Source organism: Tamandua tetradactyla, chromosome 2 (genome assembly GCF_023851605.1).
Source record: "Tamandua tetradactyla isolate mTamTet1 chromosome 2, mTamTet1.pri, whole genome shotgun sequence".
Classification (NCBI taxonomy): domain Eukaryota; kingdom Metazoa; phylum Chordata; class Mammalia; order Pilosa; family Myrmecophagidae; genus Tamandua; species Tamandua tetradactyla.
In genome coordinates this window covers 63245204-63314513 of record NC_135328.1, presented here as the reverse complement: position 1 = coordinate 63314513, position 69310 = coordinate 63245204, and the positions used below count along the sequence as shown (strand labels likewise).

At 39.4% G+C, this 69310-nt stretch overlaps 1 non-coding gene and 1 pseudogene across 1 annotated transcript; one reads left to right on the top strand and one right to left on the bottom strand.

Annotated features, from left to right (window-relative positions):
• The first annotated feature begins 11166 nt into the window (after positions 1–11166).
• On the top strand, positions 11167–11273 carry LOC143675192 (U6 spliceosomal RNA). Its single transcript, XR_013171436.1, has one exon. It is a non-coding gene; the product is annotated as a U6 spliceosomal RNA (small nuclear RNA).
• A 5978-nt stretch (positions 11274–17251) lies between these two features.
• Positions 17252–17632, bottom strand: LOC143656362 (high mobility group nucleosome-binding domain-containing protein 3 pseudogene; annotated as a pseudogene).
• Between the last annotated feature and the right edge of the window lie 51678 nt (positions 17633–69310).

Sequence of the window (69310 nt, the reverse complement as noted above, 5' to 3'; positions counted from 1 at the left end):
GGAACTGGGGCAAAGGGAAACATGGAGATGATGCAGGATGTTTTAGGAGCAGGACTGGAGGGCGTAGATCTCTCCCATCTGCATTCCATTTGCCTGAAGCAATCACAGGGCCCTACCTAACTGCAGAGGATGCTGGGAGATGTAACTTAGTTACTTTTCCAAGAAGAGAATGAAATTTTAGTGAACATATCCTCTGTCCCACTTGGCTAGGGAAAGATTTATATATATACCTATCCTAAGAGAGCTGTTCTTTTCAATAGTCCATGGAAACACCATTTGACACCTCACACAAGGATAACAATATGTTTGATGAGTGATATACAGTCCAGTTACATCTGTAACATACAACTTTTTTAAAAATAGTTTCATGGACAAATATCCACACATATACAGTTCAACCATATTATACAACCAATGGCTCAAATATCATCACGTAGTTGTGTATTCATCATCATGATCATTTTTAGAACATTTGCATCACTCCAGAAAAAGAAATTAAATAAAAAGAAAAGAATTTATATATCCCATACCCCTTATTCCTCTCTCTCATTGACCTATAATATTTCAATCTACCCAATTTTTACCCTTTATCTCCTCCTACTATTTATTTATTTTAATCTTTTTTTTCCTCTCATCTGTCCATATCCTAGATAAAAGGAGATTCAGACACAAGGTTTTCACAATCACACAGTCACACTGTGAAAGCTATATAACTATACAGTCGTCTTCAAGTATCAAGGCTACTGGAACACAGCCCAACAGTTTCAGGTACTTCCCTCTGTCCATTCCAATACACCATAAATTAAGACGGATATCTATATAATGCATAAGAATAACCTCCAGGATAACTTCTCGACTCTGTTTGAACTCTCTCAGCCACTGCAAGTTTATTTTGTCTCATTATCTCCCTTTTGGTCAAGAAGGCTTTCTCAATTTCATGATGCAGGGTCCTGGTGAATCCTGGGAGTTCTGTCTCATGTTGCCAGGGAGATTTGCACACCTGGGACTCATGTCTCACATAGGGAGGAGGGCAAGTGAGTTCACCTGCCAAGTTGGCTTAGAGAGAGAGGCCACATCTGAGCAACAAAAGAAGTTCTCTGGGGTAACTTTTAGGCATCAGTAAGCTTATCTTCTCCTTTGCAGGAATAAGCTTCATAGGGGCAAACCCAAGACTGAGGGCTCAGCCTATTGAATTTGTTGTTCCCACTGCTTATAAGAATATCAGGAATTCTACAAATGGGGAAGCTGAACATTTCCTCCTTTCTCCCCAGTCCCCCTGAGGGATTTTGATTTAAATTTAAATACATTTTCATTCTCTGTTCAAATTACTCTGGGATATATCAGGTCATCACACTAACCTGTACAAACCAACACAATATCATGTCCTATTCAAGATTCCATGTAATTATGGTATTCAAGTAAACTGACTAAACAAGTTGAATTAGACAATGTGCTACTCAAAATATAAATTTTGCACCAAATAAACATCTCTCCCTTTGGTCTCGCACAGAGGTTGAAATTTGAAAATATGTGACATACATCTTGATACCGTAAACCATTTTGTATAGTTCTCAAATGACTTCACGTATATATTTTTAGAAACTTCAATAAAATTTCATAGTGGAGAGGATGGCAGTGTGAGAGGAGGCAGATTAGAAAGGGCTGTTTTTCACGGGAAAGGAGGAAAAACAACTTTGAACTTTTTGAAACATAATTGAATGTGTATCCACAAAATATACTATTAAACTAATCAGTGCAATAATTTATGTGTAATATTATTTGTTTCTGAGCATGCTATTTACATCAGGGACAGTTAATTTGGATTTAGAGACATTGAAAATGATATTTTAAGGCCTGACTGCCTGGCCTTAGAGGTGCAGATATGATTTCACTGTTAGGGGACTCCACTAGGTGGCTCTGTTTCTGCATATTACAAAGCTAGAGATGAACAAAGCTTTCTGATGAACCCAACTCAAGCCTTTTTTGAGTATTTAGGGCACTTCATTATCGATTGTAGCTGGCTTTCCTAAAATACTATCGATATGGCAAAGTTCATCTTTTAGTTTGACATGGAAAATGTTTTGGCAAAAGAATATAGCCCAAAGTTTTCTTAACAGAGAGTATTTTGTTCTGAACAGATCATTCAAAATGAACAACCTGGCCACGTTGAGATTGCAGACTGTCCTCCAAAGTGCAGAATCAGCATTGGTGTTTCTAGAGTCCAGAAAGCAGAGCAAGCTGTAAATTTCCCTTGCTCCAAGTGGATTTTAAAGCCAACGCTGATTCTCCCTCTTTTTTTTTTTTAAACTCTATTTCGAGACATACATTTCAAAATCCCTGAGGTTATTCTGCTACGTTATATGGATTCTGACAATCCCAAATAAGTCAAAATCACCCAATTAAAATGTTCTCTGAAAATAAAGTTGAATAATTTAATAGCAAGTTGCAAACTCGGCATTTAGTAACCAGAGCCTGACGGTTGCCACTATAAGGCATCTCCAGAATTGTTGACTAGATCGACAGAGGATACCAGTACCTCTCTTTTCTATTCATGTGTCTATGAGCATTGGCATACATTGTATCAGATGTTGGCTCTCACAGCAAGAGAGTTCATTTTATTAAAGATGAAGATAGTGGGCTCTGACACTCCACTTCCTTCCCTTACCCAATCCTCAATCTCTGAACAAAGGAGACCAATGGTAGGATCTCCTACCACTTCTGCTTTTATCATCCTTATATCAAATTTGATAGTAGCAGCATTGGTTCATTCCCAGAAACAAAGGAATTCAACACCAGAGCTTTCCTCCATCCTTGCCATCCCTCAGAATTGTTCTTATATTTCAATGGAGTTCCCACACCACACTCAACACTACAAAATAGTTCTAATACACATCAACACTGTGGACAAGAAGTCAGAGTACTAAATTTAGGCTAAAACATCTCCCATCAGGACTGTGGCTAATTGAGTCATCTTGGACAGTACATTTAAAACACATCCCATTCAGGTTCTTTCAAATTTATGACAGCCATATAATTTCTTATCCATTAAAACTCAGAACACAAAGTGTTCATTCTAGTGTGTTCTTTTGTCTGTACATGAAAAAATTAGGCAAGGAGTCCAGGGAGTTGGGGGATTAAATCCGGACAAGCCTAAAATAAGTCTGTGAATAATTCCACCCCTGGCCACAATGAAGTAAGAAGGACCAGATTTAACTCTCTGCCTTGAATAACTGAAAAATTGGACAAAATATAGGAAATAATGATTTTCAGACATTGGACAAAAAGCAGTATAAGACGGTGATCCCTGAGAGAAGGGAAACAAATGAGTGAGTCCTACAATTGATTTAGCTTTCTTCCTAGATGTAGTTAGGCTAGAAAGTAAGAAGAGAAAACCCAAACAAACAAGGCACTCTCTTTAAGGCGAAGAGGCAGAGATCAGAGTTTGAGGAGGCCAAGACCACTAAAACTTCCTTTGGGGAGAAGGAAGCTACACAGAGAGGAAGCTCTGAAATCTTTAGTGCAGTAGTGATCTGTGCTTGTGTGAGAGAAAACTACCTGAGGCCAGGGAAATAACCACAAGTAAGCAGTTATTAAATGTTTTCCTTATTAAGTTTATTTTCCAGAAACTTAAAACCTCCAGATTGTTCCTATGCCAGGAAAGCCCTGAAACTTAGAGTACTTGTCTCTCCCAGAACATCAACTAGCTGTACTCCTCTACCCATAATGTCGATACCCCTTTCAACATGAAGTTAGAGTGGCCATTGCCCAAATATCCTTGAAGATTGAGAGAAAGATCAAATGAGAGGAAGGAGCTATAAAAAGAGAAGTTAGGATTTGACAAATGACTATGACTACTAACTCATTATATAGATACTTCTTTTTAGTTTCTAGTGTATTAGAATAGCCAGAAGGAAATACCTAAAATTGTGTAACTTTAATCTGTACTATATTTTCATATTTTCTCTATAACTACCTGTTAAACTGTATTTTTAAATCTATCACTTTTCTGTTTATGTGCTATATTTCAAAATAAAAAATGTTAAAAAAGAAAGAAAGAGAAAAAAGAAAGCAGTGGTGCTTGTACAGGGCTGGGAAGAGTTTATGATCATGACAGCCAGAGCTAAAAGTCATCATAATACAGCAGGCATCATGCAGTTACCTGAGAAAAGTATTGCCTTAGTAGTGCAGCAGCCCTGGAACTGCCCTAACAAGGCTTTAAAGTAAGCCTGAAAGAATCCAAGTGATTCCAAGTAAATGAACTGTTAACCAGGGGGAAAAAAGCCCAGCATTATTTAAGGCATACAATAAAATACATCAAAGTAAAAATCTCAATATTCAGGATCCAATAAAGAAAACTACCATGCCATGCAAAGAAGTAGGAAATAATATACAGAACCAGGAAAAAGAGTTCATTCAAGATAAATGGAACCAGAAATGATGGAATTAGCAGGCAAGGATGTTTTAATAATAAAGCTGTAATAAATATGTTCCATATGTTCAAGAAGGTAGAGGAAAGAAAAGGAATGATTAGCAGAGGAAAAGAAGATATAACAAAAGACCCACAGAGCTTCTAGAAAATAAAAATACAATAACTGAAATGAAAAACACAATGAATGAGATCAACAGTAATTAAACCCTGTAGAATAAAAGTTCAGTTAACTTGAAAATATAGCAATGGAAACTCTCTTAAATGAAGCACAGAGAGAAAAAGACTAAAAGAAACAACAGAGCATCAGTGACCTGAGAAGCAATATCAATAAGAGTAACCAGAATCCTAGAAGGACTGTAATATACTTGTTTTAGTTTCCTTGGCTGCTCAAGCAAAGTCCATGAAATGGGTTGGGTTAAACAATTGGTGTTTATTTGCTCATGGTTTTGAGGTTAAAAGAAAGTTTAAATCAAGTTGTCATAAAGATGATGCTTTCTCCTCTGAAAACTGAAGCCTTCTGGGGCTGGCTGCTGGTGATCTTTGGTCCTTCACTTGTCACATGGCAAGGCACATGGCAGCCTCTTCTGTTCTCTCCCTTCTCTTCCAGGTTCTGTTGTATTAAGCTGTTGGCTGCTCCTTCAGTGGCTTTCTCTTTGTCTGAATTTCATTCTCTTAAAAAGGACTGCAATTATAGGATTAAGGCCCATCCTGATTAAGATGGGCTATACCTTATCTGAAGTAAACTCATTAAAAGCTTACTTATAGTGAGTAGGACTTAAAAGTTCTACTTATTATGGGTTCACACCCACAGGGATGGATTAAATTTAAGATCATATTTTTCTGGGGGTACATACAGCTTTAAACTATCACACTACTCTAAATATAAAGACACAGATAGATTAAAAGGATGGAAACACTAATTTTCATATCTGATGAAGCTTCTCTCAGAACAAAGGAATATTACCTGAGATAAAGAAGGATATTTGATAATGATAAATGAGAAGACACCCAATAAAAGGGCTTTAAAATACATGAAAAAAAAACCCTCATAGAACTGCCTTGAAAAACAGGAGTTGGTCTCACATTTAGAAGACCAGAAGGTTGTAGGTTTCTGGAATGTTACCCTAGTGCATAGAAACTTTGTAGAATCTTATATAATGCACTAGGTATTCTTTAGGATTGGTTGGAATGGTTTTGGTTGGGGGTTGGCAAATTATGGCAGGTAGCAATGTCCAACTGCGAAGGTTGCATAAGAGTGACCTTCAGAGTAGCGTCTAGACTCTATTTGAACTCTCTCAGCCACTGATACCTTATTTGTTACACTTCTTTCCCCCCTTTTTGCCAGGAAGGCATTGTTGATACCCTGATGCCAAGGCCAGGCTCATCCCTAAGAGTCATTTCCCATGTTGCCAGGGAGACTTTCATCCCTGGATGTCATATCCTACCTAGGGAAGAGGGCAATGGTTTTACTTGAAGAGTTGGGCTTAGAGAGAGAGAGGCCACATCTGAGCAACAATAGTTCTCTGTTAGTAACTTTTAGGCATACTTACATAAAGGGAGGTTTTTAAAAAGTCCTTAAAAAGCTAAAAAACCCACAGGCATAGGGATCATGACAAAATTACATATATTCTTTGGGATTCCAATGCTGAAGGGCCTAGGGAATTGGAGCCGTTGATCTAATTGGCATAGTGACTACCCCTTAGTCAGAGAAAGTACAAGAGTAAACTGAATAACTACAGTATAAGGTGTACCCAGGTATGTAACCTACTTCATGGACTTGGGTTTGGGGAGGAGGAGGAAAGAGATGTGAATTTGGCAATGATGCTAAGATGAGCATCTCCCAACCACCTCTAAAAAGCAACTTAATTTGTGGTTCCCATTTAATCAACATATACCTCTGAAGCACTAAGTATGACTGAGGCAAATACAAAAATGAATGAGACAAGGCTTGTGTCCTTAAGGGTAAAATCAGGATTGCAATACAAAATGATCAGAGTAAAATGCTACTGGAATATAAAGAGGGATCTATCTGTTCATTAATAAAAAAGAAAAAACATGTATTGAACACTAATTATATTCTAGACATTGTGTTAGGTTCTTCAAATATCATGGTGGGCAAAATAAACACAGAACTTGCTCTCCTGGAGACAATACAGCCATTTGTCAAAGAATCATACTGTACTAACAGAATTCTTGGTTATAAAAATGAAACCAAATCTAGTTAAGTTAGTAGAAAATTAAATTACTGGAAAGAACATCAATGGCTCTCAGAATTGTTGAAATGTTAGAGAACCAGTCTAAGGCAGGAACCAAAGGAAGCAAGGCACAACCAAGACCTACTACGGGAGCTAATACTTGCCCCTAATGGGGACACAACCACTGGATATTTATTGCTGCCACCCCTGGACACTTGCTACCATGACACCGTGGACTCTCAGCTCTGCCTAGCTGAGAATAATCTCTAATTGGCCCTGTGCATTTGTGGCATTCCCTGAAGATTTATTTCCTCATCCAGGCTTAGGGCCTGTGCCTTCCTGGGAGTGGAAAGAGCAAAGAGAAAACTCTCCCTTTGAGTTTTCACAGTAGGAAGCAGGATCTTAGTTACCAAGGTGAAACGGAGAGGGAAACATATTCTAAGCAGAGGGAACTACATGTTCTGATGTCCAGTAGTGGCAGGGAGCATGATGTGTATGAGGAACAGAAAGTAGTAGGAGCCATGTAGCATCTAGAGGGCCATGTTAGAGGCTTTCTTTTTACTTTGTCCCCAAGACAATGAAGATGTTGTGGAGTGTAAAGCAGAGAGTGACATAATCTAATTTTTGTATCAAAAAAAGATTACTCTGCACTTGGAGAACAAATTGAAAGGAGCAAGAAATAAAAGCAGAGAGATCAGTTACTTGGCTATTCCAGTGGTCCAGGCCAGAGAAACGGTATCATTGACTTAATTGGTGGTAGTAGGAGTGGAGAGATAAGGCCAGGTTTTGATGATAGCTAGCTGTGGAAGGTAAGAAAGAGAGGTAGATCTAGGATAACTCCTCTGTTTCTGACCTGCACAGCTGGACAAGTGGTGGTGCCAATGTTTGGAACAGGGACCACTGAAAGAGGGCCAGTTCGGCAGAGAAAATCATGAGTTTTACTATTAGACTTGGTTCATTTGAGCTGGCTTCTGTCATCCCAAAGTCAATGTCAAGTGTAGTTGTATATGTCAGGCTGAAACTTGGAGGGAAAGTCTGTGCAGGGGATTAAAAATGTGTGGATCATGTGTATGTCAATGATAAGAGAAGCCTTAGTAGTATGTATGACATGACCCAGAGGAAAGTATATAGAGATGAGGGCAGGGTCTAGGGCTGAGCATTAAGGAAATTCCTGAATTTAATTTCCTGGGTATCAGAGCAGCAAAATTGACCATGAGATTTGAAACTACGAGTATTATTCTTCTCTCTTGCTGTTCCCTCTATCACAGTACTCTTTGACAGAGTGAATAGCAAGAGGAAGACTTAAAGCAACATGAAATGTTTTGGGGAAGGTAAGGTGCTGGTGGGTACATGAGAGAGAGATGGGTGCTGAGGCTGATATGGTAGATGCAGAATGTTCTCTTTTCACCAAGGAGTTGAGCAGTCCATGAAGGGTTTATTGTCTAAGGAGAAATAGGGTTTTTCTGTAGAAAGAAAAACTTGTGTAACAATGAGGAGTTCATCCTAAAGAGGGAAGATCTTGGAGGCAGGGAAACCAGTCAGAAAGCTGCTACAACAATCATGCCACAGGGAAGGAAGTGTTCCTCAAATGCAGTGGCAGGGAATGTGTGTGAGATAATTCAGAAGTAGAGTTAGTAAGATGATGATGAACTGAGTTTGAAAGAGACTGAGGAGTTTGGAGGGAAATCCAGGCCCTAGAGCACCAAGTTATATGAGATACACACATCCAACAAGTATAATTTATAAATAGGTCACCAGGAAAGTCAAAGAAGAACCATAAATTCTCATTAGACAAGGTCACCGCATGAAGTTAGGCTATAGGAAGGTCACAACCTGTGACCTAATGGGTCCATTTGGCCCCTAAACTTCTTAGATGCTGAATCAAAGGTGGCAAAAGAACAATGTTGTATTGTAACCTGTATGCCAAGGCAGATGATGGAGCTATTAATGGACACAAGGAATATTAACCAGGACTGCATGTACTTGAAAAACATAATCCACTTCTGGGCAGCCCAGGGAGCTGGGTGGCCACTGCCCAAGAACATTGCTGATAAGGGAGAAAGGAGGGATTGCTAGGATTCCAAGAGTAGCCAGAAGGAGGAAATTTCCATAAAGGGCTGAGAGTTATACACATGGGTGTTTGGGGAGGATTGAGCCAGGGTACTTGTAGGCAAGGGAATCAAAGAGTGGACTCCAATACTTTTGGTTGGAGATTGTGAACCAATGAGCAAAACAGACCTGGCCTGTGTCTGATGTTGACGGGGGGTGGGGCAGGGCGACGAACAGGGCTACTTCAACAATCTAGGAAATACGTGGCCCTCTTACTGTGCTCTGCCTGACTCAGTCAACTTTCCTGCTACTGTTTGAAATTCTATGAGCTGAGGATTTTATATCTACCCAGAACTTCAGACTTCCTAGGTAAAGTTTGACCAAACAGCAAACACATAGCAATGATCAGACCCCAAATCCAGATGTCATTCATCCCTGCATCCTCTGACTCCTGTATCTCTTCATGCTGCTCATTGTAACTGCATGGGCCTGATGCAGAACTCAGTACCTCTTGCAGCCCCACTGCTCCAGCATCAGATCCAGTCACACAAGAGCATTAATGAACAATGTCGATTTCGCTAAGAATTTGCGTGTCTTAGAAGAAAGGGAGATGGCACAACATTTCTTAAAGCATAAAATAGCATAAAAGTTCATATCCTCCATCTCTATTGTCAAAATCCCCTGTTCTGTGCCCTATTCAGGGGTTTCTCTCCCTGATTCCTCTCAGACACCATTGTTTCCCTCTCTCCATTTCCAATTTTTGTTCCCTTTCTTATGCAAGCAATTTAGCTCCACCTCCAACTCCAGCTCACAAACACATCCTGGGGCCCCACAAACCAAGGTACCCTACATGAGACCCACTCTCCTAAGGAAGCAGTGAAGTTATAAGTAATAAAGAATCAATTACTGTTTTATGTGGAGATATGACAATCTCCAAAAGTAAAATTTAGTCGTCTTACCTCATGGAGGACCTACTATGTGCCAGCCACTTTATACATACAGATTGTGTAAAATCAGGATTATCAATACTATTTAGTAGAAGGAAACTGTGGTAGTTAGATTCAGTTGTCAACTTGGCCAGGTGAAGGTACCTAGTTATATTGCTGTGGACATAAGCCAATGGCATGTGAACCTCTTCTGTTCCTGATTACATCTGCAGTCAGCTAGGAGGTGTGCCTGCTGCAATGAATGATGTTTGAGTTAATTGGCTGGTGCTTAAATGAGAGACTCAACGTAGCACAGCCCAAGCAGCTCAGCATACCTCATCTCAGCACTCGGAACTCAACCCAGGCCTTTGGAGATGCAGAAATCAATCAACCTGGGGAAGGTTGTTGGAACCCAAAGGCCTGGAGAGAAGGTCAGCAGAGATCACCCTGTGCCTTCCCATGTAAGAAAGAACCTCAGTCAAAAGTTAGCTGCCTTTCCTCTGAAGAACTGTACGTTAACTAAATAAATCCCCTTTTATTGAAAGCCAATCCATCTCTGGTGTGTTGCATTACAGCAGCTAGCAAACTAGAACAGAAACCAAGCCCAGAGAGATTGAATTAAAATTGCAAACTGAGAGACGTGGCCCAGGATTGAAATCTAATTCCATTACGAAAGACCACAATCATTTCCTCAGTACTATATATTTTAAACACTAACTTGCTAGCAATATTTAGCTTTAAGCCATAAATCACTCAACCTGAAAAACTATAGTGGCATAAAAATATAAAGAGAGTCTGAGGCAAACAGAATTATACCCAGCTAGGAGCAAGCAATGGAGGTGGAGGGGAGATGACAACTACCAAGCATTTAGACTCTATTAAGTTGTATGGTCAAATCCTCTCATGCTCTTTATCTTGTACCCCTCCCAGCAACCCTGTGAAGCTGGGGTTATTACTTTCACATTACCAGTGAGGCTACAGAGCTCAGGGAGGGTTAACCTGACATGAAATTGTCAACTTAATAAAAGTTCGACTTTTATATTTTTGTTTCTTTTCACCCTGTTCCCAACACTGAGAAACTCCTTCATCTTGATGCTCTTGAGTAAATGAGGTTCCCTTTGAAATCTGAAAATTAAATTTTTGACATTTTCAGAAAAAAATTGATGGAAAAAATAAGGTGATTTACATCCATCTCTTATTGGTTTGATTTTATAGTCAAGGAATTGTATGTGTGAAGATGGATACAGTCTTTTTTGTTTCCTTCCTTCTTTCCTGTCTTTTTCAATTTTCTTTTGGTTATTTTGTTGTTGTCTATTTAGAAATGTCTGCTTTGGCTTACCAAGTTGAACGATAACTTCACTTGGTATAATATCACTGAGTTCGACTTTCTTTCCCTTGGAAATTTGTAGACACTGCTTGCTCATCTTCTATAGAAAATTAGAAGACTGGCCTGATCTTTCCCTGTGGGACATGGCTCACCTTTTCTGCTTGGATGCCCCGAGAAATCTTTCCTTATCTCTAAAGTGAAATAACTTAATGTCTCTTGTTTTGATCAAAAGTTTTCTGGGTGCTCGCTTTGGCAGCATATATACTAAAATTGGAACGATACAGAGAAGATTAGCATGGGCCCTGCGGAAGGATGACATGCAAATTCGTGAAGCATTCCACATTTAAAAAAAAAAAAGTTTTCTGGGTATGTGATGTACACCTTCATTGGAAATTTTCATTCTTCCTTCATTTCAGGCTCTGCAGGGGTACAGATAGCAGCTTCTATGCTCAAAAGTTTTCCCTGCTTGCTTTTTCTCTGTCCACTTCTCTCTGAATGGAGATGAGTTCAGGAGACTCATTAGAATTTGGTTTACTCACTGTTTCAGTTTGCTAAAGCTGCCAGATGCAATATACCAGAAATGGGTTGACTTTTACAATGGGGATTTATTAGTTTACAAATGTACAGTTTTAAGGCCATGAAAATGTCCCAATTAAGGCACCAATTGGATAATGTCTTCTCTGAAGAAAGGCTGATGGCATCCAGGGTTCCTTTGTCACATCAGAAGGCACATGGCCAACATCTGTTGATCCTTTTCTCCTGGGTTTCACTGGCTTCAGGTTCTGGCTCTTTCAGTTTCTGTGAGTCCCTTCTTGCTTCTCTGGGCATTTCTCTCTCTCCAAGCTCTCTCAGACTTCCTGTCCTTCATCCTCTCAGAAAGGACTCCAGTAAAGGATTAAAGCCAAACTTGAAAGGGGCTAGGTCTCATTTCAATTGAAACAACCTAATCTAAAACGTTTTACCCACAATAGGTCTGCTCCCACAGGATGGATTAAAAGAACATGGCCCTTTCTGGGTCATAACAGCTTCAAACCAGCATATTCAACTTCCTTCAGTTTTTTTTTTTTTAGGGAGTTGGTATGGTAAGCACGGGTAGGAGCCACATAGGAGCCAGGAAGTTCTCTCCCCTTTCAATCTTGATAGCTACTGATGAATTTGGGGTCTTTTTAAAAACTATATTTTTGTCCATTTCATTAGGCATTGGGGCAGAGAGGTTCTCTGATCTGACTTCTCTTACCCCAAACTTTCGGAACATCTTCTAACAAGTATTTTGGTGATTCCAAGGTGAGTGATTCATGGAACAATTTAGAAAAAATCAAAGCATTAAGTTCAGAGTCAGAAGAAAAATAAAATTAGGGAGGGGGAGGAGAGCAGAGAGGCTTATTTCATATTGACTTTGAGTATTGGGACAATCTCCATTTTTATTTAAATTTAAATTTAATTAATTTATTTAAATCTTATGCTTCCAAGGACTAAAAAAAGGTCAAGACACTTTGAAGTTTCTACCTTTCCCAATGTTAAAAAAGCAATAAAGGTGAATAGTTATAGGTTTAAAATCTCATTATTAAACAGACTAAAACAAACAAACAAATCAAAGCATATCTATAATCATACTGGATGCCAGAATAGCATTAAAATGTGTCTTAAGTACACAATATCCTTTTCCCTAGATGTTTCCTTCTCAAAGCAGCTGAGCTGAACATCTCTGACTTTACCATACTTCACATTTATTTATTTTACAGAGTAAAACTAATTCTTTCATTACTTTCAGAGATTAATTCTGTGTGCTGACTTCAACAAGATGTGATGTTTTCCATTTGTGCTCAGATACATTTTAAGCAACACTCGGGGAGACAGTGCTATGAATGGGGATTTACTGCATGGCTCGCATCGAGATCAGCAAACGGGTGGATAAATCCCTAGGTGCAGTTTTGATTTTTGTTGCCAAAAAAAAAAAAAATTAATTACCAACCAGTGCTTACAGTCCATCAGGCTTAGCTTCTCTGATGTACCTCTGCCAAGTGCAATGGGCAGAAAACAACATGTCCTGGCTCTGACCCCCTGCCCCTTGCATCCCAGCTGCCTTCCAAGCCCCAGAGACTCAATCCCTGGAGTCCAGTGTTCACGCTGTTCAGAGATGGTGGGTCATGGGTTCTAGAGAGCTGCTTATTTTCTTTTCAGCATTTGGCAGATGCCCTTCACTATCAGCTTAATTCTCCTGGTGTTCCTCAGATAATTCACAGTGATTGCGCCAAATATCACCTAAACCTAGTGCGCAAATGAGGAAGAATTGTTTACTCATTTAAAAAATATAATAATGCCTCCTAGCCACAATGGCTGTAGAGGCCATCATTGCTTTTCTGATATGCTTCACAGAGACTCATTAGGCATCATTATGGAGGCAGGAAAGTGGTGGTAAGCACTGTGTTCTGGACTCAGACAGAAATTCAATCCTGGTTCCATCACTAACTAACTGCATGGCAAGCCAAGGTACTTAACCTCATTAAACTTCAGGTTTGTTATCTGTAAAATGGAGATAATAATGGCACCCTCTGGGAGGACTGAAAAAGCTAATATATGGGGAATTCTTAGCCCATGTGAACATTAGCCATGAAGCAACTGCTGAAGGTAATTGTCATCTTACCTTATTTAAGAAGGATGGTAGCCAAAGGTTCAATTTTTATTGAATTGCTTACCAATAAAAATAAATATAGTAAAGTATTTCTGAGAGCAGATACTACTTTTTCAAGTTTTAAAAATTTGTTCTTAACTGTTTAAAGTCTTGAGGCATCGTTTGTTCAAGCTATCTGATTTTGTGGATGAAGACACATGAGGTCACAAAGCTGATTAGAGGTAAATTCAATACTAAAACTCCAGTATGCTTGTTTTGAGTCCAGTGCTCTTTCTACTGGACTCCCCCAGCTTTCTCTGCATGTGCATATTCATCATGGAGACTATCATAGTGTGGCCATATTCCCATAGAGTCATTCCAGATGTGCGCCACATTACTGATGTCACAGAATGGCTCTTATAACAGAGAGGCTCAAAATAACACTGGATTAAACAAAATAGAAGTTCACTTATCTCTCATATTAAAGTCCAGGTAAGCAATCCAGGACTAGTATGGTGGCTCTGCCATCATGACAGACCCAGGATGATTCAGTCTTCGTGCCCCGGCCACTTCAATACATGGCATCCATCTTTGGTCCAAAAGGGCTAGTCCACCTTTCACCTTCACTTCCACTTTCCAGCCACTAAGGATGCAGAGAGTTCTAAGAAGAGGGTTCACTTCTTTCTTTAAGAGCCCATGTGTTTGCTGACATCATGTTTACCTGAAACTTGTTGGGTAGCTACATCTAGCTGCAAGGGAGGCTGGAAAATGTCCTCTTCGTTTCCACCTAAAAATTCTATTTTTGTGTCTCTGCCACCATCTTCATCGATGAATGTGCTTCTAAGAGGAAAGGCAGGATAATCTAGTAGAAAGAAAACTGCTTCTCGTTCTATTTCTATTGAATATTTGGGTATAATCAACAGTTTCTGACACACTGTCACATTTTTATAAAAATAGCATTTCTAGATGTTACTACAACAGCTAGAAGGTGAATATAGGCCCTGAGCTTCCACAAAAGGTAGTTAATCCAGTCCTTGAAATGTGATTCAGAAAAGCAGTTTCCACCAAAGGATCCCTGTAAATATGGGGTTCACACAGTCCTTAGAATTTTTAAAAAGACAAACAACAAAAAGTGTTGATGAGGATGCAGAGAAACTAAATCCTATATCTGCTGGGGGGGGATATGAAATGATGCAGGTACCTTGAAAAACACTTGGCAATATCTTAAAAATATTAAGAAGAATGGACAGATGGCCCTGCAATTCCACTCCTAGATATCTACCTGTGCCAGTTGAAACTATCATGTACCCCAGAAAGGCCATGTTTTAATCCTGATCCAATCTTGTGGGGCCAGACCTATTGTTCCGGGTGGGCAACTTTGATCAGATTATTTCCGTGGGGGGGTGACTCGCCCAGTTGTGGGTATGGTCTTTGGATTAGATGGAAATGTGACTGTGCCCGTTCAAGGTGGGTCTTGATTAGTTTACTAGAGTCCTTTAAAAGGGGAGACATTTTGAAAAACCTCAGGCGCAGACACTTGGAGAACAGATGCTTCAGAGCCCACAGAACCAGAGACTTTTAAATGCTGAAGGAAACGCCCCTGGGGGAGTCCTTTGAAAGAAGAAGCCGGGAGAGAAAACTAACAGAGGTTGCCATGTTCCTTCCCAGCTAACAGGTGTTCTGGACCCTCCGGCCTTTCTTGAATCAAAGATATCTTTCTCTGGATGTCTATGTTTGGGCATTTTAATGGCCTTAGAACTATAAACTTATAATGTAATAAATTCCCTTTTAAAAAACCATTCCATTTCTGATAAATTGCATCCTGGCAGCTTTAGCAAACCAAAACACTGCCCAAGATAAAGGAATATCTATGTCTACGCAAAGATTTGAATGCAAACATTCAGAGCAATATTATCTATACACAATGATCCATGGATAAAGATATTTTCTATAGAGGTATACATAAATAGAGAAATTTGCTAACAGACTAAATATGCATCTGTATGGGACTGGTTAAATAGAACACATACACTCCTCCAATGACATTGTATGCAGCAATGAAATGGATACCGGGAAGACAGAACCAAACTGGTTACAGCACTAGAATTATGAATGCCCTCCATTTCTCTCTCTTCTCTCTTTCTGAGCATGTATTACTTTTATAAAAGAATAAAGATACAGCATTCACATAAAAAAAAACACAACACCATAAACATACAGTACTTAAAAGAAATCCTCCATGAAGTTCAGCCTAACTGCATGAGGTTCAGCCTAATTGAAGATCTGCCTTGGGCTTGAGGCCAAACCCCAGAGTAATAAAATTGCTTGTCTTGTCCTCTGTGCGTATATGCTATTTCCTCTTGGGACCACTTGGTAGAGGATAGGATTGGTGTGCTCATGATCCAATGTCCTAGCCATCTGCCTCACAATTTGTAAATATTTATTGGCACCCTGAGATATAACTATGTATGTGTATATAACTATGTATGTGTAATAACATCTACAGTTAAACTTCACTAACAGAATAACTTCACACCTCTTAGGGTGCCATAGAATGAACAACATAACATGAAGACTTTCTCTTAATTTTGGAATCTTTATCAGATCTTTTACTAATGCCTTCAGCATCCCTCTACTTCCTTGGGTTGGTTTCCTGTAGAGGGCCAGTTCCCCTGTCCTTTAACTCTAAGTTCCAGGTGCTTGTTTCTCACCGGCAGGACTGAGGCACTGTAATGCTCAGACCAGAAGTTCTCATGCTACCAGGGCCTCCATGCATTTCAAGTTCCTCTCCAACTCTTACTTAAACCCACTCTAGTTTTTTGGAGAACCTGGCCATCCTTTTTTATTGTGCTTGGCTTTTAAATTAACATGTAGCCATGGTAACAACTGAATGCTGGTGATAACAAGAAGTCTTGTTTGGAGCAAAACTCATTAAAACAGCTGTGTGTGCCTTCTTATCCACTTGAATAATCATGCTATTGTTAAATGGAGTGTCCTTTAAAACTGTTAGCTTTGAAGCATGCTGATGCATATTTAAAAGACACATAGACTCCTCAGAATGGAAGGGGAAGGCAGTTTTCCTCAATGATATTGGAAGTATTGAGAAATAGGTGGGAGACATACTGCGATGGCAGCTCTGGAATAGACAGAGAAGAGTAATGGAGTTAGCCAGTGTTTTGGGTGTTAAGGAATCACCATCAAGGGCTGTTTCCTTTTCTTCATAAAATAGAACTATTCTGATTTTTCCTAAAAACACAGGTTAATTGCTACAAATTCAAATAATGCAAAGGAAGTTGTTAAGCAAAATAAAATGGACACCTACATTAGTCATTGCTGGGAGGGATCCCTTTCTGAGACAATATTTTTCAGAAGATAAAAGCATTGACCTACGGGAGCTTTCTGAGAAAATGGAACAATGGAATGTACCCTACAGAATTGCAGATAAGCAATGCCTGGTGATAAACTAGTTTCAGTCCAGGAGAGAGAGTATCAGAACAGACAAGCATACCATACTAACCAATGTATACCATACCATAGTATGCATACCATACTAACCAAGGTAAATGATGGAAGAAGGTAAAATGCCCATCTTTATGTTTTTATATGCCAACTAGTAGAGTCCTAAACAATTAGCACACAAAATCTTGGTAAAAATAGCTTTTAAGAGTTGTCCCCAAGAGGTACATAAAGTCAACCCCAATTTTTTATGACAATTCATTCTCCTTTGTTATCTACAGATTCAATTTTCTGTACCTCTTCAGCTTTAGTTTCACCATTTTCAGATGGTGCATGCAGTACCTTCCTTTCCAGCTTCCTGTCTTTCCTCCTTCTTCCCTCCGGTGCCTCTGTTAATCTTTGTTCTTTCTTAGCAGATGTTTTTCTTCGTTTAGGTTCAGCTTTTGGTGGAGCAGGTTTCCCTAACAACCTGACAGACCATCTTGTGGGCTCCTGTTTAGTTACTTTGGATCCATCTTTACCCTCTGAATTCTCTGGAGACTTTCTCTTCAGTATAATGACAGTTTGTGCAGCAAAAAATAAAGCAACGGGCTGGAACTCCCATATAAATCTTTTTTTTCCTTCCTCATGCAAAAACATTTTTTAATTTGTCACTATCATTGTACACTCTAGGCATTCCTAGATTATACCATCTCAGTCTTTATCGTCTATCTTTCCTTCTAGTTTCATATGTGCCCCCAGCCCTCCTCCCTCTATCCTTCTTACATTCTGCTTCATTCAGTGTACTTACATCATTGTGCTACAGTCAGATAGTATTGTGCTATCCATTTCTGAATTTTTACAATCAGCCCTGCTGCACAATCTGTATCCCTTCAGCTCCAATTACCCAACATCTACCCTGTTTCTATCTCCTGATGACCTCTGTCCTTAACTGAAATTCTCCAAGTTCATAAATTAATGTTAGATCATCCCATATAAATCTTGAAGTTAGCTTTCAAATTTTGTGCAAAAATTCTATTAGATTTTGTGGTCACTGAATTAAATTTATAGGATAATTTGGAGGAGAATTGCCATGCTAAGTCCTTTTATCCGTGATCTATTTGGGTTTCTTTTATGTCCTTTAATAAAGTTTGCACATTTTGTTAGGTTTATTTCTAGAAACCTTTTAGTTTTTGTAGATATTGTGAAATGGGATCTCTTTTAAAATTATATCTTCCAACTTGTTTTTATTGTTTATAGAAATTTAATTGATATTTGTGTGCTTTTCTTATATTCAACAACTTTGCTTAAATTCTCTTCATAATTCTAATAGTTAACCTAGAGTCTCTTGAATTTTCTATGTAGTCATTCATAAATTTTGAAAATGAGGGTAATATTTTCCTGTTTCTCTAACTCTAGCTTATTTCCCATCTTATAGCACTGGATAGAATCTCCAATATGGTGCTTAATACAATCAATATAAACAGACACCGTTGTCTTTTTATTGAGGTTAAAGGAAATTCCTCTAAAAGTTTACCACTAGATGTAATATTGCTATAAATTTTTGGCAAAAATTCTTCATTAAACTAAGGAAATTTGTATTCTTAGTTTGCCATCAGGTTTTTTCTTTGTTTTTTGTATACTGTTCGGCGGGGTCACATTTCATTATTTTTTTTAATGTGAGTATTCCGTTATTGCAGCACCATTTGTTGAATTTTTGTTTGTTTTTTGTTTGTTTGTTTGTTTTGCTTGTCTGTTTTTTTTGGAAAGTGCATGGACCGGGAATCGAACCCAGGTCTCCCACATGCCAGGCAAGAATTCTACTACCGAATTACCCTTGCACCCCCTGCTATGAAGTTTTAATCATAAAATATTTAATAAAAAGTGGGGCTGCAGAATATCGTTTTATCATACAGGTCTCTAACCCAACAAAATCCAAGTAGTCTAATAAGACTATTTCACTTCCTAGGTTTTCAGCACATCAATTGACTTTACCAAACAGGCTAAAGGGATGATTTATTAATTCAAGAATCCTCATCCAGAGATTAACCATGTCCTAAGCTTGCCAGTTATCATCCCCACTCCCCACTGGACAGGAAGATATGGGATAACTAGAAGTCTACGCATGATTCCTGGGCATGTGTAAAAAGATAAAGGGAAATGGAAACAGGACTTCTCGAAGGCATCCCAGTGGACTACTCTGAAGCCATGAACCACTGCATATCACCACTTCACCATGAAACCAGCAGGATGACCATTCTACTTGCATGGCCACAAAGGTGACAGTGACTGTGTGTGAGTGACAGAATATATGGGTATCAGTGTATTTTGGAGTGATTCAATATGAAGAAGAACATAGACAGGAGTTGTGGTTTCGTAACTTAGGTCTATTGAAAATTGGAATCCATGAATTGTGTCCCCCAAAAAGATATGATCTAAGTCCTAAGCCCATCTTATAAATATGATCTTATTTGGAAGCAGGATATTTAAAGATGTTATTAGGTGGGATGAGTCCAAACCAGATTAGGGTGGGCCCTAATCCAATATGACTGGTGGCCTATGAGGAAAGAAGAGTTGGGCAGTGAGAAACTGAGAAGAGGAGAGATGACAGCCATGTGATGGAGGCAGAGATTGAGTTTTGCCACAAGCTAATGGGCTGCTGGCAAGTCAGCAGCAGAACCTTACAGACTCCAGAGGAAACACAGCTTTTCCAACTCTTTGACTTGAACATCTGGCCCCCAGAACTGTGAAACAATAAATTTCTGTTGTTTTTAAGGCACCCAGTTACTTCATTATGGCAGCCCTAGGAAACGGATTTCTCCTCATTTATTTGCTTTTTGTGCTTAACAATTCTTTCAAGCATTGCTTCTCTTTTTACTTGTTTCTATTAGAAGACTAATAATATATGTTTAGACCAAAAGGCATGCAGATCATTTTTTAAATCATCTGTTAGCAATAGTAAATTATGACAATGCACTTCTGACAAAGCAGCTATTTAGCTGTTGCTTTTTTTTCTTTAGGTGATTAGAATAGGCATACCATGTCTGCGGGTTTGAAGCTATTATGTACCCCAGAAAAGCCATGTCCTTTAATCCTCATTCAATATTGCTGGGTGGGATCTTTTTATTGCTTCCATGGAGATGTGACCCACACAATTGTGGGTAGTACTTTTTGATTAGGTATGTTTCCATGGAGATGTCTTCACCCATTCAAGGTGGGATTGCTTACTGGAGCCCTTTAAGAGGGGACCATTTTGAAAAAGCTTCAGAGCCAATACAGCCCACACAGCCAGAGACCTTTGGAGATGAAGAATGAAAATGCCCCTGGGGAAGCCATTAAAGAGGCCTGGAAAGAAAGCTAGCAGATGTCCATGTGCCTTTCCAACTGAGAGAGAAACTCTGAACATCATTAGCCTTCTTGAGCCAAGGTATCTTTTCCTGGATGCCTTAGTTTGGGCATTTTAAAGGCTTGTCTTAATTTGGACATTTTCATGGCCAACTGAGAAGTTTACCTGAGAACTCAGTTCTCAAGTTTACATGAGAACTGTAAACTTGCAATTTAACAAATTCCCTTTTTAAAAGTCATTCCATTTCTGGTATATTGCATTCTGGCAGCTTTTACAAACTAAAATACCATACAAATGGGATTTCATAGTGAGATTTTATAGGGAATTTTTTTCTGGGATTCTTCTGTTATTCTAAGTAATATTATTTTTCACATTTTTTCTTTATTGCAAAATTTTATGTAAAAGTGTAAATGTTGTCAGAGCAGTGATAATCAATCCACAAATAAAATTTATTCCCCCTAAAACACATGATTCATAAATATTCACATTTATAGAATATACAGTTATAACTCATGTTTTCATTTCTATATATGGGAAACTGATTTTTAAAATTATCTTACTCCACTCAGCTTAAAGTTGTGTGAAAAGCTGCATTAACTTCCTAATCTGTATAATTAGAGCACTTCCAGATTATTCAGGAGAGCCTTCTTCTAAAGCAATATATGTGTATGTTGTTGATGATTGTTTTTTTGTATTCCAAAAGCAAATATTTTGTGATATTCAATAAATATGTGAATAACCCTTAGTTGTCAACTACAAACAATTTCTATTTTAAATTGAAAAGCAAGGACTAGTATTTAATTTTATGGTTAAACAGAGACTATCACTATTTTCATACAAAAGTAACATTTATTATTAATAACAGCAATGTCAATAAGAAAAAAATAGGAATTATATTAAGATTAACCCCCCAGAAAAAGCTTGCCTAGGCTATTGGACATGGAGCATGCAGGAGATAAAGCCCAGGCGTGTTATTAGTGAGGCACGCTGCTTTGTGTTAAAGAGGCACTCATTTTTTTTTAACACAATAAGAAAGAATTATTAATAGTAACTGTCTGTTGGCGGCTAACGAGTTTTTAGAAGTAATGCATTTTTAAAACTAATTCAGGATAAGTTTCTTCTGGAATTACAGAATTCTATGTTTATCTGGGGCTGATTTCTGAATGGAAAGCCAACTGAAAGCATTTTTCTTTTTTAAGGAATAGAAGAGAGAAAAGAAAACTGAGAGAAGTCCCAAACTCCTAGAATAGCTGAAGAGCTGTGTCTTCCACATTTGAAGAGGGGCCAGAAAGCTCATCCTCCAGGCAGGTAAATCAGCCACCCAGGTAGAGAAATCTTGAGTGATAGAATTTCTTCTTCCATTTAATAAATTAAAAACCTACACATCTCCAAATGTAATTTTAACTAATGATTTTTTCAACCATAGATTCTACATCCTTTTATTAGTTATAGGCAGCCCATTTCCTTTCTGCAAGAAATCGTTTATTTTTTTATATGCTATATGGCAGGCTCACATTTTATTATTTTTCCATGTGAGTGTCCCATTATTGCAGCACAATTTGTTGAATTTTGTTTACTTGTTTTTGTTTGTTTGTTTCGCTTGTTTGTTTGTTTTTTGGGGGAAGTGCAAGGACCCGGAATCCAACCCAGGTCTCCCGCATGGCAGGCAGGAATTCTTTCACTGAACTACCCTTCCACCCCCCGAGATATTATTTTTATAGAATCCTGAGATTTCTACAGGATAGTATGCAAGTGAAGCTTATGCAAGTGCCTGCATTCTTTTCTGGGCCATAAAAAAATTCCTACTGGCCCTATGTTTGACTTTTATTGACTAACCTTCTTATAGAATCTCTATTATACATTAATTTCAGACCAAGAAATGTAATTGGGAAGAGTTTTCCATTTCTTTGTTTTTCTAAATCAAGATAAGCTGAGCTCAATAGCCTCATTCTCTCGGGTTGGGGAGAAGTCCAGCATTGGTCACCTCCAGGAAAGGCACTCAACCTCTAGGTTGATGGAAAACCCTCTGGCTTACAAGATTCAATGAAAAGAATGAGGACACTGGTTCTCAGCCTGAGTCGTTTCTGCTGTCTCAGTCCTTGCCAAGGCTGCTATTATCCACCGCTGCAGGAAGATATACTGTCTCCAGAGATCCACCTCTGCAGGAAGAGATACTGTCTCCAGAGATCCACCTCTGCAGGAAGAGATACTGTCTCCAGAGATCCACCTCTGCAGGAAGAGTTATCCCCCTTTAAGGAAGAGATACTGTCCGGAGTGACTGGACATGATGATATCTGCTTTCTTACTGAAGAAAAGGAAAAAGAAATTCACTAGGAAGCAAAGTACACAAAGACTAATGTAAATCTTTGATGTCTGTAATTAACAATTCATTTTTGTTCTTGAATAATAACCCCTAACTTAAATAATTTAGCATAATATCTAGCACACAGTAGGTGTTTTCATTAAATGGCTGTTGAAAACAGTGAACGAATAAAAATATATTACATAATCAGTGTCCTTGAATTGAGGACATCAGGTTTGTTCTTTCTCTCCCATTGAGCTAAGTATGGCTCCTGCCACAGCATTTTTAGTTTGCATTCATAGGCTTGAGGACACTAGGTGCTAAATTTAGCGTCTTAAAAAGAAACCAAATCAGCAAACGTATATTGGGCACCTCCCACGGATAAGGCGCAGTGGGTGGGCGATGATGGGCCACTACAAAGACCCACAAGACAAAGTCCTGCCCTCAAGTTACAAGTCTGTCTCCCTCCCCTCCGGGCAATGTCAAACTGGCTGAATTAGTGAGGCAGCTGAGCCTCGCAGCGGATGCCCTTCCTGTGAAAAACATCCTTGGCTGTCTGACCATGTCACAGGGGGCCATGAGCCAAACCACAGGCGACAGCGGGGACGACTGAAGGAGGACCGAGTCAGAGGGGGCCTAACAGAAAGGTGGGGAGTGGAGGGGCAGGGCTACGCTGCCCTGCGCTGAATTCCGTTCTCGGAATACTGCCATCCGGCTCTCAAGAGCGACACACGTTCACAGAGGAGACTGAAATGTCACTATTTAAGAAGTGATTCTTCCAAGCAGATAATCTAATAAGATCAAAACAAGTTTTATGCAGAAAGAGTCCCACACAACCCTTTGCAATAGCAAAACAAAAAATAAGACAAACTGAATGATGGTCTAAACTCATGAGAACAGTTTTGCAGCCATGTCATCTGTTGGCTATGCTGTGCCCCCAGCTGTGGACCTATGCCGGGCGGGTATCCAGCAAATATTACTTGAATAATGAGATCGTTTTTAAAGTCAGGTTTATTAAGATATAATTTATATATAGTAAAAGTCTCCCCTTTTAAGGGTACAGTTATATGAATTTTGACAAAATATACAGTCTTGTAACCACCACCACAAATGAGATATAGAATTTCTCCATCATCCCCTGTATCCTCTCCATGCTTTGTAGTCTCCTCCCCTCATTCCCAGCCCCTGGGCGACCACTGAACTGCTTTCTTTCCTTATAAGATTTGCCTTTTCCAGAATGTCAAATAAATGGAATCATCCAGTATTTGACCTTTTGGGTCTGGCTTCTTTCACGTAGCATAACACTTTAGAGATTCTTCCATAGATTACTGGTTTTTAGTACTGAGTGATATTCCAGACTATGTTGATAACAATTTGTTTATCCATTTATGAATTGACGAACATTTTCACTTTTTGACAATTACAAATAAAGCCACTATAAACATTTGTGAACAGGTTTTTGTGTGGACATATGTCTTCATTCCTTTTGAATAAATGTCTAGAAGTGGGATCGGTGGGTCTTATTGTAAGAGTATATGTACCTTCTTAATAACTGTGGAGCTGTTTTTCAAAGTGGCTGTTCCATTTTGCGTTCCCACCATTAATGCATGCGAGTTCCAATTACTCTGCATCCTCAATAACAATTAAGATTGTCAGGGCATTATTTTTGTTTTGTTATGAGGTTAATAATTTGCATTTTCTAATGACTAACAACATTGAGCATATTTTAATTTGTTTATTTGCCATTCATAACTTGCATATGGTGAAGTGTGCATTCAGATCTTTTACCCTTTTAAAAAGGGTTTGTTGTTTTCTTATTACTGAGTTATGATAATTCTTTGCTTTAAGGATTCCGGATATATGTTCTTTATCAGATATGTGTTTTGCAAGTATTTATCCCAGTCTATAAATTGCCTTTTCATTTTCTTTTTTTTTTTTTTTTTTTGTGTTTTTGCCTGTTTATTTATTCTTTTTTTCTTTTTTTTTTTTATTAATTAAAAAAAGAATTAACAAAACAATTAGTAACCATTCCAATCTACATGTACAATCAGTAATTCTTAATAACATCACATAGTTGCATATTCATCATTTCTTAGTACATTTGCATCGATTTAGAAAAAGAAATAAAAAGACAACAGAATAAGAATTAAAACAATAATAGAAAGAAAAAAAAACAAAAAAAACAAAAACAAAAAACCTATACCTCACATGCAGCTTCATTCAGTGTTTTAACATAATTGCATTACAATTGGGTAGTATTGTGCTGTCCATTTCTGAGTTTTTATATCCAGTCCCATTGTACAGTCTGTATCCCTTCATCTCCAATTATCCCTTCTCTTTTTTTTTTTTTTTTAATTAACGGAAAAAAAGAAATTAACCCAACATTTAGAGATCATACCATTCTACACATGCAATCATTAATTCTTAACATCATCACATAGATGCATGATCATCATTTCTTAGTACATTTGCATTGGTTTAGAAGAACTAGCAACATAACCGAAAAAGATATAGAATGTTAATATAGAGAAAAAAATAAAAGTAATAATAGTAAAATCAAAACAAAACAAAACAAAACAAAACAAAAACCTATAGCTCAGATGCAGCTTCATTCAGTGTTTTAACATGATTACTTTACAATTAGGTATTATTGTGCTGTCCATTTTTGAGTTTTTGTATCTAGTCCTGTTGCACAGTCTGTATCCCTTCAGCTTCAATTACCCATTGTCTTACCCTGTTTCTAACTCCTGCTGAACTCTGTTACCAATGACATATTTCAAGTTTATTCTCGAATGTCCGTTCACATCAGTGGGACCATACAGTATTTGTCCTTTAGTTTTTGGCTGGATTCACTCAGCATAATATTCTCTAGGTCCATCCATGTTATTACATGGTTCATAAGTTTATCTTGTCTTAAAGCTGCATAATATTCCATCGTATGTATATACCACAGTTTGTTTAGCCACTCTTCTGTTGATGGAGATTTTGGCTGTTTCCATCTCTTTGCAATTGTAAATAATGCTGCTATAAACATTGGTGTGCAAATGTCCGTTTGTGTCTTTGCTCTTAAGTCCTTTGAGTAGATACCTAGCAATGGTATTGCTGGGTCGTATGGCAGTTCTATATTCAGCTTTTTGAGGAACCGCCAAACTGCCTTCCACAGTGGTTGCACCCTTTGACATTCCCACCAACAGTGGATAAGTGTGCCTCTTTCTCCGCATCCTCTCCAGCACTTGTCATTTTCTGTTTTGTTGATAATGGCCATTCTGGTGGGTGTGAGATGATATCTCATTGTGGTTTTGATTTGCATTTCTCTACCTTTTCATTTTCTTAACAGTATCTTTCAAAAAGCAGAATGTTTTAATTTTGATGAACTCCAATTTGTCAATTTTTTCTTTCATGTTTTGTGTTTTCTATATCTATCTAAGAAATGTTTGCCTACTTCAAAGCCACAAAGGCTTTCTCTTTTTTTCTAGAAGCTTCATAGTTTCAGATTTTGTATTTAGGTGGATGAGCCACTTTAAGTTTTTTTTTGCATATGGTATGAGGTATGAGCTAAAGTCTTTGTTTTTGCATCTGATGTTCAGTTGTTTCAGCACCATTTTTTGAAAAGACCCTCATTTTCCCATCAAATTTCATTAGCATCTTTGTTGTAAATCAACTGACCATACATGTTTGGGTCTGTTGCTGGATTCTCTCTGTTCCATGGACCTATGTGTCCACGCTTCTACCAATACCTCGCTGTCCTTATTACAGTAGCTTTCATATACTCTAATTTTACATGAAAAATAAAAGAATCATACACAGTTCTTTGTATAACATACTTAGAATTACATAGAAAGTACCTTTATAGAAGAGGTGAAAATATGATGCAAGGTTATATATCATAATGTTCTCTATTCTCCAAAAGCTTTCTAAATACTATAATATCATTTATAGCAGGAGAGAGAGAGAGTGCACATACATGAGAAAGAGAGAGAGAAAGAAAAGCTTGGTTAAGAAGTAAGGACAAGGGGTGGTTCAGTGGTAGAATGTTCACCTGACATGTGGGTGACCCGGGAGACCCTGGCCCATGCACAATCACCACCACCCACTACTCCCTTCAACCCCCTCCCCCCAAAAAAAAGAACCGATGAGAAAGTAAGGATAAGTCAAAATTAATGGGGTAAAAGATATTATGAAAACTTTTCCTGCAGTGTTAATGGTTAATGCTTATTTTGGGTGCTGTTAGAGAGTATTTATGGACCAGCATCACCAGCACCACTCTGGAGCTTGTTAGAAAGGCAAATTCTTGGGCCCCACCCCAAATCTACTAAAATAGAAACTTCCCAGGTAATGTTTATGCATACTAAAGTTTGAGAACCACTAATCTAGAAATATTGCATTCTGCCTTGGTCTACTACTTTTCTCTACCTGTGATGTTCCTCAGGTGTGATAGCAAAGTACAGAGAACTTAGGCTTGTGTCTATTTTATGGTAAATCGGGTTGGAGGATGTAGCTTGCAAACGTGTGTAAGAAGGTGACTCTGTCCTCCTAAGTCAAAAGAGATGAGAATACTTCAAACCAGAAAGAAGAGGAAGCCAGATGGATGCCTGGTCATGGGTTCACTTATTACTACCCCAGGCAGATGGAAACTGGGAAAAGGAGGGTGCCAAACCCACATGTGCAACCTTTTAATATCTAGTGACTCCTCCGATTGGTAAATGTGGCCCTGTTCATGTCCAGGAAACTGGCTAAGTAGAGAACAGAAGGCAAGTAAGGATAAGACTAAGAGAAGGAAAGTTTCTTTCATCCTTAGCATGAGGCTTTGGCTGCTAGGGTGAAAATGATAAGAAATACTTTTAGATGTTCCGTCTTCTCCAATATTTTAGGGATGTATTTGTCAGAGGAAGAAGACTTTAACTGCAACTATTTCACTGACCCAGGCACAACTGGCTTCACTGGATTTAAGTTGTTCTTGATGTCGCAATCCATCTATCTCTGGGAAGATCAGTGCCCACTGTTTACAAGTCCTCCAGGGCTTTTGTTACTTCCCAGAATGTAGGCAATATAGTAATGTAGGATATGGTTAATCAGACATTTTCACATCAGTTATGTTTTATGACAGTTCTTCATTCAATCACTCATTCATCCATTCTACACGTAACTATTTATTGCATTTCTGCTATACACCAGTAACCATGCAAGATGTTGAAGTTGAAATATTAAGGAAGATTGATTCTCTGCCTTCAAGGTTCTTATAGTTTAGTAAAGGAGAAAAGTTTATATAAATAATTGCTCAACAGGGTAATATCCTGAGAAAGTATCCTATTCTGCTCACTCTTCCTTTTCATGTATGAGCAACCAGTGTCTTCTCCACTCTCTTCTTAAGATTGTCCTTCTTTGGTTCAACCTCGCCTTCAGTAGGAGACCTTTGCAATAAAAATAGGAGTCACCAGAAGGGATTTCCTGTCTTTGTTGTTCTGCTTTCCAGAGTATGAGCCCATGAGCATCTGTACCCTTTTCTTCCCAAAGAGACTGTTCTTGTTCTAGTTTGCTAGCTGATGGAATGTGATATGCCAGAAACAGAACAGCTTTTAAAAAGGGGAATTTATTAAGTTGCAAGTTTACAGTTCTAAGACCATGAAAATGTCCACATTAAGGCACCAACAAGAGGTTACCTTAACTCAAGAAAGGTTGATGAAGTTTGGGGTTTCTCTCTCAGCTGGGAGGGCACATGGCGACACCTGCTAGCTTCTTATCCCAGCTTCTTGTTTCACGAAGCTCCCCTGGGGGGTCTCTGGCAGCATGGGCTCCATTGGTTCTTGTGGCTTTCTCTGGTGGCAAATCCTACCTTGAATGGGTGGAGACACATCTCCATGGAAGCCACCTAATCAAAAGTTACCACCCACAATTTGGTGGGTGACAGCCCCATGAAAACAATTAGAAAAGTCCCACTTAGCAATATTGAATGAGGATTAAAGGACATGACTTTTCTGGGGTACATAATAACTTCAAACAAGCAGAGTTCTCTTCCTGGAAAAGACTCATCCCATCTGAGGGAAAAGACTCCATCCCTTTCAGCCCTCCTGGGAGCCTTGTTCCAGAGACTACCTCCTTCTCTCCTGAAACTCTACCCTCTCTTTCTCTCTTCTCTGCTTGAAACTGAAATCTGGTCACCTGTTAAAAAAGAATTTTCCCTTGATTATACATCCTTTGTCTTCTGCCTCCTGACTATTAGTCCTCCTTTATTCCAAACTTCTCATGAAAAGTTCTTACCATTCCACTCCTATAATATTTTCAGTCCTCAGGTGGGGTCCCATCACTCCACCAAAATTCCTCTTGCTAAGGTTGCCTATAATTGCAAACTTTGCTCAATCCGGGAACTGTCCAAATCTCATCACTTTTACCTCTTATTGTAACACTCTTTGCTGCTGCTTCTACTTCTCCCTGAGCTTCATCAATCCCACTCTCTTGGTCTTTCTCCACATCTCTGGACAGGCTCTCTCAATCTTCTCAGCTCTCTCCTCTCATTTTATGTGATAGCTGACTGTTGGAATTTCTCAGGTTCAACCTTGGATGTCTTCCCCTCCAGACTAGGGATCTCTATCCCTAGGTAATTTCAACCACCTCAATCATTTTAAGTGCCACCTGAGACATCTTTTTGGAGCTCCAAACCTGTGCATTCAACTACCTACTTGACATCTCTACTCAGTTGTTCCACAGGCTTCTCAAACTCAACATTTTGAAAACTAATTTCATTTGTTCTCACACCATGCCCCCCCACTCCTGATCGATTTATTCTTTCATGGATCCTTATTCCAGCAAAGGGCACATATATCTGTAATAGCATAAAATAAATTATATTTACTGCCTTGTCATCTGCCTGGCCTAGTCATAAATTCCCCTTTTGAGTGACTATCCCAGTTAGCCCTGCCCTAGGTATAACTGTAAGGCATGCACCTCTGTACTGTTTGGATGATAAGAGCTACCCCAGTTTCTTCAAATGGCCCTTGCTGCATCTGCCTTTTTGTGCCATATAGTTCAAAACTACCAATCCCCAGTATCCACAGAAAGCCCTGCTCCTACCTTCTGAATTACAATAAATGCAAAAGACCATGAGTGTTCCTCCCCCTGATCCTCTGCTGCTCTGCTGACCCTCACAGGAGCCAAAGTTAAGTATGCCTGAGGCCCCTGCACTGCTCTCTTCTTCTCTTCTCCTGCTCCAGGCCCTGTGATCTAACAAATCTGTCATTTTATGAATTCTCAGCTGGCTGGCTATCGCCTAAATAATGTCCACATAACACCCAAAACTATCCGCATGTCTGCTCATATTAGAAACTTGGCAAATATCCTTAACACCCTACACCCACATTCACTTAACCAATCCTGTGGACACTGTTTCAAAATTAAAGGTGAAAAAAAATTATAGGTGAATTCATCCAAATCCCTTCCTCTTCAAGCCACATATTATTCCTTAGGCCATCTTCCATGGCTCTTCTCTTTTTCAAGCCACTCAGTTCCTAATCTAATTCCCACAGAGAAGTCAGAGTCATCTTTTAAAACATTACTATGATATATCATTGACCTGTTTAAAACCCTTCAATATCTTCCCACTACACTAGGACAAAAATCCATATTCCCTAACATGGTTGACAAGGCCCGGCCTGACATGACCATCTCTCCAGCCTCTACTCACACCAACCCATCTTAACGATGTCCTGCCCAGGGTATTGAAGCAAGCTCATTAGAGCATCTCCTCCCTTGTTCTTCATATTACTAAGCCCTATTTATCCTTCAGAGCACATCCTAAATGTCGTTTCCTCCAGCTGACTTTCCATGTTCCCATCAAACGAAAGTAATTCCCATCAAAGTAAATTATAATCATGATTTATAAATATATAAATGTATTTATTGGTTTAGTCATTTAATATTCTTAATTGTCACCAGACTATAAACTTCTTTAAGTCAGGGACCATGTCTGTCTTGTTTGCCTGTGCCTCTATTGGCTAGCTTTGTGTTTGACAAATAGTGGTTACATGAGTATATTAATTTCTATTGCTGCTATAACAGATTATGACAAATGTAGTGGCTCAAAACTCTGCAAATGCATTCACTTGTGGTTCTGGAGGTCAGAAATCCAAAATTTGTCTTGTGGGGTGAAAATCCAGGTGTCCCTGGGGCTGATTCCTTCGGGAGACTCCAGGGAAGAATCTTTTTCCCTGCCTTTTCCAGCTTCTAGAGATGTATTTCTTGTATTCCTGGGCTCATGGCCACTTGCTCCATCCTCAAAACTCTCTTTTTGCTTCTGCTTTAAACATTGCCTTCTCTCTTACAAGGACCCTTATGATTACATCTGAGGCACCCAGATAATTCACAATGATCTCCCTAATTTAAAATCATCAGCTTAATCACAACTGCAAAATCTCTTTTGCCATATAAAGTAACACCTTCACAGGTTCTGGGGAGTAGGGCTTGGAGGTCTTGGGAGAGGTTCATTATTCAATCCACATTAGTGAGTAATTATTGAATGAATTAAAGAGTGAGGGAAGGAGGCCAGGAATGCTCGCAGAGGAAAACATGCTTAAGCTGTGTCTTGACAAATAAAAGATGTTTACCATATAGACAAACAGAGGAAGTGCATTCTAGGCATCCGGAAATACATGGTCATAGGCCTACAAGTGAGAAAAAGTGTATTTTGTTTGGAGAAGCAGTAGTATCCTCTTGTAAGTGAAAATGTAAGGAGGGACTTGAAATGAGCAAGGAAGTTAAGGTGAATTTTACATAACAGGAGGGGCTCAGGTAACATGTCTAGGACTTTGAACATTAGCTGAGTCCATGCTGAATATGCTATAGGCTTACCACGGTCCATTCATTCAACATTTAGAAAGCAAGCATTGAGTGGGTATCTCATGCCAGGCACTGGCTAGGCAACAACTGAAACAGGGTTCACTAAACCTAAACAGATCAAAATGGTAGCATAAGGAAGAAGGGATAAAATGTTAACTGGCTGTGAGAATGTCAGTTTGGGAGTCTGATATAGCCTACCACAGATGACAAATGAAAAGAACTTATAGAAGTTCTGTGTCTTTGTAGCATTCTTTTGTGTCTTATGATGTCTCTAAAATATAATACAAATATTTAAGCATACAAAACAAAGAAAGTAAAAACCACCAGAGTATATTGGTTCAATAACTTCCAACAGCAATTCAATTCTCACTCTACGCAGAGTAAGGCCAGACTCCACAAGTTAAGGACAATCTTCTATAAGATCTCCCTTCAGATAACAGTTGCAAGTCAAAGCACTTAGGTCACCCACACTTCTGATCAACTGGCTACAAATTCCGGGGTTCCTACCCCACCCTGGGCTCAGTAATTTGCTGGAAAGACTCACAGAACTCACTGAATGTCCTATACTTACGATTATGATTTTATTGTCCCCAGGAGTGGAGACAAAGCCCAGAATTGTTTTGAGACCAAACTCCTTATTATGTAAAGAGATAAACATAATGAATATTTTGGTATATATTTTCTGTAATTCATTTAATTTATGCACATACCACGAAACATTATGAAATATTTAGTCATATCAAAAGATATAGAGAACATAATGATATTGTGAACGATTGACTGTATAATATGGTTGGACTGTGTGTGTGTGGATCTTTCTCTATAAAAATATTTCAAAAAAGAAAAAAAAAGATAAAGAGAGTATACCAGTTTGAATCTGTTGTGTACCCCAGGAAAGCAAAGTTCTTTAATCCTCGTTCAATATTGTTGGGTGGGAACTTTTTGATTGCTTCCATGAAAATGTCACCCACCAATTATGGGGTGTAATTTTGATTAAATGGTCTCCATGGAGATGTGTCTCTACCCATTCACAGTGAGGTTGCTTGCTGGAGTCCTTTAACAGGGAACCATTTTGGAAAAAGCTTAAGAGATGCCAGAACAGATGGCATCTGTCTGCCCATACAGCCAGAGACCTATGGAGATGAAAAAGGAAAAAGCCCCTGGGGGGAGATTCATGATACAAAAAGCTGGGAGAGAAAGTTAGCAGACTTTACCATATGCGCTCCCAGCTGAGAGAGAAACCCTGAACCTCATCAGCCTTTCTTGAGTGAAGGTAACCTCTTGTTGTCATCTTAATTTGAACATTTTCATAGCCTTAGAACTGTAACTTTGCAACTTAATAAATTCCCTCTTTAAAAAGCCGTTCTGATTCTGGTATATCACATTCTGAAAGCTTTCAAACTAGAAAAGAGAGGAAACGAGGGAAGATAGCAGAGTGAGAAGCTCCAGGAGTAAGTCCCTCCACCAAACAACTATTAAACAGGCAGAAACTGTGTGAATTGACTATTTTGAAATTCTGGGGTCCAGTACAGCATCTAGGAAAGAGCAGGAAGAAGAAGCTAATAAATTAATGGTAAATAGCAGTGTGCTGGTTTAAAATGATGTATGTACTCTAGAAAAGGCATGTTTTAATCCAAATCTGATTTCATAAAGGTAGAATAATCCCTATTCAATACTGTATGTTTGAAACTGTAATCAGATCATCTCCCTGGAGATGTGATTTAATCAAGAGTGGTTGTTAAACTGGTGGGTCTTCAGAGGTTTCTGGAGTCCTATAAGAGGAAACATTTAGGAGGATGAAGGAGATTCAGAGAGAGCAGAGAATGCTGCAGCGCCATGAAGCAGAGAGTCCATCAGCCCGTGCTTTGGAGATGAAGAAGGAAGATGCCTCCCGGGGAGCTTCATGAAACAGGAAGCCAGGAGAGAAAGCTAGCAGATGACAGTGTGCTCGCCATGTGCCCTTCCAGCTGAGAGAGAAACCATAACTGTGTTCACCATGTGCCTTCTCGGATAAGAAAGAGACCCTGATCTTCATTGTTCCTCTTGAACCAAGGTATCTTTTCCTGGATACCTCTGATTGGACATTTCTGTAGACTTGCTTTAATTAGGACATTATCTAGGCCTTAGAACTGTAAACTAGCAATTTATTAAATTCCTCTTTTTAAAAGCCATTCCATTTCTGGTATATTGCATTCAGGCAGCTAGAAAACTAGAACAAGCAGTAAATTGCTCTCTCTGTGGCAGTTACCAGCACTAATCCCCCACTCTCATGGCAGGGTAGTGGGCTCTGGTCCTTGATGTATTTTGCTGGTGCAGAGAGGAGTATAAAAATCCAATTCCCCGAGATTGGAGTTCACGAGGGTGGGGGTGGGGTAGCAATCGCTGATCGTTCTTTTTTTTGGGGGGGGGGGGGCATTCTCTGGAAAAGAACCCTGATCACTCTTTTAGATTAGCGACTTCAGAGGGCTGTGGGCCTAGCTCTGAGGGCAGCCATGGTTCCAACCCGCCATGGGCCAAAGGCAACAGAAGAAACTTTAAAGACAGAGTTGAAATGGAGGACAGTTTTGCAGGGGCTGCATTTGCTGTGCAGGGGCTGAGTTAAGAAAGCACAGCTTTGGGGAGCTGTAGTAGCTCCTGGTACACTTCCTGGCCCTACCCTTATCCCTTCCCCAGGTTAGTTTAGAGCCACCTGTGCTCCCTTTGTGGGTCCCTGGCCTTGTTTTCAGCTATGAACGAATGACTTGGGAGACTCCTTTCCACTGTGCACTCCCTTCCAGAATTTGCTCTCCAAGCAAAAGCAGCTTGAGTTAACATGTAAGAAACATTTGAGGCAGTGGCCTGGGGCACAAGCTTACCCTGCTTTAGTTCTGCAGTCCAACACCATGGACGGGGAGAAAGTCTGTTTCCTGAGAAGTAGAGGGGGCATTCAAACTCCAATAGACAGAAGAATTCCAGAGGCAATAGCAAGCACAAGCCCATGACAAGTCACAGGCCCAGAAAAGACAGGGAAGACCCTGCTCTCTGCATTTGCCATATGCCGACTCTCTTGAAAGGAAGCTGAGCTCTGAGGAGAGCACGGCCAGTGCAAAGCTGACTGCAAAGAAAGTGAAAGGTTTTTTTGTTTGTTTGTTTGTTTTTTGTTTTTGCTTAGTTTGGCCTGGTTTTGTTAGCTCCTGACACTTAAGAAAATCTCTGTCATATCACTAGCTGGTTACAAACTCAAAAAAAAAAACCAGACACCTCAAAAAATATATACCAGAGTTAACTTTTAAAAATATTAAAGTGTACAGTGAGCAACAATTGATTACTAGACAAACAAAGAAACAGGAATCCATGGCCCAGCCAAAGGAAGAGGCTAAAAATCCAGAAAACATCAATGAAGAAAACCAGACCCCAGACATAACAAAGACATTAAAAACAATCTTAAATATGCTCGAGGAGATGAAGGAAAATACAAGAAAGAACCAAAGGATATCAGGAAAACAATGAATGTACAATGTGAGAGTGTCAGTAAAAAGACAGGGATTTTAAAAAGGAACCAAACAGAACTACTGGATTTGAAAACCACAATAACTGAAATGAAAAATTCCCACAGGGGTTTCAGATTGAAATTGACAGTGGACAGAATCAGTGAACTCAAAGATAAGACAACTGAAATGAGTCAGGCTGAAGAGCAAAAAGAAAAAAAAAAGAATTATAAAGATTTTACTTTGAATTAGGTTACGAAACATTTGAAATTTTGAGCAAAGGAAAGACTTGATTTTACCTACTTTTAAATAGATCTCCCTTTAGGAAGGACAAAGGAAGAAGAGGGTCCAGTTAAGAAATCATTGGAATAACTAGGGTGAGAAGGTGAAAGATAATGGAAGCTTGGATCAAGACAGTAGAGTGGAGGTCATGAAAAGTGTTAAGATTTTTAATATACAGTATTTTTAAGGCAGATTCTATTGGATTTAATAATGGATTGTATGTGGGGTGTCAGAAAAATATCAGAGGTAAGGTTTTTGCCTGGGTAACTTCTGAGGGGTAGAAGAACTCCAGAAGAGGATTGAGAGTGGAGGGATGGGGGATGTTGGTGGAGAATCAGGAGTTTGAGTTTGGATAGGTGTGCTGGTTTGAAAGGATGTATGTCCCCTAGAAAAGCCGTGTTTTAATCTAAATTCCATTTCATAAAGGCAGAATAATCCCTATTCAATACTGTATGTTTGAAACTGTAATCAGATCATCTCCCTGGAGATGTGATTTAATCAAGAGTGATTGTTAAGCTGAATTACGTGATGACATGTCTCTACCCATTTGGATGGGTCTTGATTAGTTTCTGGAGTCCTATAAAAGAGGAAACATTTTGAAGAATGAAAGAGATTCAGAGAGAGCAGAGAATGCTGCAGCACCATGAAACAGAGAGTCCACAAGCCAGCATTTTGGAGATGAAGATGGAAAATGCCTCCCAGGTTGCTTCATGAAACAGGAAGCCAGGAGAGAAAGCTAGCAGATGACGCTGTGCTCACCATGAGCCTTTCCAGATGAGAGAGAAACTGTGACTATGTTTGCCATGTGCCTTTTCAGATGAGAGAGAGACCCTGGACTTCATCAGCCTTCTTGAACCAAGGTATCTTTTCCGGGATACTTTTGATTGGACATTTCTATAGACTTGTTTTAATCAGGACATTTTCTTGGCCTTAGAACTGTAAACTATCAACTTATTAAATTCCCATTTTTACAAACCATTCCATTTCTGGTATATTGCATTCAGGCAGCTAGCAAACTGGAACAGATTTTAAGTTTGAGATCCATTTTAGATACTCAAGTGAAGACTTGAGTAGAGGTTAACTATGAGTCTTTAATTTAGGTAAGAGGTCAAGGCTAGAAATGTTAATTTGGGAGTCATCAATGTATAAATGCTTTCAAAGTGAAGAGAATGGGAATGGTATTATCTAAGGGGTAGGTAAAGACAAATAAATGGAGAATTTTTAGGGCTAAACCCTGGGAAATTCTAACACTTAGCAGTCAATAGATGAGGAGGACCTGAGCAGCCTGTGGAATAGGAGGAAAACCAAGAGAAGTTCTCAGAAGCCAAATGAGGAAAGTGTTTTAAGAAGGAAACATGAGCAACAGTGCCATGTATTGTTCACAAGTATAAGTAAAGCCATGAATTGAGCCATATCAAGGTCATTGGTGACCTGGACAAGGGTGGTTTCAGTGGAATGATGAAATTAATAAAGTGAGAAAGCTTCTTTTTCTCTCTTTCTCAAAAACGGACCTCATCAAGTTTAAAGAAAAGATGTTATTTATTGTCTCAACATGAGATAACAAATGGGAATTTTCTTCTGAGACAATGAATATGAATTACATTGGTAAACCAACTGCTCAAAGATGCTTTACTTGTTCTTAATAATCTCATTAGTCAAATTTAGCATGAGCTATCGTTCCAACTCAGCTCTTGAGGGCTTGTATTGGGCAACCTGAAGACGCAGTTGGACACGAATTTCAGTTAGGACTTAAGAAGAGAAAAGCCTTTCTTGATGGTGGCCAGTCGGGAAATGTCAAGCTAATGCCCTGCAAAAGGGGCAGGGGGAGTGCAAGGACTTATAAGGGTTTAGGACAAGGGTGTGAGAACAGAATTTCAGCAGGGTCTTTGACATAGGGTTTTGTTATTAACAGTGGTCAAGGGAGAGGAGTTTTAATGCCTTGTTTACAATACCATTCTTACATTCTTATCCCCTGAGGAAGTTTGATGACTTTTAATGTCTGTGACAATCATGTAGGTGGCTATGTGAAATGATCTGCTTTCAATATGAAGGTGTTTCAGTTTGCTAAAGCTGCTAGAATACAGTATACCAGAAAAGGAATGGCTTTTATAAAGGGGATTTATTAAGTTACAATTACAATTCTAAGGCTGTGTTAGATTCAGTTGTCAACTTGGCCAGGTGAGCATACCTAGTCTTGTTGCTGCGGACATAAGCCAATGGTACGTGAACCTCATCTGTTGCTAATTACATCTGCAGTTGGTTAGGAGGCGTGTCTGCTGCAATGAGTGACGTTTGATTTAATTGGCTGGTGCTTAAATGAGAGATAGCAACGTAGCACAGCTAAGCAGCTCGGCATTCCTCATCTCAGCCCAGGCCTTTGGAGATGCAGAAAGAAGTCACCCCGGGGAAAGTTGTTGGAACCCAGGGGCCTGGAGAGAAGACCAGCAGAGACCATCCTGTGCCTTCCACGTAAGAAAGAACCTCAGTGGAAAGTTAGCTGCCTTTCCTCTGAAGAACCAACAAAACAAATCCCCTTTTATTAAAAGCCAATCCGTCTCTGGTGTGTTGCATTCCCGCAGCTAGCAAACTGAAACAAAGGCCATAAATATGTTCAAATTAAAGCATCAACAAGAGGTTAGTTTCACTCAGGAAAGGCTGATCACATCTGGGACTTCTCTATCAGCTTCTCTATCCGGAAGGCATGTGGTTGGCATCCCCTGGTCCTTTTCTCCCAGGTTGTGTTGCTTTCTGATTTCGATGGCTTTCTATGTTGGCTCTCCAAGTATCTCTAAATATCTGTGTCTAGGCATCTGCTCTCCATATTGGCACTCTCTCACCCACTCCCATCCCAACTGTGAGCTCTTTTAAGGACTCCAGCAAATGAATTAAGACCTACCTTGGATGGGTGGTGCCACATCTCCATGGAAATAGTCTAATTAAAGGATCCTGCCCAAACAGTCAGCCTGCCCCCACAAGGTTAGATTAGGATTAAAATATCATGGCTTTTCTGGGGTATATAACAGTTTCAAACCAGCACAGGAGAGGAATGCTCTCAATATGGAGGGGAATTCCCAGTCCTGGATCCCTACAATCCACTCCCACCCAGCAAGCTACATTAACCATAGGACAGACATTGCATCCATATTCCACAACAGTAGAAGAGACAACAGATACTAGGAGTTCCCCACACATAGATGACAACCATACTAAGAGATGTCACTGTGACAAAGAAAGAAAATTATGCCATTTCCCAATTACTAAGAATATAGGGTAAAGAGTTATATAAGGTAGTGAGGATATAGGGCTGTCCCCATGTAAAGTGCCCTTTAAATGAGAAGCATTTTTTTTTTTTTTACATTTTCCAACGCACGGAATTCTACCAGCCCAACAAGGTATTCCATGAAGTCCAATCCACACGGATCACATTCCAAGGACGGTGGGTAGCACCTGAAGATGGCAAGTCTGTGCAAACCCAAATTGGCTTTAATTGTGGGCATGAGTTATCGCTGACTCCCATTGTAGGAAGGTATTTGCTAGGATGCTATGGGCAAAAAGAAGATGTTTATGGGGAACATTAAGGGGAAATTCCTGGTAATCTAACAATATATATGCTAGAATCCCTTGATTGACAACAAGGTACCAGCAGAAAAACATTATAGGGAGGTTTTAAATACCAAATATTTCCCCCTTACAAATTTTGAAAATGCTCTACCATGATATTAATCATCAGTCTAGGCATAAGAAAGGACCACATAATTACACATAAGGTTTCTTTGGGAATAAGAGCCCCCCAAATGTTGTCTGATTACAATATTTTAGGTGACTCATATTCCCCATAGGCTTGAGATTCCCAACCAGTGTGGATAGACTAGCAATAAAGCCAAAGGACCTCATTTTCCCCTGTTTGTATGATCCAAAGCATAGACAACAACAAATTATTATTGTTTTCCCTTTTAGACTGTAAAGCAATTGGCCCTTTAATTTCTATCCTCAGAGCTTGCATTGGTCCTGCTGGTAGCATTTCAATAGGAGTTGGGGCTGCAGCCTGCAGCATTGGACTCAAGTAAGTTAAGGTCTGGTAGGTTATTAGTCCACTGTTACAAGGACCATCTTTTAGCTGTTCCTTTAACAAACCAATCATTCTTTCAATAAGGCTTGCACCTGTGTGATTGTAGGGCGGACAGAAAGTTCACTTGATGTCCTGATCCATGGCCCAGGATTGGGCTGTCTGCCTAGTGAAAGGGGTCCCCCAATCACTCTATCTGTGTAGGCATCCCATATAGAGCGCTCTCTTTCTCCAAACATCCGATGGTGGCCCTGTAGTTCACCTTTCCTACTGGGAAAGTTAACAACAGTCCAGTAGCCACAGCACCTGTTTCCCATTATATAGTATCAGTACTGAGTTGTACTGACATAGCTATCCATGTGGGAGGCTGCCTGCTAGTGGGCCCATCACTGTACCAAACAGACTCAGGAATTGTACCCAGGCCTTCTATTGTGGGCATTTCAACAGCTATTACAGGTGGAGCAACTTTAGCTATTGAATTTTCTATATAGGACATTGATTCAAGAATCTTGTGCATTTCTGCACTCTGAGGGCTGGTATTGAAAATGCTGCACTGCAGCAGGTAGGTTTTCCATTTGATCAGTGTACTCAGTCGGGCACTGCCAAGTGTGGCTAAAGAAGCCATGTTGGTTATCTGTCCTTGAACAGGGATGGCCATTTTCTGGGTGAATGGGTATCTTTATATCAGTCCCTCCTACTTGCAAGAAAGCATTATATACAGTAAACAATTACTTCTGTAGGAGACTATATCTCAGTTCTTCTGCTTTCCATAATTGTGGAAGCCAAGAAGCATTCACCTAGAATGTTACGTCTGTCATAGATCCCAACCAAAGCTGATATCCGTGCTGGCTACATCTAATTCACAGAGAAGGTCTGGATCTGCACTCCCTCCCCTTCAGTGCTATTGTCCTGTTTGCCGTTTCAAAAGCAGCCTGCTGGAGGACCTCCCATTTCAAGTATGACCTTTTCTAATTAGCATATACAAAGGTTTTAACATTTGGGCTAGATGAGGAACAAAATGTTTCCAATACCCCAATAACCCCCAGAAAGCCATTAGTTGTTTTGGTGTATAAGGCATAGGAAAACATTGTACCTTATCATTTACAGAAGAAGGGATACTTTTTGTCTTACCCAACTGTGCCAGTTTGAAACTGTTATGTACCCCCAAAAAGCCATGTTCTTTAAACCTGATTTAATATTGTAGGGTGGGATCTTTTTGATTAAGTTGTTTCCATGGAGATGTGACCCCACAAATGTGTGTGGGACATTTTGATTAGGTGGTTACCAGGGAGATGTATTTTCACCCAATTTAAGGTGGGTCATTTACTGGAGTTCTTTAAGAGGGAACCATTCTGAAAAAATCTTCAGAGCTGATAGAGCCAACAGAGAGAGCAGATGGGCATTTGAAAATGCAGAGCCCAGCAGATCTCGCCATGTGCCTTCCCAAGAGATTCTAAGCAAGCAAGAACCCAGAGTTGTGTTCTAGACGAGCTAACTGAAGGCCCAAAGATACTTGGAGAGAAAACCACTTGCATCAGAAGCTGGAGGCAATGGTACTGGGAACAAGGACCAGCGGTCACCAGACTTATGCTTTCCCATGTGACAGACATCAGCCTTTCTTGAGTCAAGGTATCTTTCTCTTGTTGCCCTAGTTTGAATATTTTTATGGCCTTGTTATGCAACAGTAAATTACCTTTTTAAAAGCCATTCTAATTCTGGTATATTATATTCTGGCAGCATTTAACACACCAAAGCACAAACCATACAACACTTAAGAATTTAACAGGGCAGCCAAGGCATTACAGTTTGTTATGATTAATTCCCATTCCCAACTCTCAAAGAGAGATAACAATGAACCTGAAAGAGAGTTACTTGTTAACATCACATTATCAAAATAGTGAAATAAACTTTTCCATTTAGCCAAATCCTTTGCTGCTAGACTGTGGCAGATAGTTGGACTATGAAAACAACCTTGTAGGAGCAGGTTCTTTGCTCTCCTTCCCAAGTGAAGGTGAAAGCAGGTTAACTGGCCTTATTTAAGGGAATGCTAAAGAAACTTTTAGCTAGATCTAAAACAAAGTGATAACAACATAAATGAGTGTGAATTCCTTGTAGTTAAGAGGCAACCTTTGGGACCACTGCACACAAAGGTGGCATTACTTTATCCTTTGCTTCCCAAACCTCTTCTAAACAGTGCACAGTGACTTTCACCACTTGCTCTGCCTTGCTAATTATTCTTAGAGCTCCTAATAAGGACCATGCTATGGCTGCCACTATTTGGCCTTCGGTCTGTTGCAAAACAGTCAGCAGCTCTACTGTTGTTTTCAGGGTGTCCCCATACTCTCTTGATGGTTCTCATTCATCTGGGAGGGCAGCTGCTCTTCCCCACTTGGACAATAGAGGCCAACTTGGGATCCCCCATGGATTCTCCCTTCCCAAGACTCATGCCTGCTATGGCCAGTGGCTCTATGGTCTCCTGGCTGGCTCACCAATTGTTCCAACCCAGCTCTTGGAAGGCTTGGGTTGTGGCAGCCTGAAGACCAAAGAACATGTCAGAAACAGAGTCAGATGTGAATTTTAATTAGGACTTATGAATAGGAGAAGATTATTTCTCAATAGTGACCATTTAGGAAACAGAAGTCAATGTTTTGCAAAGGGAATGGTGGGGAGGGGTGCAGGGGGAGTGCAAGGGCTTATAAGGGTTTAGAAAAGGGTTTAGAAAACCCTTTTCTAAACTGCTATAAACATTGGTGTGCAAATGTTCGTTTGTGTCTTTGCCCTTATGTCCTCTGAGTAGATACCTAGCAATGGTATTGCTGGGTCATATGGCACTTCTATATTCAGTTTTTTGAGGAACCACCAAACTGCCTTCCACAGTGGTTGCACCATTTGAACAGAGTTTCAGCAGAGTCTTGTGACATAGGGTTTTGATATCAATAGTAATCAAAGGAGGAGAGGAGTTTTAATACTATTTGTGCATTCTTTCCCCTATGAGGAGGTTTGATAACCTTTAATGTCTGTCCCAGTCATGTAGACGGCCACGTGAAATGATCTGCTCTCAGTATGAAGGAGAATCTCAGGCCCTGAATCCCCATAGTTATTTAATGTTCTAGGAAAATATACCTTCTTTATGAAGGTGAGGGCAAATTTTAGAAAAGTAAATCCAAAGAATAGTGTTTGACAAGATTGGCATTAGAATGGCATTTGTTCTTTTGAGTGAAATCCAAGAAAGAGAATGCAAATAGAACCTCTGTGCAATAGGAAATAACAGCCTTGCATGGGAGCAACTGGACAGACAGACGTGCTCCCTCACCAGACCTCCACGATGAAAAATGCTTAATTGCTTGAACCTTTATTTATTTATTGTATATTTCTTTAGTCTTAGAAATAGTTTGGCCCACTTTAGTTTTACGGATTTTTTTTTTCATAATCTCAAATTTCTCATTTATCAAATATTTGGTGCTATGAGAGCAGTTAGGTATAATGTAACTTTTGAGTGCTTATATAAAACAGAAGTAACATTTGGAATCTTAAAAGAATATAATAATACAAGTGCTCATGTATACAAATTTTCAAACATTTTCACAAACAATTAAGCAACAATAAAACCTTGAGTACTAAAATTACTTCTAAATTGTATATATCTTTATCTTTAGTTCTGCAGACTTTGATTTAAACATATGTTTTCTTTTCTTCACAGAACATATTCTCTAACTTTCCACACAAAATATTCTTTAATCAAATTGATTTCCCAATGACTTTTCTTTTTTAAAAAATATTTTTATTGTTCACAACAAACAAACATACAAACATTCTTGGCAAACATTCTATACATGGTGTACAATCAATGGTTCACAATATCATCACATAGTTGTGTATTTATCACCATGATTACTTTTTTTAAAACATTTGCATTACTCCAGAAAAAGAAATAGAAAAAACTCATACATGCCATACCCCTTACTCTTCCCTGTCATTGACCACTAGTATTTCAATCTACTCAATTTATTTTAACCTTTGCTCCCTCTATTATTTTATTTTTATTTATTAATTAAAAAATAAGAAACAAAATAAAACAACATACATAATCAGTAATTCATAATATCATCATTTAGTTGCATATTCATCATTTCTTAGAGCATTTGCATTAATTCAGAAAAAGAAACAAAAAAGACAATAGAAAAAGAAATGAAACGAACACAGGAGAGAAAAAAACATAAAAAAGATTATACCTATCATACCCCTTACCCCTTGCCTTCATTGATCACTAGCATTTCAAACTAAGTTTATTTTAACATTTGTTCCCCCATTATTTATTTTTATTCCATAAGTTCTACTCGTCTCTTGACAAGGTAGATAAAAGGAGCATCAGACACAAGGTTTTCACAATCACACAGTCACATTGTTACAGCTGTATCATTATTCAATCATCCTGAAGAAATATGGCTACTGGAACACAGCTCTACATTTTCAGGCAGTTCCTTCCAGCCTCTCCACTACATCTTGAATAACAGATGATATCTACTTGATGCATAAGAATAACCTCCAGGATAGCCTCTCGACTCTGTTTGGAATCTCTCAGCCATTGACACTTTGTCTCATTTCCCTCTTCCCCCTTTTGGTCGAGAAGGTTTTCTCAATCCCTTGATGCTAAGTCTCAGTTCATTCTAGGGTTTTTCTCAATCCCTTGATGCTGAGTCTCTGCTTATTCCAAGATCTCTGTCCCACATTGCCAGGAAGGTCCACACCCCTGGGAGTCATGTCCCACGTAGAGAGGGGTAGGGTGGTGAGACTGCTCGTTGTGTTGGCTGGAGAGAGGGGCCACATCTGAGCAACAAAAGAGGCTCACTCTTGGGGGTGACTCTTAGGCCTAAATTTTATGTAGACTTGACCTATCCTTTGTGGGGTTAAGTTTCATATGAACAAACCCCAAGACTGGGGGCTCTGCCTATAGCCTTGGTTGTCCACACTGTTTGTGAGAATATCAAGAATTCAACTTGGGGAAGTTGAATTTCTCTGCGTTCTCACCACTTCCCGAAGGGGGCTTTGCAGATACTTTTCCACTCACTGATCGAATCACTCTGGGATTCATCAGGGCATCACTCTGGACAAACCAACAAAATCTCATGTCCTACCTGAGATTCCAAATACTTATGGCATTCAATTAAACTATCTACATAAGTTATATTAGGAAATGCTCTAGTCAAAATATAAATTTTGTAACAAATAAACGTTTTTTGCTTTAGTCTCACACATAAGGTGACATTTTAAAATATTAATTACCATCTATTTTCAGTATCCTGCAATAATGACATTCTTTTGTTCTTCCTCATGCAAAAACATTTTTAAAATTGTACCTTGTACATTTCACTATTATTATACACTCTAGGCATTCCTAGATTATACTATCTCAATCTTTAACATCTATCTTTCTTTCTGATTTCATTTATGTCCCCAGCCCTCCTCCCTCTATCATTCTCACATGCAGCTTCATTCAGTGTTTTAACATAATTATATTACAGTTAGGTAGTATTGTGCTGTCCATTTCTGAGTTTCTGTATCCAGTCCTGTTGCACAGTCTGTATCCCTTCAGCTCCAATTACCCAATATCTTACCCTATTTCTATCTCCTGATGGTCTCTGTTATGAACAAAACATTCCAAGTTTATTCACTAATGTCAGTTCATATCGATGAGACCATACAGTATTTGTCCTTTAGTTTTTGGCTAGTCTCACTCAGCATAATGTTATCAAGATCCATCCATGTTGTTACATACTTCATAAGTTTATTCTGTCTTAAAACTGCATCATATTCCATTGTATGTATATACCACAGTTTGTTTAGCCACTCCTCTGTTGATGGACAGTTTGGCTGTTTCCATCTTCTTGCAATTGTAAATAATGCTGCTATAAACATTGGTGTGCAAATGTTCGTTTGTGTCTTTGCCCTTATGTCCTCTGAGTAGATACCTAGCAATGGTATTGCTGGGTCATATGGCACTTCTATATTCAGTTTTTTGAGGAACCGCCAAACTGCCTTCCACAGTGGTTGCACCATTTGACATTCCCACCAAGAGTGAATAAGTGTGCCTCTTTCTCCACATCCTTTCCAGCACTTGTCATTTTCTGTTTTGTTGATAATGGCCATTTTGGTGTGTGTGAGATGATATCTCATTGTGGTTTTGATTTGTATTTCTCTAATGGCCAGGGACGTTGAGCATCTCTTCATGTGTCTTTTGGCCATTTGTATTTCCTCTTCTGAGAAGTGTCTATTCAAGTCTTTTTCCCATTTTGTAATTGGATTGGCTGTCTTTTTGTTGTTGAGTTGAACAATCTCTTTATAAATTCTGGATACTAGACCTTTATCTGATATGTCATTTCCAAATATTTTCTCCCATTGTGTAGGCTGTCTTTTTACTTTCTTGATGAAGTTCTTTGATGCACAAAAGTGTTTAATATTGAGGTGTTCCCATTTATTTATTTATTTCTTCAGTGCTCTTGCTTTAGGTGTAAGGTCTATAAAACTGCCTCCAATTATAAGATTTATAAGATATTTCCCTACATTTTCCTCTAACCGTTTTATGGTCTTAGACCTGATGTTTAGATCTTTGATCCATTTTGAGTTAACTTTTGTATAGGGTGTGAGATACGGGTCCTCTTTCATTCTTTGGCATATGGATATCCAGTTCTCCAGGCACCACTTTTTGAAGAGACTGTTCTGTCCCAGGTGAGTTGGCTTGACTGCCTTATCAAAGATCAGATGTCTGTAGATGATAGGGTCTATATCTGAACACTCTATTCGATTCCATTGGTCAATATATCTATCTTTATGCCAGTACCATGCTGTTTTGACCACTGTGGCTTCATAATATGCCTTAAAGTCAGGCAGCGTGAGACCTCCAGCTTCGTTTTTTTTCCTCAAGATACTTTTAGCAATTCGGGGCACCCTGCCCTTCCAGATAAATTTGCTTATTGGTTTTTCTATTTCTGAAAAGTAAGTTGGTGGGATTTTGATTGGTGTTGCATTGAAACTGTAAATCAATTTAGGTAGAATTGACATCTTAACTATATTTAGTCTTCCAATCCATGAACACACTATGCCCTTCCATCTATTTAGGTCTTCTGTGATTTCTTTTAACAGTTTTTTGTAGTTTTCTTTGTATAGGTCTTTTGTCTCTTTAGTTAAACTTATTCCTAAGTATTTTATTCTTTTAGTTGCAATTGTAAATGGAATTTGTTTCTTCATTTCCTCCTCAGATTGTTCATTACTAGTGTATAGAAACACTAGATTTTTGAATGTTGATCTTGTAACCTGCCACTTTGCTGTACTTGTTTATTAGCTCTAGTAGTTTTGCTGTGGATTTTTCAGGGTTTTCGACATATAGTACCATATCATCTGCAAACAGTGAGAGTTTTACTTCTTCTTTTCCAATTTTGATGCCTTGTATTTCTTTTTCTTGTCTAATTGCTCTGGCTAGAACTTCCAACACAATGTTGAATAAAGTGGTGATGGTGGACATCCTTGTCTTGTTCCTGATCTTAGGGGGAAAGTTTTCAGTTTTCCCCCATTGAGGACGATATTAGCTGTGGGTTTTTCATATATTCCCTATATCATGTTGAAGAAGTTCACTTCTATTCCTATCCTTTGAAGTGTTTTCAACAGGAAAGGATGTTGAATTTTGTCAAATGCCTTCTCTGCATCAATTGAGATGATCATGTGATTTTTCTGCTTTGATTTGTTGATATGGTGTATTACATTAATTGATTTTCTTATGTTGAACCATCCTTGCATACCTGGGATGAATCCTACTTGGTCATTGTTCTAGTTTGCTAGTTTACAGTTCTAAGGCCGAGAAAATGTCCCAATTAAAACAAGTCTAAAGAAATGTCCAATCAAAGGCATCCAGGGAAAGATACCTTGGTTCAAGAAGACCGATGAAGTTCAAGGTCTCTCTCTCAAGTGAGACGGCACATGGCAAACACAGTCAGGGCTTCTCTCTCAGCTGGAAGGGCACATGGCAAATACAGCGTCATCTGCTAGCTTTCTCTCCTGGCTTCCCATTTCATGAAGCTCCCCAGGAGGCATCTTCCTTCTTCATCTCCAAGGTCACTGGCTGGTGGACTCTCTGCTTTGTAGTGTTGCTCTTTCTGAATCTCTCTGAATCTCTCATTCTCCAAAATGTTTCCTCTTTTATAGGACTTCAGAAACTAATCAAGACCCACTCAAATGGGTGGAGACATGTCATCCCCTAATCCAGTGTAACAACCATTCTTAACTAAATCACATCAACCAGGGAGATGATCTCATTACAGTTTCAAATATACAGTATTGAATAGAGATTATTCTACCTTTATGAAATGGGATTTATATTAAAACATGGCTTTTCTTAGGGGGCATACTTCCTTTCAAACCAGCACAGTCATGATGTATAATTCTTTTAATGTGTTGCTGGATTCAATTTGCTAGAATTTTGTTGAGGACTTTTGCATCTATATTCATTAGAGAGATTGGTCTGTAGTTTTCTTTTTTTGTAATATCTTTGCCTGGTTTTGTTATTCGGGTGATGTTTGCTTCATAGAATGAATTAGGTAGCTTTCCCTCCATTTCAATTTTTTTGAAGAGTTTGAGCAGGGTTGGTCCTAATTCTTTCTGGAATGTTTGGTAGAATTCACATGTGAAGCCATCTGGTCCTGGGCTTTTCTTTTTGCGATGCTTTTGAATGACTGATTCAATTTCTTTACTTGTGATTGGTTTGTTGAGGTCATCTATTTCTTCTTAAGTCAAAGTTGGTTGTTCATGCCTTTCTAGGAAGTTGTCCATTTCATCTACATTGTTGCATTTATTACCATAAAGTTGTTCATAATATCCTGTTATTACCTCCTTTATTTCTGTGGGGTCAGTGGTTATGTCTCCTCTTCCATTTATGATCTTATTTATTTGCGTCCTCTCTCTTCTTCTTTTTGTCAGTCTTGCTAAGGGCCCATCAATCTTATTGATTTTCTCATAGAACCAACTTCTGGTTTTATTGATTTTCTCAATTGTTTTCATGTTCTCAATTTCATTTATTTCTGCTCTAATCTTTGTTATTTCTTTCCTTTTGCTTGCTTTGGGGTTAGTTTGCTGTTCTTTCTCCAGTTCTTCCAAGTGGACAGTTAATTCCTAAATTTTTGCCCTTTCTTTTTTTTTGATTTAGGCATTTAGGGCAATAAATTTCCCTCTTAGCACTGCCTTTGCTGCATCCCATATGTTTTGATATGTTGTGTTTTCATTTTCATTTGCCTCGAGATATTTACCAATTTCTCTTGTAATTTCTTCCTTGACCCACTGGTTGTTTAACAGTGTGTTGTTGAGCCTCCACATATGTGTGAATTTTCTGGTGCTTTGCCTATTTTTGATTTCGAACTTCATTCCCTTATGATCTGAGAAAGTGTTTTGTATGATTTCAATCTTTTTAAATTTGTTGAGACTTGTTTTGTGACCCAGCATATGGTCTATCTTTGAGAATGATCCATGAGCACTTGAGGAAAAGGTGTATCCTGCTGTTGTGGGATGTAATGTCCTACAAATACATGTTAAGTCTAGCTCATTTATTGTAATATTCAAATTCTCTGTTTCTTTATTGATCCTCTGTCTAGATGTTCTGTCCATTGATGAGAGTGGGGAATTGAAGTCTCCAACTATGATGGTAGATGTGTCTATTTCCCTTTTCAGTGTTTGCAGTGTTTGCCTCATGTATTTTGGAACATTCTGGTTCGGTACATAAATATTTATGATTGTTATGTCTTCATGTTGAATTGTTCCTTTTATTAGTACATAGTATCCTTCTTTGTTTCTTTTAACTGTTTTACATTTGAAGTCTAATTTGTTCGATATTAGCATAGCTACTCCTGCTCTTTTCTGGTTGTTATTTGCATGAAATATCTTTTCCCAACCTTTCACTTTCAACCTATGTTTATCTTTGGGTCTAAGATGTGTTTCCTGTAGACAGCATATAGAGGGATCCTGTTTTTAATCCATTCTGCCAGTCTATGTCTTTTGATTGGGGAGCTCAATCCATTAACATTTAGTGTTATTACTGTTTTGGTAGTACTTTCCTCTACCATTTTGCCTTTTGGATTTTGTATGTCATATCTAATTTTCCTTCTTTCTACACTCTTCTCCACACCTCTCTCTTCTGTCTTTTCATATCTGTCTCTAGTGCTCCCTTTAGTATTTCTTGCAGAGCTGGTCTCTTGGTCACAAATTCTCTCAGTGATTTTTTGTCTGAAAATGTTTTAATTTCTCCCTCATTTTTGAAGGACAATTTTGCTGGGTATAGAATTCTTGCTTGGCAGTGTTTCTCTTTTAGTAATTTAAATATATCATCCCACTGTCTTCTCGCCTCCATGGTTTCTGTTGAGAAATCTACACATAGTCTTATTGGGTTTCCCTTGTATGTGATGGATTGCTTTTCTCTTGCTGCTTTCAAGATCCTGTCTTTCTCTTTGACCTCTGACATTCTGACTAGTAAGTGTCTTGGAGAACGTCTATTCGGATCTATTCTCTTTGGGGTATGCTGCACTTCTTGAATCTGTAATTTTAGGTCTTTCATAAGAGTTGGGAAATTTTCAGTGATAATTTCTTTCATTAGTTTTTCTCCTCCTTTCCCCTTCTCTTCTCCTTCCGGGTCCCCTACAACAAGTATATTTGTGCGCTTCATATTATCATTCAGTTCCCTGAGTCCCTGCTCATATTTTTCCATTTTTTCCCCTATAGTTTCTGTATCTTGTCGGATTTCAGATGTTCCATCCTCCAGTTCACTAATCCTAACCTCTGTCTCTTGAAATCTACCAGTGTAGGTTTCCATTGTTTTTTTCATCTCTTCTACTGTATCTTTCATCCCCATAAGTTCCGTGATTTGTTTTTTCAGACTTTCCATTTCTTCTTTTTGTCCATTCTTGCTTTCTTCATATCCTCCCTCAATTCATTGATTTGGTTTTTGATGAGGTTTTCCATATCTGTTCATATATTCTGAATTACTTGTTTCAGCTCTTCTATTTCATTTGACCTATTGGTTTGTTCCTTTGATTGGGCCATATCTTCAATTTTCCTGGTGTGATTTGTTATTTTTTGCTGGCGTCTAGACATTTAATTACCTTAATCAGTTTATTCTAGTGATTGCTGTCACTTCTCTTACCTAGGGTTTTCTTGCTAGATGAATTTGTTGTCTCTCTGTTCTTTGACCTTCAGTTCAGCTTTTTCTGGACCTCTAGCTTAGGTTTTGTTTAACAGAGGATAATTTTTCAGTTCTTGTTTTCTTGTTTCTTGCCCTACTTGTATGGTGCCTTTTCCCTCCCCACCCTTAGGAGGGTCTACGTAGGTATTATAGACTCAATTCAGGTTTTCCCGGACTAAACTGGCCTCCTATCAGGGGCAAGGAGTCGCCTGCGTCAGTTTTCCTTGAGGGTGAGACCCAGCAGGTTAAAAGACTTTCCTGTGAAGTCTCTGGGTTCTATTTTTCTTATCATGCCCAGTATGTGGCGTGTCTACCCGCGGGTCACACCAGCAAAGGATGTTGTGGCACTTTTAACTTTGGACGACTCTCTCTGCTGGGGGCGTAGTGGAGACAGGGGAGAGGTTATAGGCTGGTTTTAATGACTTCAGATTGCCAAGCCCTGGGGTCTGAGTTCCTTGAGGGAGGGATTCCACCTGAGTTGGGCTTCACCCCTCTCCTAGGGAAGGCACAGGTGAAAGACAGCCCTGAGAGCAGCCCGTTTCTGCCTATGCCTGGGGCAGTTGCAGCCCGAGAAATCCCGCCGCTGAATCCAGAGGCTGCCAAGTCTCCATAGAGACACAGCCACTAAAGCCTCCATTTCCTCCCCTTTCCTCTTTTTCCATGAGCCCAATGAGTGACCTCTGCCTTGACCAGGTTTAGAGTCTCTTTCCTTTCCCTCTGGGAAGCTGCTTGTGGGGGAGGGGCACTGGGCGCTGGCCACCAGGGCTTGGGGAACTCATGGTTTTGGGGACGCTTGCAGCCGGTCCAGCTGGTCCAGACTGGGTTATGCTGTGTGTGTGGTCACTGACGTGGCTCCGGGAGCTGTTCTGTACTGTTTCTGGTTATTTAGTAGTTGTTCTGGAGGACAAACTAAAACGCGCACATTGCTAAGCTGCCATCTTGGCCCTTCTACCCCCAATGACTTTTCAATTAATTTTTTAGTTTCAATGGCATATTTCAGTTTAACGTACTTAAATTAAAATGTCAAAAATTGAGAATGATTCCTTTTTAAAGTACATTTTGATACCTTTTATTGACACAGAAAATCTTTTGGTGTGAGGAAAAATGAGATAAACTCATAGCATTGATACAATATAACACAGTGGTTAAGAATGTTAGCATTGGGCCAGCCACACATGGGTTTAAATCCGAAATCTACTACTTCCTAGTTTGATCATCTTGGGCAAGCTCATTAATCTCCTTTGTCCTTACTCCTGATTTGTAAAATGGAAATAATAATACCTGCCTAACAGAGTTATTGTGGGGATTTTATGAGATAATATGTATATGAAAAGCACTTAGCCCAGGACCAAGCATTGGGTGAGTACTGAATAAAAGATAAGTATTAATTATCATCAGTATCATCATCATCATCAGAATTCAACTAAATTCAAAGTGATGTAATTAAAAAGTAAATAAAAACTAAGTAGGGTATTACTTAGTTTTATAAGTAATGACCAAAAGTTGGAATTTGATTTTAAGGAACAGATACCTATTTATAGTAAGGCTTTAGCAGTAAAACACACTAAGGTGGCAAAGGGAGGGAGGATTCATTGCAATCCTTCTACTGGATGCCAGGTATTTTCACATAACACATCTCAATAAAGCCTGACAATAACCCCAGAAGGTAGGTGGTATATCCCCATTTTATAGGTGAGGAAATCGATGCTCAGAGGACTTATGTTATTTGGCCAAAATCAAACAACTGATAACTGGCAGAATCACTACTCAAATTCCATGCTCTTTCAGCTAACCTTCCAAATAGAGGCACTTTGGGGACTATTCAAACTGAACGTTCCACCCTCACCCTGTCTAGATCTGAATCAATATCAAACATGAGCTTGTGGATAGCACAGGTTTCAGCTTTTAGTCTCTCTTTTATCTACAAACCAAGCACTCCAAAGGAACCATAGAATTCAGAGGGCTGGTAATCACACCTGCTTCCACACATAGCCTGACTCTGCTGGCCCATCTCTGTGAGGAGTTGGAATGTTTCATCACTCTGGGCTGCCCTTCTTTGGATGAGCTGCTCAAATGGAGCTGGGTCTGGGCTAATGTTTCTCCTGTGGTCTCACAGAATCTATCATGCTAATCGCCCAACAACCATGACTCTGCAAGGCCAGCATTTCCTCCTATATAATTCTTTCCAGTAGGTTGCAATAGTATCCAGGCTGGAGAATTCAGATAACAGCTTGTTGGTTGGATTACAGGAAAATAGTTCAGATTTTACTGACAATGGGAAGTTAATGATGACCATTCCTGAAACCTTGACTACCTCTATGATTCCTTTACATCTATTTAAAGCATTACCTTGGAAATGAGACACCAGAAAATGAAACAAGCTCCATAAGTAGAAATTAAACAAGGCTGTGACCCACTTAAGTAGATGTTACACCTCTTGCCAAAGTCCTGTCAGATGGAGTGCCCTGGGTTAATGATTTGGTGCCTTCATTTTCATCATTCTAAAACGGAAATTACACAGACTGTCTCTTACTTCCTTTGCAGGACTGTGCCCTCTTCTTTTCTCACCTCCATTCTTGGTAGTTTTTTCTAACTTCTTGACTACTTCATGAAGCACAACAAGAAAAGAACTTTAAAGGGCAACTGGCTGAAACAATTGTGGATATTTATATGTTAAAGGTCTACTTACCATGAAATATAAAAGGCCTAAACCTTGAGGAAAGACATTATTCGGCATACTTTGTAGCTCATAAATGTTCTTCAAGACCTTCCAAGCTTGGGACTCAAACAACTTTTCTAAGTATATCTCCTTTATTATATAATCTATGCGCTGATCCACTACTATCTAATAGAAATACTATGTGAGCCACATTAGCTGTTTTTAATTTTCTAGTAGCCACCTCAAAAATATAAAAAGAAACAGGTGAAATTAATTTTAATAATATACTTTAACCCAATTCATCAAAAATATTATTTCAGCATGTGATCAATAAAAAATGTATTAATGAAATATGTTGCATTCTTTGTTTTTGTACTGAGTCTTCAAAATCTGTATTTTATACTTATGGCACTTCTCAATTTAGTCTAGCCACATTTGAAGTATTCTGTAACCACATATGGCCAGTGGCTACCTCTTTGGAGAGCCCAGCTTTAGTCAAACACATGGAAAGAATAGGCAAGCAGAATTATAAAATATACGGGTCCTCCAGAAGAAGGTAAACATAGAGAAGTTCCAGGTATTATTACATTTGCACAAATTTTGCTGTCTGATAGAGCAGCTAGAGATTCAATAGTAATTAATCTAATGGTTTTGGTCTAATCTTGAGGGAAGTAGAAACTAAATGAGAAAGAAGATCTTATTGCAGGATGTCTTAAAGGCATAAAGCTTTATAAACTAAGAGTGTGTTGCCAATAAAAGGATTATGTTCCAACCCAGCTCTTGAAAAGCTCAGGTTGGCACAGCCCCAAAACCAAGTAACACACTAGGAAGAGAGTTAGAAATGGATTTTATTGGGACATATGAACAGAAATCTTTCCTAGGGCAACCATCTGGAAAATGGAAGTTGGTGCTTCGCAAAAGGTGGGGAGGGCAAGAAACACCTCATAAGGGTTTAAGACAAAGATATTCCATAGGGTGTGAGAACAGAGTTTCAGTAGGGTCTTGTGACACAGGGGTCTTGAGGTGTGTTATCAACAGTGATCTAGGGAGGGGAGGTTTTTTTTTTTAAACATAACAACATACAAACATGAACAATCTTACCATACAATCATTCCATTCTTGGTATTTAATCAATAACTCACAATATCATCACATAGTTTTATATTCATACCATGATCATTTCTTAGAACATTTGCATCAATTCAGAAAAAGAAATTTAAAAAAAAGAAAAAAATTCATATATACCATACCCCTTACCCCTCCCTCTCATTGGTTGCTAGCATTTCCATCTATCTAATGTATTTTAGTCTTTGTTTCCCCTATTTTTTTCTATACCCCTTATCACTACTTTTCATTGATCACTAGCCTTTCAATCTACCCAATTTATTTTAACATTTGTTCCCCCATTATTTATTTATTTTTAATCCATATGTTTTACTCATCTGTCCATACCATAGATAAAAGGAGCATCAGACACAAGGTTTTCACACACAGTCACATTGTGAAAGCTATGTCATTATACAATCATCTTCAAGAAATGTGGCTATTGGAACACAGCTCTACATTTTCAGGCAGTTCCCTCCAGCCTCTCCATTACATCTTGACTAACAAGGTGATATCTATATAATGCATAAGAATAACCTCCAGGATAACCTCTCGACTGTTTAAAATATCTCAGCCATTGACACTTTATTTTTTCTCATTTCTCTCTTCCCCCTTTTGGTCGAGAAGGTTTTCTCATTTCCTCGATGCTCAGTCCCAGCTCATTCTAGGACTTCTGTTCCACGTTGCGAGGAAGGTCCACACCCCTGGGAGTCATATCCCACGTAGACGGGGAGGGGGGTGCGGGCAGTGACTTTGCTTGTTGTGTTGACTGAGAAAGAGAGGCTACATCTGAGCAACAAAAGAGGTTCTCTGGGGGTGAGGGAGGGGAGTTTTAATGCTTCATTTATGATACCATCTGTACGCTCTCCCCCACTCCCCAGGAGGCCTGATGACCTTTAACTTCTGTCCGAGCCATTGTAGACAGCTATGTGCAGTAACTTTTTCTCAGTATGGAGTGGAGGCCCAGGCCCTGGATCTCTAAAGATTATTTAAATGAATTGGTGAGAATGATGAACCACACAGAAAAAGGATGGAAGTTGTGATCTAACGCTTCTGAGATCCTTTTTAACCCTTATTATGAGGCTTATGAGTCCACATTTTTTTTATTAATTAAAAAAAATTAACTAACACAACATTTAGAAATCATTCCATTCTACATATGCAATCAGTAATTCTTAATATCATCACATAGATGTATGATCATCATTTCTTAGTACATATGCATCGATTTAGAAAAAGAAATAGCAAGACAACAGAAAAAGAAATAAAATGATAATATAGAGAAAAAATAAAAATAAAAATAAAAAATACAAAAATATATAAGAAAAAAACAACTATAGCTCAGATGCAGCTTCATTCAGTGTTTTAACATAATTACATTACAATTAGGTAGTATTGTGCTGTCCATTTTTTTTTTAGATGAGTCCACATTTTATATCAATTTTTCAAATGAGTACTTTCAACATGTTTATTATTTTTAAATAACTTGAATATTCAACCTTAAATTTTGTCTTTGCTACAAATTTAGGAAGCGCAAATTTAAACCTCAATCCAACCCAATCGGATGAGCACAGTTCTGAGATCCTGGGGTTCTAATTAAAGAAGCCCCTTACTTCTTTGGAGGCAGTTTGCATGGTTGGCATATGTATTAGTTAGGGTTCTCTAGAGAAACAGAATCAACAGGGAACACTTGCAAATATAAAATTTATGAAAGTGTCTCACGTGACCGTAGAAATGCAGAGTCCAAAATCCACAGGGCAGGCTGCGAAGCTGATGACTCCAATGGATGGCCTGGATGAACTCCACAGGAGAGGCTCGCCAGCCAAAGCAGGAATGCAACCTGTCTCCTCTGAGTCCTCCTTGAAAGGCTTCCCATGATTGGATTTAGCATCACTAATTGCAGAAGACACTCCCCTTTGGCTGATTACAAATGGAATCAGCTGTGGATGTAGCTGACGTGATCATGACCTAATCCTATGAAATGTCCTCATTGCAACAGACAGGCCAGCGCTTGCCCAATCAGATGAACAGGTACCACAACTTGGCCAAGTTGACACCTGTCCTTAACCATGACAGCATAGAACACTGGCTTTGAATTCTAAGAGACCCAGATTCTAGTTTGGCTTTCCCAGTTACAAATACCGTGACTCTGAATGGGTCTCTTAAACTTTAGACATCAGCTGCATGATAGAGATCACTCAAGATTGGTGAAAGAATTTAAACAGATAATGTACAAATCTCCTGGAAGATTCTCCATAAATGTTAGTAATTTTATCTTGACACCTTACGGTTTTGATCACTCAATGCAGTCATTCCCATCCAGTAAAATCTTCAGAACTTTTTCTTGCTGGTGGAAATTTTCCTTATAGCAATAGTCAAATCAATGACTATATAAAAAAGTGCTTTTTTACTATCTGAAAAGGGCTTCCTCTCAAAACAGCCACTTAGGAACAACTCAAAGGTGATTGATGTCCTCCCATTTTCAGCCCACAGCAGGAATTGGCTTGTGTAACAACATCAGCGTGAACCAAGAGGAACCAGTAACCAGGCATACCACTTGCCAGGGGGTTCCCAGCGGAGTTCTTGCAGAATATTCTGCAGTGTACTGTGAGTGAATTGAAAATTCAATTCAATTCTAGGCACTGGTTGTGCTACCAAAAGTGTAAGGAGCAAAACATAGCTTCAAAGTCCTGACAATTTTAGAATACTTTCTGGCAACAAGAAGGAGCAAGGCTTCATTGGGGATGCTGCTACCACTTATGGCTTTATCTCCAGGAGAGCCAGAGGGGCCAAGAGGGGGCATTTCTATTCTGTCGTCCTCTTACTCATCAAAAACACTGGAGAGGTTTTCAAATAAATGTATTTCGTGAGGAATAATAATAATAATAATAATAAAACAGAAAGGGAAAAAAAAAGAAGCACAGAATTTATTGGCTGTCTCTGCTTAGCAACATGTTAGTGGTCTTGTCAGAAAATAGGATGTGCTCATAGGACCCACCTTCCTTTAAGTCACAACTTTTCATCATCACCTTATTCTGGAAACAATATGGTTCATTCCCTTGGATTGATAAGCATTTCTAAAATACCACACTCGCCAGAGTTCTTTCTTATGGTCCATTGCTCAGGGTGCTGGACCCTTGACTGATCAGGTTTCTCCCAAGGAACTGGTGTACCAAATAGGTAACTTAGCAGTCAACACCTGGCTTTGAGCCAGACACACTTAAGTTAGAATTTTCATTCTGCTTAGTAGTAGATTATGATTTTAACAAATTGCTCTCTAAGTCACAGTTTCTTCTTTTGTAACCTATAGATAAAAAGATATTTACTTCAAGGATTTTTATTAGGGTCAAATGAAATTTCCTGTAAGGTGCTTAGCCCCAAACCTGTCACATGTAAGATTTCAATAATGTTGGTGCTATGTTTCCTCATCCAAGACTGGTGGGAATGTGTCGTATCAATTTCCAAGACCTCTATCCCTCTAGAAAATTCCCAAATAATAACAAACTATTCTCTTCCAACAACCAGAACAAGACTGTAACAGGACTATTCACTAGGCTTCACATGAAACTTCCTTAGACTAAAAATACCTAAGACTAAAGGAACATAAATGTTAGAGCTGGAAGGAAGCTTAGAGACCATTTTAATTCAATCTTTTTATTCTCCAGATACAGAAATAAAACCTCTGAGAGGTAAAGTAACTTTCTCATGTCAAAAGCTAATTAGGAGGCAGAGCTAGGGTTCAAATACAGATTTCTTGACTCTTAATTCCATGATTTGATGAGTTTTGCAGTTAGAACAACTCAAACAGCAGGACTTGGGTCAACACGGGGAAAACCTCCTGCATATTGAATGCATCTCATTAACCACTCACCTGAGAGTCCATGATTATATCACAATATGCTCTCTCAATAGCAGAGACCAAGTGACTGCAAGATGCCACCTTAGAACAGCTCTCCACTCCATTAGCCCTACAAACCATCACCATCACTGACTCACTTGAGATTAAGGCACATAGTGTGAAATAATTTATCAAATGCTTGTGGCCATTTATCCCCAAGACTTGGGGAAAATCACAGAGATCTATACTACGACCCTACAAGTCAACAGGCATTTCTGGAAAATGAAGAAGCTATGCTAGATAGCCTCTAAAATGGAACCCAAAAATCCCCATTTCCCCACTGATTTTCTTCCCATTTTCAGCCCATAGCAGGAATTGCCTTATGTAGCAGCATCAGCAAATGGGAAGTACAAAAGAAAACTCCAGAAAGTTTGGGAGGAGGAAAAAATAGAGGACATTTGTGCCCCATTTCCACTTTGGGATTTGGAAAATTACCTCAGAGTACACCAAGTCAACGTGGGGTAGTACTGCAGGGTAGAGGAAAACAAGAGACAAGTTATACAGATTAAAGAAGCTACACTTGTTGTCCTCCTCAGTGTGTATTTTGTTAAATGTTACCCCCAATTCACAAGTAGGCCACTTTAGGTTTGACTGGTCTCAGGAGTGCCCTTGTGGTCCCGGTTGCCAGTCTTTCTCTAGAAGTCCAGACAACGGGGAAAAAGTGGAAAGGCCAATTGCTGCAGCTGTGACTGATTCCTAACACCTTCTGTCCCTGGGTGACAAGATTCTGCCCAGTATCTACTATTCCACAACAGTATTAGGTGGCAAATTCAGAATTTGCTCTCAGAATAGCCATGGTCATCCTTCTTCTGTGGTAATGTGGTATAATTATAAGCAGATAGATTTGAATTCTCACTTTGGCGCTGCCAGTTGTTAGCTGTGTGACCTTGGGCAAGTTACTTCTCTGAGTCCCAGTTATTATTATTATAGCAATAACACTTAAGAAATAATAATAAGTAAGGATAATACCCTAGGATTTACTATGTGAAAATCACTTTAAAAAGCATACAATGTGCATTAATCCTGCTTTTCTCACATTCACCTTTAGAGGCAGATACTTTTACTATCTCCGTTTTACAGAAGAGAAAAATTGCACAAAGTTGCACAGATAAAAAGTAGCAGAATAGGAATTGAATCTGGGTCTGGCTGATGGCAGAGCCCATAAAGTTTGAACACTATATAGAAAGACATCATAATATGGCAGATGTACTAAGCACTTTGTACATCCCTGCTATTCTATGTCAATGGTTGATCCTGAGTAATGTCAGCATCTGAACCCCGAGTGATTAAGATAATGCTCCTTTTGGGGGGTATACAACTTTTAAACAAATCCCATGTTTATTTTAACAAAAATGTTTGGATCTGTAACTACGACATAATTTTCCACTAGGATCCATATTGGGGTTGGAGATCAGGCCAACACAGGCCCCTCTAGACTGTTGGTGGATACCTGTTGGTGACCGCCTGCGGCAGCATATCTAAAAGCCAATGACAGTCTGGGCAGGTTCCCAGCTGCTGAAATTAGCCTGCAGGATCCTTGTAGGCAAAGGTATATTTTAGGCCAGCAGTACAGAACAGCATCACAGAATGAAAAGGGATCAGAACACAGCCCTTCAATGTTTCCTCAAATGTCCAAATAGTCTGCACTCCTGTTTGACCCTATTTAATATGTTGCTTGTAAGAATTCAAGAATCTGTTTGTCATATCAACAAACGTGCATACATATACAATCCAAAAACTACATGACAATATGTTTCTTTTAATAACTTTTAATTGCAATGAAGCAAATTATTTTCTTCATGGGATCTGCACCACGTATTAGGTAGCAAATTCATTTATTGTGAATGATTTCATTAGTGGCTGAATTCTTCCATGGGAATCATTTAGAATTACTGATAATAATAATGACTGCTAATAATGTTTCTTAATGAATTATCATAAACAAACAGTATGACTCAACAGAGCATATGTAAAGAAATTTCCGATCTAGACTTAGAATATTCAAGGCAGAAGAAAATTTAAAGTTAATCTATCCTACACTATCTCTACCCCCACCCCACCCAGGCATAATTCACAAATCAGGAAGCAAGCTCAGAGTCTATGAGATTTTTAAGGTCACCCAGTAGGTTAGAGGCAGAGCCAAGGGTCCTGACTTCCAGAGAAGCAAGCCCTAATGCTTCACCTCATTACTCCAATACAATCGTATTGTACAATTGTGCTGTACAATCGTGTCAGTCCCTGTGAACAGGGACCTCGCTAACCCCCATCTCTGGGGTGGAATTTAGAGGCCATCACACAGTTTATATTCACAGGAAGAATCCAAAATATTTATTGAATAGAAAGTAGAGATGTGCTAAGAATCTGAATTCAAGAGGAATTTATTGATGACCAGACTCTACACACCCAGCATTTCATTTGCACAACAACCCATGAAGTTGCTATAATCGCCCCAGGTTACAATGGGGAAGTGGGGCTTAGAGGTGGGGGATAAGGTGACCTAGTTTACACAATCAGTAACGGAACTAGGATTTGATGTTGAACTTGGCACCTCTAGCCCTTTTTATTTCCGCACAGTAACATTTTAGTGAAGATTTCATAAGCAACCCCAAAGGGGGAACCAAGGATTTTCTTGGCCCTGTAAATGTCCGTGTATTTCTTCAGGCAATATTTCTAGTGAGCCTTATAGGAAAAGGCATAGCATTTGGTTCAGTTGGAGAGAAACAGAAACCATGGCCCTTACCCTTGAGAAATATCTTTTCTTCTGACTGATACATTGAAATTATTCAGAAATATCTTGGATAAAGTGTAACTGCTAGCACAAAACACAATGCCAAGTGGAATAAAAATAAATTACAAGCTCAAGTATCCTTACTGAGTATCCTCCTTACTGTTCCACCTTGGAAAGCTTACTGCTATCCAAATAAATCCTAGCTAGGCAGATAAAAACTAGCTCAGGAGAAAACATTAGCTATCAGCTCCTGCATTTTACCGTTATTAATGATTGGCCATATGTCAAATGGGATGCAATTTAGTATGAGATGTTAAAACCTCTGATCAACCATCTTTGGCTTGCATTTAATTCCCCCAAATGCTCAAAGTCTTGACCATTCATTCCAACGCCAACTGAGAATTTGTAAATCTTTACTAACTAATCTCCTCTGCCTTTTACAGATCAGCCTCTCTCTCTCTCTTTTTTTTTTTTTTTTGTTCATATTTATTGCATCAGTTTGCTATGTATGCTGGAAACTTTTAAATATTTAAAGTTGCTGCTTAGCACAACAGAGAAGCCAGAAATAGAAGTCTGGATTTTAGAAGTTTCTTATAAGAAAGAATTAAAAATGCACCAACCCCATCTGCACATATTTGGGGATTTGCTGGGTGTACTGTCTTTGTAAGAGGACATCCTGTTACCCATTGGATGTAGAGGCAAAGGGCATATAGCTGATATCGCCTAATTGTCCCTACTTCAAAGTCTCTCCTGCAGAACTACTACCCTGTCTCTTCAGCTTTCTCTTATTCACTTCCCCCTCCCTCTGCAATCCACTGCAGTACAACTTCAGCCTTTCCCCATCCATTGGTACAGCTCTTGCCATGATCAGCAGATGGCCTACCAGGTGCTAAATCTATTGAGTACCTTTTAGTCCTTATCATACCTGACCTTTATGCCCTACTGCTTATTGTTTCCTCTTTTTCAAAACTCTCCTTCTTAGACCAATAATCATCATCATTATCATTATTATTATACATGTGCATTAATAGGGTGCTTACTCTATATAAGGCAGTGGGTTAAATACTTTACATGCATTCTTTCACTGAATACGTATTATCATTATCCCACTCTTACAGAGGAAGAAATTGAAGCACAAAAGATTAAGTACTTTGCCCAAGGTGACACAGCTAATAGGTGGCAGAGCTAGATTTTGAACCCAGATTTTCCTGAGCTCAGAACCCATGTTCTTAGACATTAAACCATATTCCCGCATAACAAAGTTTTCAGGACTGTGACTATATGGGGACATTGAGAAATGTGAGATGGAATTAGGTTTTCCATTTTTGAGTTGAAATAATGTTTGGAAAATAAATCTTATTTGTGGAAAGAAAACTGGTTAAGGCTCTATCAAAAATGATAGAAGTGAGTGTGAAAAATGTTTCATAAAAGTTGCATCAAATAAATTCTAGTAATTTGGAAGCTAATTATAATAAAATGGAAAATTTTGCTTCTCTATAACATTTTTTCCACTTCTAGTTTAAAATGGAATTTGGATTGTAGTCTGCGATAGACAGAACCCGCATGATCCTGCCCTCTTGATGTTTACACCCTAGGATGATGCCCTCCCACTGAATATGGGCAAGCCCTGCTTCTAACTGATAGAATATGGTGAAGGTGATGGGATGTCACCTCTAAGATTCCATTACATTTTGTAGGACCTGTCTTCCCAGTAGACTAGCTCTAGAGACTGTTTGCTGGCTTGATGAAGTAAGTGGCTATGTTGGGGAAGCTCATGTGGCAAGGAACGAGGGGGAGCCTCAGAACTGTAGGCAGTCTCTAGGCTGAGGGCAGACTCTAGGGGCGGAGGGTGGCCTCTCCAGCCAACAGCCAGCAAGACACTAGGGACCTCAGTCCCACAACCACGAGGAAGTGAATTCTATCAGACACTGAATAAGCTTGGAAGTGGGTTCTTCCCTAGTTGAGTCTCCAGATGACAATGCAGCCCCGACCACATCTTATTGCAGCCTGGCGAGACGCTGATCAGAGGAGCAGCTGAGCCATGACCAAACGTGCCCGACTGAACCCAGCCTAAATTACTGAACTATTAAATCACAAGCTAAATAAATTATTGTTTTTTACATCATTAAGTTTGAGGGTAGTCTGCTTTGCAGAAGTAACAAACTGATACAATCTTCAGTTAAATCATCTTTTTAAAAGTGTGAACTAGAGAGTCTGATAGTCTAGTAATATCTTTTCCTAATACACAATAAAATATGTGGCTATTGAATTTTTAACAAATGTTGAAGGAGTTCCGGGCAAGGTGGGTGATCAAGAGAACATTTTAGGAGAAGAAACCCTTAACAGATTCTGGAAAACCATGTAGGATGTGACTGCATGGGGATCAACTAGCACAGATGGTACTGGATTAGGGAGGAAAGAGTATTCCATAGATATGAAATGTATTTGTGGGGACAGCAAATACATTAGCTTGGTTAAGACATACATGTTTTGGTTATATTTCTTTGTGAATTTCTAAATCTGGAAAAAGTGGTTTTGAGAACTATAGGGGAGGCTAATGCTTTTTGAATAAATCAAGCAAAACAAAACAAAAAACTGCACCATCTGTTCTCTCAAGCAGAAACCAATGCATTTCTAACTTCACTTTTAACCTGAAGGGGTTGATTTTTAAGGGACCATAACTCTCTTTAAAGTCCTTTTTTGACATTAGGAACAGAGAAAGACTTGCCATTCCTCCATTAAGTAATTTAGATCCAGCATAAAGCAGATTCTAAGCTGGTGATAAGGTAAACAGAAAATGTGGGCAGCGAAAAGCTAGGACATCAGCTAATGCTCTTATTCAGCGACAAATGAGCTGTGTCACTCTGTGCAAGAGATATGTCTCTGGATCTCAGCCTCCTTATTCATGAAATGTGTGGGGTTAAGCAGATGATCGGCAAAATCCCTTCCTGCTCTAAAATTCTGTCATTTTCTGTCAATGATTCAGTAAGAAAAGCAGTCATCGAGAGATTATCACATTCTGTGCTGATTCACGGGGCTGGACTGCGTCTTAAATTCTTAAGCTCAGGCCACAGTGTGGGTCCCTATTTACCAAACTTAAGTGATGCTCAGTGTATAACAACTCAGTGGAACTCGGGCTCTTCCCCCTCCATGTGTGTGAGTGTGTGTGTCAGGGGTGCAGGTGAATAGTGAAAAAAAAGGGTTAAGTTCTTTTGGCTATATTATATTCAGTAAGTCTAAAAATTTACTGTGTATCTAAGTGCTTAAAATATTACCAGCTATTGACTGACACTTTGTCTGCAAATACTCTGGTCAGAGTCAGCTAATTTCCAAAGCCAGAACTTCCTTAGAGGGAGCTCCTGGGGATCTTATCTTGGGAAAAGGAAGAGCATTCAACAGAGCCCAGCCTCACTGGGGAATGATAAATGGAAAACGAGAAAGCAAAAGAAAATTATCTCGCAATCATCCACTCACAGCATCCATTCTTTCATTCCAGCCCTTACTCTATACCAGGTGCCATACTAGGCACTGGGGATACAGCAGGGAACAAAACCAACAAAGATTCCTGCCCTGATGGAATTCACAATCTGTTCCCAACTGTTCCTTCTGAGCTAGGCAGGACTTTTATTATGATGCACACATCTGTTTCTGAGGTTTGTTATGTTTCCTTTCTTTTACTCTGGGTTGACAGTAAGGAGTCAATATGAAGGGAGAAATTTTCTGATGGGGACAATCACTAGGCTGAAAACACCTGAAGGATAGCTAGTTGCTTCTCAAAGCTGGACTCAACTCATTTATTCATTCAATCACCAATTGCTTGCTGAGAATCAACTACCTAAAAGGCAAGCTTTGTAGGTTAACAAACACACACGCACAAAAACAAAACAGATTTACTGCCCCAAAGATATTCACAGCCTACCTTCCCCATGTGAGGGGAAAAAAAGACATGAAAATGCAACATTACAATTCTGTATGATCTGTGCTACAATAGGGTGTACACTAAAGAGGGGAGTAGATTAACTCTGCAGGGGGAAACTCCGGGCATCTTCCTAAAGGAGGTTTGGTTACCTGGGTTTTAAGGACGGAGTAGGAGTTTTGTGGCTGGCTGCAAACAACAGCAGGGGGAGTAGTTGCATTAGGTTTGGAGAGTGGTGGCATTTTTCTGTGGCTACATCAGTCATTCTCCACCCTGTTGCCCATTATGATCACCTGGGGAGCTTTTGAAACTACCTTAACCCTAGCTCAATTACATCTGGACCTTCAGGGGTTGAGTCCAGACCTGCATGGATTTTTAAAGCTCTTCAGGTGATGCTAAGGTGCAGCTAAGGTAGAGAACAATTATGCTGAGATAGTACTTCTCAAACTTTAAGATTATAAGAACCACCTGGAAATCTTATTAACATGCAGGTCTAATTCAGTAGGTCTGGAGTGGGCCTGAGAAACTGCATTTTTAATAAACTTCAGGTGATGCTAAAGTTGCTGGCCTACAGAACACTCTAGAAAGGGGCTGAAGCAGTGGTTCTTAACGCAGACTACAGTATTGGGAACACGGAAGAAATACAATTTTTCTAGCCTCACCCCAAATCTACTTAATTAGAATCTCTGGGGGTGGAGATCCAGCGATCTGTTTTACAAGCCCTCTGGGTGAATCTGATTCACCTTAAAGACATGAAAAAGTTGGAGAACCCCTGGGCTAGAGCATGAAGAGGTTAGGTAATGGCGTTGAAAGATACTAGGAATGTACGTGGGGTCTAATTAAAAGAACCTGGTATGTAAAGAGTTAGAAGTTTCTCTTATAGTCAACAGCGAGCCACCAAACAGTATAAAGTAGGGGAGTACTCTAATTCAAAGTTATGTTTTGAGAAAGATCTCTCAGACAGAAGTGCCGCTTTGAGGTATTTCCCAACTATGATGAAGGTGTCCCAGTTGCCTTGGTGCCTTGATGGTCACCTCCACCCACCTATCTAAGACCTCACGCTCCGGATCGAGAGCCCAGGGATGTATGCAGGCTCTGGGTCCTGCCCACTGCTTGCAAACTTCTGGCTGACCTAGTTTTCCTGGTTTCTGACCTGCCTCTTGTCCATGGATTCTCCCTCTGTCTTGAGTCCTTTTAGCTGGTTACTGCCATTGGGTGACCTGCCTCTTCTTTAACTTGGCCTCTACTGGGACCATAGTCTCTTGGGTCTTCCCTTCTGGGCTTCAAGCACTGCATTTTACCCCCAGCCCCCATTCCCACACCACACCCTCATTCCTACCCCAGGCAGAACACGATGCCCTGGGCTTTGGCTTGTCTGGGAGGAGGCATTAGACACAAACAGCTGAGAATCAGAGACTATGTCTGGCTGGTAGTGACTCGCTGTGTGACCACGGCCAAGTCACATGCCTCTCTGGGCTTCCATTATCTCATTTATTTAATCCAGTCCCCAGAATTGAATTAAACAATTGTTAAACAGATCCAAAATAATATTTTATAATTCCACTGAAGGTATTTTCTATTAAGATACCCTTATCAAAAAGATGTGCGATCAAATTCTTTTTTTCTGGAAGTAGTTATTTTATGTCTACAAATTCCATCTTCATAAGCTAAATATCCATGTGTAAATGGGTATATACTTTTGAAATGGTAACAAGGGTTTTGCTTCCAGATGTGATACAACTGAAAGCATAAAAAAAAGTGTCTTCTCTGCTTTGGTTAACATAATGTAACCAAAAACTTAGGATTTAGAGGATGATTATGATTACTGAGTCATTATATAGATATTCCTTTTTACCTTCTAGTAGATTAGACAGAGGGAGATACTTGAAATCTCTGAACTGTAATTCAACTGCTTTGATCTCTGATAATGATTGTATAGACTTTATCTTGTGCTCTTGTGATTGTCAGAACCTTGTGACTATCCCTCATTTGTATCCCTTTTATCTGGTTTTCCAACTTTAGAGTTTTATGATCACAAAAGACAGCCCTTAATTTTTATTAATGAAGGGCCTTGAGTCAGGCCAAAACTAACCTACCCCATCCAAAGTTATCTTAATAAAGCTGCATCTAACCAATATGGGCCCACCCAGTATGTGCACTAGCTTAAATTTTAACCTATAAGTGACCTATACCTAATTATAATACTAAAAACCACACTCATCATCATATTAAGGCTGCCATTTTCTTACACATGTTTTATGACTAAGCATGTAATTAATCTGTGCATGCTCAATAATTAGATCACCTCTAATCACATCATCTAGAACCATTGTGCTCATTATCCTAAAACCTGCCCATCTTTTGATACTACAAAACTGTCAGAATTATTGCAGTTCAGAATGACAGATTTCTAGGCCAATAGGCAATCTGATCTCCTACTTCATGCCTATCGATAAACTCTTTCTGTCTTTGAAATCCCGGTGTCTCAGGAATTGGTCATTTGCTGCATTGAGCAGAGAACCCACCCCTTTTGATCAGTATCGGAAAGTCTGAGCCTTTAGGACAGAAGCTGCAAAATGGTGACTATTGCAGCAAAGCTGGGTCACAAATGTTTTGTCTCACCTGCAGTGTTTTTGCAAAATGAATTGATTTGCAATATTTAAAATCAGAAAGTTTCACATCAAATGAAAATTTCCAGCTTCTTTTTTGAAAAACAAATCAGAAGATCTGACAACTTTGCACAGCAGAGGAAAGCCCTGCATCCGTTCCCTGAACCAAAGGGTCCGAGGAAAGAAGCAAGATGGCAGAGCCTTAGCTTGGGCAGGCAGAGCCGTATGCGGCTCCAGAGATTCATCACGAAGATAGTGGGCAAACCTGCCCAGGACCAGAGAATGGAAGACAGGCAGCTAAAGTGTCAGGAGACACCTTTGCGGGCAAACAACATAGGAGACAAGATGCTTCCCATACACCCATCTCTTTGGTCCTAGGTAAATGTGCCAGAATTTAGACACAATATCCTCAGGCAGAGGGACTGTTTTTACTACATGAATATGTTACTGGGGGGAGGGGTTCAAAACAGAAATTAATTTGAATCATAGAAGAGTAAAAGAAAGCAGCATTTTCTGTATGCCTGAGTTTGAGAGGTAGATTTGTACTCATTATAAAAGAAGAAATTTTACTTACATACTTGTTTTCTACATGAACGCACTCTTTTTAAAATGACATATGTGGGTGAAAACGGTGGTAAGAAAAACCAACAATTGTGGCTGAATCTTTTCATCCAGAATAAGATGAAAAACTGGTCCATTCCAAAGAGTTCAGAGGGATATTGAATCCTTACAGCAGTGATCATTGATAGGTTTGGGTCATGAACTCCTTTGATGAGCTGATGAAAGTTAGAGGCACTTTGCCTAGGAGAACATATGGACACAAAATTTGTGTGTACAATTTCAGGGGCTTTAGTATCCCCACTTGAAAGCCTATCCAGGGATTACCCTGCTAAGAAATCTTCCCCTCAGCGTCTGCCTCTGCCTGCCACTCTTCCTGTCCCCATTTTGTTCCAGGGGATTTCACTTAAAAAAAAGAAAAACCTCTGCCTATTTGGAATACAAAGAAAACTGCCGCCCACAGTCTATCACCCTGGCACCCTCCCCATCTGCAGCCTTTCAAAGGCCTCACCCATTCCCATCCATCGTGGAGCCGGTCCTGCTGCAGGCTTTCTGAGCTCTGCCATGAGCACCCACTCTAGGGCTGCCTGGCCCCAGGGCATGGTATAAATAGAAGGGGATAAGGCCCTGTGCTCCCCCCCCACTTCTGACTGGGAATGCTGAGATTTGCTGCCTGTCGGGAAATCACTGTGAACACAGTAGCATGCTGGGCAAGGGATGCTCAACCAGAAAGGGTGCAGAGGTATGCAGTGGAGAAAGCATCCTATGCCAACTGAAAGCCAGGTAGACTCGTTCAGCAGACTCGATTGAAGCAGATGTCCTTCCAGCCATCACCACCACACTGACGGAGGCTCCTTTGTACAGAGACTATGGAGGCTGGGACATGAGTCTGGTGTTGGAGGGCTCACTTACCCTCCATGAGCACTGGACACCACTGTGCGTCCGGCATGGGGCCAAGCGCTCGGGAGTCGCAGATCTGCACCTCACCTGCCCATCCTCCAGGAGGACGAGAGAGCAGGACCAGCCAGCACCCATGTTAGGTACTCAATGTGGCTGAGAGCCCCTCCTGGCTCCACTCACGTACTGCGAGATCTTCAACATGTCGTGTCCCCGTCTGGAGCCTCATTTCCTCACTTGTAATCAAAGGGTGTTGAGCGTGATGATCCAGGACGTTCTCTTCCAGAGAAAACTCTGATCCCCTTTGGCCTACATACAAAGCTTTTACAGGAAATTTTATTGCTGTTTGTCCCACTAGATGGCGACTGTACTTAGTTTAGGAAGAACGCTGACTTTAAGGATCACCTGTAAGAACAACCACAAAAATGGGTTGTGTATAGCAGTGGGGAATTAAATAGAGTG